Raw genomic sequence first — 72089 nt, forward strand, 5'->3', positions numbered from 1 at the left:
TATTAATTCCAAGTTTTCTTTCATTTTTTTAAATTTACATGAATAAAAAGGTCTTAGATTTCTGTTTTACATGTGTGTACCAAGTTTCAAAACGATCCGTCTGTAAACAAAAAAGTTTTGTTAGAGGGTAGCCGGTCCCCTTAAGTAAAATCTAAAGGCTTTATCTATAAATGTAGCGGTAGCGCTGTAGCGGCAAAACCTCGTATCGCTACTTAAATATGTAGCGGGCGCTACCGCTACAGCGCTGTTGTGGTGGGCGCTTTGTGTCAAAAGCCGTGAAGATGCCCGTCTGCGTTACTCTCGGGAAGGTATATGTAATCGCACTGTGGACTTGGGCTATGCTGATTGCTGACCTCTAGCTATCCACCCACATTAGACTACTAGACATGACTAAAATAAAGCAGAAGAAATTTGGTATTATACTTTACATCAAATTTTAGAGAAAGTCCTCTCTCTCAAATTGGCAGGTCTTTTATTTTTTTAGTTGCACTATTCAAACTGTCATGAGTCACGAACCTAGATAGGATAGGTGTACAATTAAAATAAATATATATAAGAAAAATTGGTTCGAGGATGATTAGTTTGCTACATAACGTGAAACAGCACAAAGTGGATGAATGCATTGCCTCCACAGACCTGTGAAAGAGGCATGAGTTCAGCGTTCCAATGGAAATGTGCTCTTCAGTCTACTTCCGCAGGCCGTGGCGTGAGGTTGTGGTGCGTGTAAGGATAGCATCATCGCTGGATATTGTTTACTTATTGCTCTCCACGTAATTTTCAGCAAGAGTCGGAATGTTGTCAAAGTTTGCACGTGAAATTGCCCGCAGTTGTGGCCCTGCTGTCAGAATAACCCAACGCGTCGAAAGTAAACTGTGGGTTAGAAAATACTGTATCCCTGCATCTGCCAGTAAGGCTAACGAAGAAGTGGTTTTTCGGTCTCCCTATACAGATGTTGATATTCCTAATGTGAGCCTCATCAAGTACCTACGAGACAAAACCAAGCTCCATGATGACAGAATAGCATTGGTGAGTTACTTAGCTAGGTTGCTTAGTATTAGTAACAAAACAATAATAATGATTGACGGCTTGACGCGAGCTGTTTTCTCGACTTCCGTTGACAACTTGACTGTTGTGTGAATACTTTCACTTCGACGGAATCAATCATCGACTTCGATGATTGTCTATAGATTTAAAACTAACTGAAGAGAGCGTACTAGTGCAGGATAAATAAAAGTGTTAAAACACATTCTTGATTACTATTGATTTTTAATTTCAGCGTATTTCAATCCTTACAAATGTTACGATGTACGTAGGTAACGTAGCTACTATTACTTTGGCTTTGGGAGGAAGAATACGTTCGCATTATGATTACCTATTCTAAATTAATTTTTGAAACTTGTTTTTATTTAAATATTTAAAGTAGTCTACGACTCTACGTATTTAGTCATTGATTTCACAATCTTACATATTATAAAATGGATAATTCTACCTAGCCTTGCTGCTATCTTGTAAACATTTCTCAACGGACAGGAATATCCTCCTTTCAAATCCTCCCACATGCTAGGGGAGTATACTCTTTGCATTTACTACGTTGCCATAAGGGGAAACGACTACGATTTACCTTATACATTTGGAAAGACGGATCGTTTTTCATTGCCAAACTCGGTTGACAGATTTTTTTGCATACATTTAAGGTTATTTCTATTGATTATTGCTGTGAAATAAAGAAATCGTCGTTCCTAAAAGATGAACTCTTTTCAAATATTTTTAAATGATTCCCTTTAGTTATTTCAATACAGTCATGATGATGGAAAATGATTCCTAGCCAAGCAATTTATATAAAGACTCAAATGTAGTATTAAGTTTTTAGTAATAGTTAGGCGTAAATATCACGAAATATGCGCTCCTGATAAAACTTTATAGACTTCAAGTCACGAACGTTAAAGCGAATTACGGTGAACTCGATACCTTTGGCTGGCAAGTCGCACCGCCGCACTAGTCTGGTTTCGGAAATAACTTCGCATGTGAAATCTCTCATGGGCTATCAATATAAGCGTTCAATTCATTGAAATTGATTGCTATTGAAATAAAGAAATATGATTGTTCTAGAAAGAAAAATAAAAATGGGTGACATTTTTACAACAATTTTTTATTAATATTCCTTCAGAACCAGTTTAGCAAAATGGAATTTATACTGAATATTTCTAATAATACTGAAAATACTGGTGCCTAATTTTTTACATGAAATAATTATTTCATGAGCTATCTTCTGAACAAATCTCCGCCAAACAGCATTTTGTTTGTCGCTTGAACCTTCATGAGATGCATAATAATACCGTGATGAAAATGGTTCAAATGTCAATACTTACAAACTTCGTTACAAGTATAATATGATTCATGGGAATAAATGCATCTTTGAATATGACTCTCTGTTCCATGAAGAGGATAGATGATAGACTACTATTTGCAATTGCATTGTTTTATCTATAATTTAATATACCTAAATTCTGACATGATTTGAGTGGACTGCGGCTCTATCATGTGGGATTTTCTTCAACCGAGCTAAATTCGGCTCTCTCAGGGCTCATGAAACACGAAAATATTCGAAAACCCGCTTTTGTCAATAAGAACGTTTCTCTCTGATAGATATTTTGCTCGTTTCAGGTCTCAATTATCGCCGACTGATACTGCTCGTTTCAAGTCTCGAATATGGGTCTATAATTTCTATAAAATAGCCTCTTTGTCTGCACATTTCCGTTGTCGAGATTCATTCCTAATATAGTATGTTCCTTTTGACCTCTGAGAGCTTGGTAAGACAACTGCCAACCTTTAAACAGTTCGTGCTTTATCGATTCTATGCCTGCGTAGCTTTGCCAGCCGTACGACCCGCTCACACGTGGTCTGAATCGGGCCAATATAAGTTTGACTCTATTTTCTGATTCTATGGTAAAGATTTTCACGTTCCGCGTTTTATGAGAACTCGAGCTAGAACTAAAATATTTAAATGCAAAAGCATTTGAACGTTTAGTAATTTATTTTGCATTTAATTTGAAAAAAATCTGACTTGTGCAGACTGAAAATACAACGGTCGAGAGTAATTTGTTTCGATTTTACCGATTTCGAGTGATTATTTTACGTACATAATGGTTGTAGGTTCGATCGAAAAATTGAAAAATAATCTTGTTTGTTTATATTAGATTTCTCGATTCATATCACCATCTCGTATGCAGCCTACCTGCGTTTTCGGCTTTTAGTGATATGGAAGTGAGATAACCAGAAATTGTATTTGTTAATCAATATACGTATTTACTCACAGATGTGATTTCATTCTCCTATCTCATAAAATGCTTGGATCCGAATGCTTGGAGACATTAATTAGAAGTTAGAGAAGCTACCTAATGGGTTGCCTGCATTAGCGAATAATATGGAATTGAATTTATTCCTCGTAATTTTTTTTTACACATATACAGCGTTTCTCTCAAGTTGAATCTATTTTTTAATGACGTGCTTCGATATTGGCTAGGTTCTTGTTGACCATTAATGACAAGAAGTATTAAGATTACATTAAAACATCAGGAACAAGCACCTAACTTCCGCTCGTGATCTATGATACACTTTTATTTTTATCACGAGTAGGTACGTATATAACCTACAAACAGTTATTGGTTTATTAGCCTGGCTTTTCTGCGCGCTTGATGATAAGGAACTATGCAGCTGAGTTACAAATGCAGAGGAGTTGAAACGGATTTCGCTGAGCTATGCCTTGTATCATGGAATACTGTGACGTGATAGCCTCTGTGCAGTTTCTTAGTTCAACGATCGGCTGGGACAATACTTTCTATTATTAAATTTCATCATACAACTTTAGCTCATAGGTAATTAGAAGACATCTGTGATCAATTCAATATACGATTATGATTGCGTCCTTAAATTTGTGTCGATGCAAGGGAACTAAATTATTATTCAAAGAACTGTTTAGAAAATTTTTCACCTAACATTGTGAATATCTCTGTACCATACATGGGAAATAATAAGTATTTATTGGGTTTCATTTTTTCGTTTAGTTTGGAGTGGCACCACTTGATGCCACTAATTTTCCACTCATTTAAAAATTTCGTTCTATTATTGTAGGTATTATTTTGTTCTCTGAGCGTGTGAATTGGATGCATTTATAATTCCTCTCACTCCCCATTTTAATTGACAGACCTCTTACTGGGAACCTGTGTGCTTAGATTATTTCAAGATAAGAATTGGTGCGTGTCATCTCTACCTCCATGTGACGGGATACAACTTTAGGCCTATGGCATTGGGTTTCCCTTCAAGAGAAGGTCTACCGGCTCCACGTTTTGTTTTTCTGTGTCCAAACTGAATAATCCGCAGTGAAGCAAAAAATACACTAGTGGTTATGTTTGTTGATTTTTGTTTACGGAGTCTGGTTGAGAACTGTAAATATGAGTTCTGTCATCCTTGCCTTTTCAGCCAATAATATATTTTGATCAACGTTTGCTAACTCGTGCGTGCGTCTCAGGAATTTATTGGCAGGGACTTGCCGTTGCTTGTATCCCCGCGAGAAAGTTCGAAATTTTTATTCTATGTCCGAAAGATCGAAGATAAAATTCAAAAATAAGAGAAGACAAAATAAGAACATTAACTCGGATGAGATTCCAATTCTCCTCATAAGATTTTCTCTGAAATATTTTTTTATGAAGATGATACGTTATATTCCGTTAGACCACTCACTGAAGTTTCAAAGAGCTATGTTGGAACTTTCTTTTTAAATTATCACTTGTTCACACTTTATATCAAGAGATTTCTTTCGTTGTGTGTTTGTTAGCTGAAATTTAACCCATTGCTACGTTCAAAGTAGTATGTATTTCGGCCAAAGACCATTCTATATATCATTCTATATATTCTATCTATATAATTAACAATATTCCAATAACATACAATAGAAGATATTGTGTTATCTGTCGTCATTATACAAGTATTTGGGCTTTTTTCCGAGTTTGCGGTTGCCCAACCAACGAATCCAACTTGAAGCTTTCGTGTATCTACCGTGGCGCGCAGGCGCTGCATTCTCTTATTCGGCCCACAGAGTTCTGTAAGTCCAATGTCACATGTACAATTTCGTACATGCTCATTTATGTGTGACATGTACTAGTTAGTACTCTTACTAGATTAGTCTGATGAAAACTCTTTTTTTTAGAAGCAGGATTACGTAATTGCGATGGGCATAATCAAATATAAATTACTATACTTCATAATTCAATTATCATTGTCTACTTTATTACTCGATCAGCATTGCCCGGAAGTATTAAAATCATTTGTGCATCAATTTTAGTCCTTACAATTTGAAGGTTATATTTTTTATTTATTTCTTTAGCACACTTAAGTGACGGTAAAAAATAGTGTTCTGTCGTCTTGGTACTGGATAAGTAATTAAAGAACCGTCTCTTCTTGCGATTCATTTTATCTCTCTCAATTTCAAACGTTTTAATTCGTGATACAATAACGCCTGGAACATGCTTTTCATTCCAGCTTCTATTGCTGCGTCATTCATGTCAAACGTTAATAAAGCTTCCATTTAATCACTCGTATTTAGGCTGCGAATTATATGCGTGCATTTAGTATAGTGCAAGACTTATTGCTCAATTGTCTAGCTTCTTACTTATATAACCGTGGCGCGCTAAGTCCAAAGTCCATCTCAAAGGTTGCGAGCGCCGGAGGAGAGATCAGCTGCTATGGCGGTGCGGTCGGGAGGTGTGGCGCTGACTGGCCAATCACAGGCCAGCCAGATCTGCCCCTACACTCTCTTCGCCACGCTCTCTTTCTCTCTCTATCGCTTGGTCTTTATTCCTTTATTGCTTTTCTGCAGCCGAAGTGTCAACCGCTGGAAGAATTTAACTGTGAAAGACTATTGTGTTTCCAAGAAAGTGGAATAATTTGATATCATTATTAACGAAACTTATATCAAGGTTCTAAATTGATTCTACTAACATTGTAACCGTAACTCGAGTTGGCATTGAATTGGTCGAAACTAGCGAGTACAGTGGAGCTGGCAACTCATGTAGGGAGGTCGGTATCGGGGACGAGACGTGCTTTTTCCTCAAACGCAGCGGGTGTTGCATGTCTCGCAAATACCATCTCAGTGCTCAACGCCAACGAGTTCTTGTTACATTGAACAGGATTTATACTTTCAAGTGTTCAATTTACATCAAGCTTCCGACTTATCTTCGGGTGCGAACCTTACATGGTTTGCTAGGCGGTAGTGATTGCACTTTATTTTGCCGATTTATTCAAAGTTGCATTTGTGGGTTTGATATAATTTGAAGAACGGCCTCATAAATCTTCTCTTATCAGCTTTTGTGTGTACATACATGTATTGATCAAATTATTTAGAACGGTTGCAGTAATTCGTCTTGTAAATACGCAACATTTTTAATACGCACGTCGATTTAGTCACGTGTTCACTCATGGTGCGAGTGATAGGAAGCAAGAAAGTCGTAATAAGTGAGACTCGCTTGTAATGCTTGTGCCGTGCACGGCATTAGCACTTGTCGGGTATTAGATGGCGAGAACCAGTGCACTTTCTATGGGATGCGCGTTGGCGAGAACGTGTCTGTGCTAGCGAGTATCGACCTAACCATAGGTACTACGCAGCTGCTGTGTTGTTTAGGCCGGCGACTCTGCCTGTTCTAGTGTTATGTCTCTACCAAAACGTGAAAATATTCCAACTCACGCCCTAGTGTATGAATTGCTGCAATTTTTATCAGCCTGATGTCAGTTGTCTCGAGTAATACTATGCATTATGGTTACCCGTTCGAACATCTTTCGACGTTGCCACGTATGCAACTGCCTGCTACGAAACTTTCATTCTAAAAATGCTTGGTGTCATTCATCTATTCATTTCACATTCAATGGTTCATACCATTTTATGCCAATTGTTTCAGACATTCTTAATTGAACCTCAAATCCTACAATAGCTTTATGTAAAATTATTCGTGTAATTAAAGGATTAATTTATCAGTAATGCACCGTAGATTACAATAAATGACAGAAATTCAAAACAAGAAAAGCAGGATTCCAGTTGCCTTCGTCAAGCCGGCCAGCAGGAGGTCGAACTTTGGACCGAGCTTGCGTGTCTAGCGACTGGCAATATTCCTGTAAAGATTAAATCTTCCTTCTGGCTACTTCTTGCGCTTTTTCTTCATTTGTGCCTAGTTTTTGCTTGCAACTGACCATGGATTTGACGTTATTTGCGTGTGAGCCGTTGGTCAAGAAATAGCCTTCGCTTCCATGATGAGGCTATGAATTCGAGATCATAAGTTTCGTAAATTTATCCTATTTTGTAGATAATTCACTCATTATTTCCTCAGCTTGTATATAATTCATGTTGAAAATAATGATCTTGAACAGGTGTGTGGGGAAAACGGAGAAGAACTTCGCTATGGCGAGATGTGGCGTCGCGTGGATAATGTGGCCAGCGCATTGGCACGGCTCGGCGTGCAGCGCAACACAACTGTGGCACTTGTGGCCCCCAACTGTCCTGAGCTCGTTGTGTCATTTTTCGCCACAATTTCTACGGGTGCTGTGGCTACAACAGTCAATTGTCTTGCCACGCCAGGTGAGTGCTACCCTAACATCGTCTTCGGAAGGTGTATGGCTTTAATCTCTATACCGCCTGACATGAGTAACCGGAGCAATATTGTCACAAGTCTACTTCCCAAAAAAAGGATACGTTCTTTAGTGAGCGCAAAATGACTTGCACTGATGGTTGCCGCCACGTACGACAACTTAAAAATGTTCTCTGTTGCGTACAAACGTCCTCAGGTTGCCACACTCAATGTTTTACGTATAGTTTAAGTTGAAATTTATGTTCCCGGAGAGTGAAATACGGCGGTAGAGAGTTAAAGCGACCTCGTATATGATCGTTAACGTTGTTCAAGTTGGAGGACCGTCCAGAACACCTTCCTTGTTGATAACACTTTTATTATTATTTGAAAATTACAATAAATGTGCTGGGATTTACAACTTTGTTCGAACAATTAATTTATTTTGTACGCAAGTCTATTGTTCAAATAAACCATTTTCAAGATTGATCGACGCAACCTGGTAAGTTGTGTCTCTCACGTTTCAGCCGAGATGGCGCGGCAGCTCGAGAACTCGGACACGGCGGTGGTGGTGTTCCATCCTGCTATGGCAGGCGTCGTGCAGCAGGCGGTAGGGCGACTCCAGCAGCAGAAACAAGGCTCTGTTAGGGCACTCATCTGCACACACGCACTACCTGAGAAACAGCCTGGTCTGCTCTACCTGCCTGACCTTTATGGGGACGATGGTTCTGCTTTACCTTCTACTGCGTCGGTGAGTTCCTTTGTTGACATTTTCGTGACAACATTCGTTGTTTACACTTCATTCGTTGTTTACACTACATTCGTTGTTTACACTACATTCGTTGTTTACACTTCATTCGTTGGTAACACTTCATTCGTTGTTTACACTACATGCGTTGACGTTGTTTACACTACATTCGTTGTTTACACTACATACGTTGTTTACACTACCTATATACGTTGTTTACACTACATTCGTTGTTTACACTTCATTCGTTGTTTACACTACATTCGCTGTTTACACTACATTCGTTCTAAGTTATTCGTACATTATTTATAATCTTTGATTACAGTTTTGTGTTTTTTTTTATTTTTAACTACATTGGAAAATACTTCGGTGCCAGTTCCCTATACTCCGTTGGTTAAAAACAATTCATAGATAATAACATCGTTGTAATTATTATTCATAAATAGTAGTAATTACCGCCTCATATTATGAGGCTATATATTATAATATAGTAGTAATTATAGCCTCACTACTACCAAGGATTACGTATTTTTGTGCGTCCTGCAATTTTTTACTTGTTAATTCTCTGAGGCAAGGTGTAGTTACTGTACCAGCACCATGTTATTTATTTTCACTTGCTCATTAGTTGTAAAGATTCGTTATGATCTCATCTACAGTCATAATTATCTGTTCGGTTCTGGTTACTTAAAATTTCTACAGCCGTGACGATGACACGTAGTGAGTCGTGTTTCTAGTTAATTAGTTGGGTAAGGAGTTTTTAGCGCATTTTCTCATTTATGGAAAAGGCGCTATTGTGCTCGTCATTTCCGTCCGTCCGTGATCACGTTTTCGTCGACGAGAAAATACGCTCTCTGTCTCTCACTGCAGTGAGCACTGAGTTATATTTTTGCGCTATTCCCCCGAGTTTTATGTATATTCGCAATGACCAGATCATCCCCAGCGAAGACTTGGTGGTGCTGCCATACTCGTCAGGCACCACCGGCCTGCCCAAGGGCGTCATGCTCACGCACTCGAACATCATCGCCAACCTGCAGCAGCTAACGCATCACGAGGTTATGGATGTTAATCCTGACGGTCAGTAAGAAGTTGATGTATAATATGAGCTATATAGTTTTATACGTTTTAGGAAATAAGGGACTGAATGTTTCGGTACAATACTCTTTGAATGAAATACTAATCTTTAAATGAAATATCCGATTGAAGAATTTGTATACGTTTTTAACAACAATGCACAAGTTTTTTTAATAAATTACTGTAGGTGAAATTTGAAAGCAGGCACGGCAGAGAGAAAACTGTCGTATCACGGGCGCTGTGCCGACTCACTTTACCTGTCATATTGTTGGATAAGAATATTAAAGTCTCGACTAATTATCTGATGATATTGGTGCCAAGTAAATTGTAAAATTATTAAAATTATTTCCTGGTGTCTGACTTCAGGTGACGTCATTTCGGACGGTGTTGGTGTTAAATTTCATTGTATCGTATTAGGCAAATAATTTGCTAGCTCACACGGTTAATATTGATGATGTGCAGGTGATGTGTTATTTGGAGTGCTGCCGATGTTCCATATATACGGCATGGTTGCTTGTCTCTTCATGTCCGTCTCTATGAGCTGCAAGGTTGTCACCTTCACCAAGTTCGATCCTCAGCTCTACGTCCAGTCGCTCGTGAAATATCAGGTAAGTGTCTTCTTTTGTTCCATCACTTCACGAGACTTTTATTCCATCACATCACGAGACTTTTATTCCATCACATCTCGAGACTTTTATTCCATCAGATCACGAGACTTTATTCCATCAGATCACGAGACTTTATTCCATCAGATCACGAGACTTTTATTCCATCAGATCACAAGACTTTTATTCCATCAGATCACGAGACTTTTTCCAACCAATGAAAGTAAAAATGTGTTGGCATTTTGAGTTTATTCCTGTCTACTTTAAAGCTAATGATTCTGCTGAATTTTAGGATAGTGTAGTGTGTATATCTTTCAGCACATATAAGTTCCAGGATTCATAAAACGAATTCCAAGATATTTACATTTAACCATTTAAGGTGCTGCTGTGCTTATGATATAAGAAACTCATTCAATTTCTATTAAAAAAATTGTTGAATAATTTTCGAATAAAATTTAACGAGCACTGAGGTCGCACATTACGTCCTGGTGTAAGCGCACGGTAAATGAATGAGCGATAATTACTAACCTATTTCCTATACATTTCTGGTATAAAGGGAGGGACTTAGGTTTACATGTTTGCATTAATATCATATTGTTGTGTTCAGCTGATGATAATTTCTGGTATAAAGAAAGGGACTTAGGCTAATATGTTTTATTAATATTATCTTGTGTTCAGCCGACGATAGTTTCTGGTATAAAGGAAGGGACTTAATATGTTTGCATTAATAGCATCCCGTTGTGTTCAGCCGACGATCCTGCACACGGTGCCGCCCATCCTGGGGTTCCTGGCGCAGACGCCGGAGGTGCGGCCGGAGTTCCTGCAGACGGTGCGCCTGCTGGTGTGTGGGGCGGCGCCCGTGGGGGAGGCTCTTGCTCGCTGCATCACTCACAAGTTCGGCAGCCTGTTCAAGTTCCAGGAGGGTGAGCACAACTCGTTTGTTTTATGTATGGCTGTACCCAAGATTTTGTTTGGTACGGCTGTACTCAGTGTTCAATGGTGTTCAATAGTGGCTATTGAACACCATTGAAGACTTTCAAATAGAATTCAATAAGATTTGTTTGGCACGGCTGTACTCAAGATTTGTTTGGTACGGCTGTACTCAGTGTTCAATAGTGTTCAATAGTGGCTATTGATCACTAACGAACACTAAAAAAATGGAATTCAATAAGATTTGTTTGGTACGGCTGTACTAAAGATTTATTTGGTACGGCTGTACTCAAGATTTGTTAGGTACGGTTATACTTAACAACAAGTTGAGTATAACGGTAATACTTAAGCTATTTTAAAGTGTATGTAAGCCTCAACTCGATGAGTTAGCGTTTCTGAACGATGGGTTTTATTCATGAAGACAAGAGCGATGGTAAAGCGTTCGATTGACACTGAAAGCTGTTAATTTGCTGTGGCTGTTGCCATGGTAAGCCTTATTCCGAGTAACTTTTGAAGGTGTGATCATTAAAATGATTATTTGAACTCAGATAAATGTTGTATAAATGTAAATAACGGGACCCTGGCTCTATCTCTACTTTAATTTTTAATAATTTTGATTGATTATATCAAGATTATTAAAGGCTTTCATCCCAAATATATAAAAATTTTCTAAATTTAAGTTATCGGTAATAATAAGCTTGATAGCTTAGCAATTACTTGCTATTAATTTTCGAAGTATGTTGCCATATTTCATTTTATTTATACGGTTGTATTGTAGTGGGCATAGATTTAGAGGAAAAACAGGTTTGGAACGATTTCCTAGAATTTTTATTCCAGAAAAAACTACCTACAGCTATTTTTTGTCCGATAACATGAATGTTTCGAGAACAGTTTTTTAGATAAATTTCATATATTTTTCCAATCTTATCATTTTTTCCTAGGATAAATGTTGCTGATTTCTTTCAATAAGAGTAATTTAACAACATTTTACAGGCTACGGCATGACGGAAATGTCGCCCGTGTCTCACGTATCCGCCAAGGCGGGCTACGTGCCCGGGTCCTGTGGCGTACCCGTGCCCAACACGGCCGCTAAGATCGTACACGTGAAGACCGGCGTAGCGCTCGCTGCTGGCGAGGGAGAGGGGGAGCTGCTGATCAAGGGGCCTCAGGTGTGTAGGGGGAGCTGCTGATCAAGGGGCCTCAGGTGTGTAGGGGGAGCTGCTGATCGAGGGGCCTCAGGTGTGTAGGGGGAGCTGCTGATCAAGGGGCCTCAGGTGTGTAGGGGGTCCAACTATCAAAATTCTTAGTTATCTCATAACTGAAATTACGGAATTGATGATTGAAACTTATTACGGTGTAGCGATCAAAAGAAATGCTTAGGAAATAGGAATGAATTTAATTGTTATAAATTTCATATCTTCAGCAAAATTAGGGAATTTATCAATAGAAAAGCACTCTCAACTTTAATTTCAATGTATTTTCATGATTAGTTTATATTATCCCTGTGCCATTTTCAGGTCATGAAAGGATATCTTAAGAATGAAGTGGCAACAGCAGAGACGATTGACAGCGACGGCTGGCTACACACTGGCGACGTGGCCAAAGTTGACTCAGATGGCAACTTCTACATCGTCGATCGCCTCAAGGAGCTCATCAAAGTCAAGGGATTCCAGGTAAGTGTGCCTTGTTTGTACTCGATTCTGATAGACTGTGTCAGTATAAAACCAGCGTTTGTATTGTTATTTTTTTTTAAAGATAAAGGTTATTCTTCTCGGGCTGTTTGAGGGCAACCCAATGCGGGTTGCCATTTAATTGATACATACATTGCCATACTCACATTTGATACATAGAATTAGCGTTAAACTGCCATTAGTTATTTTCGTTTTTAGGCTGGATACGATTTTAAGGTTTTATTTTTCCTATCCTCTCATTTTATCTATAACATACCCGTGTTTGCATGCTTGCATAATGCTAAACTTTCATTGTTGTAGTATCATTTTCGCATGTTCTGTACCAGCCTAGCGTTGTGTGGTGTACCTGTTTTCACTTCTGTTCACGATCAACGGATGTTATTTTTTTCTTGAAGTCGCACTTCAATAAACATAGCAATAATTTATAATTTATATCCTTACTTCGTAATATGCTATTGTGACAAGGCTATTTTTAGCGCATTTTCCTATTTTATGAAAAAAATGCACTATTTTGCTCGCCATGTCCGTCTGTCTGTCCGTCCGTGACTTCACATATCGTCGACGAAAAAATGCGCTTTCTGTCACCCACTGCAGTGAGTACTGAGTTATATTTTTTATGTATATTTCCGTAGTAATGTATTTTTACTGCGTTAGAACCTTCTTGAGAAGACAAAAGCTTTAAAGTAACTGCTGTGAAGCCTTATTGAAGCGACAAATATTGAAGGCCACAAACAACAAGCGGTAATTCTTGCCGTCTAACAGGTCGCGCCCGCCGAGCTGGAGGACTTACTGCGCGGCTTCGTTGGTGTCGCCGACGTCGCCGTGGTTGGCGTGCCCGACGACAAGCTGGGCGAGCGCCCCAGAGCCTACGTCGTCAAGCATCCTAACAGTGCGTGCTGTGCATGTTGGGGAACTGAAGTATTCTTCATGCTGTGTATATCAGAGATTAAGACGAATAGTTTAGGGAATGAAGATACGTCGTCAAGCATCCTAACAGTGCGTGCATTGCATGTTAGGGAATTGAAATGTTCCTCATGCTATGTTTTGAGACTCTGAATAATTGAATTTGACTCAATTATTTGACTGACACTGAATAATTGAATTTGAGACTCTGAATAATTGAAACCTTCCGTGGCGATGTTAACTGTTGAGCTCCGGGCGAAATAGCTTGATAGCTGAAGCGCTAGTAAACCATTCTACTACTTACTCATGCTATTGGAGATTAAGATGAATAGTTAAGGGAATGAAGAACTTTGTTCATCCAGTTGACCTTCATCTTCTCATTTATTTGGGGTGATTCAAGTTTGTGTTATCCGACGAAAAATGAGTTTAATACTGTTACTATAGTTTGCAACCTGTGAAATGTAACAGATTGATATCGAAATGGTACGATTGAGTTTGCCAGTTATCTCCAGTATTAAAACTATTTTATACTTAATTTTATTTCAATTTGTATTGGTGTTGAATTCTACTTTCAAACTGATGTTCTGTTGTCATTTTTCTCCCGCATTGACTCAGTGTCTTGCAGTACAGGATAAATTTCATCCACCCACCCATAGACTAGCCGATGGAGTTCCTTGCATTCCATGACTGATGCTTCATAAATCCACCCACAGACTCATAGAAGGGTTTTTTTGAACTCCATGACTGATGCTTCATAAATCCACCCACAGACTCATAGAAGGGGTTTTTTAAACTCCATGACTGATGCTTCATAAATCCATCCACAGACTCATAGAAGGGGTTTTTTAAACTCCATGACTGATGCTTCATAAATCCATCCACAGGCTCATAGAAGGGTTTTTTTGAACTCCATGACTGTTGCTTCATAAATCCACCCAAAGACTCGTAGAATTTTGAAATCTATGACTGATGCTTCATAAATCCATCCACAGACTCATAGAAGGGGTTTTTTGAACTCCATGACTGATGCATCATAAATCCACCCACCGCCTCATAGAAGGGGTTTTTTGAAATCCATGACTGATACATCATAAATCCACCCACAGACTCGGTGACGGAAGCAGCTCTAGAACAGTTCGTGGCCTCGAAAGTGTCGGTGCACAAAAGGTTGACGGGCGGCGTGGTCTTCGTTGACGCCATTCCCAAGAACTCAACCGGCAAAATAATGCGTAAAGAGCTGCGGGAAATGGCAGCTAAAGAGGCGTCTGCTGCGGCGTAAAGAGCTGCTTGAAATGGCAGCTAAAGAGGCGTCTGCGGCTTAAAGAGCTGCGGGAAATGGCAGCTAAAGAGGCAGCTGCGGCGTAAAGAGCTGCGGGAAATGGCAGCTAAAAATTCGGCTCACTAACTGCCATGTTGCCCGTCGTATAAAATCTGTTGACTGATGTTTGAGGGCGAATTAGCTTTGGGTCAGATGATATGAAGGTATGGGGATATGAATAAGGAAAACGATCTTTAATATTAAATGCAGGGAGCTGTGATGTTAGGAAGAAATTTAAATACATGGAATAATTGGAACGGTAAGATTATAAAGTTGCTGCCGAAGCTTGTAAATCTTGTGTTTTGCAATAATAAATGATGATGGTTGTCCTTGGCCAGCAAAAATGAATAATTATTTAGCGAGGTTTCATTGTTATTATTAGGTCTTTGAGTGCTCAGAAGTTCCAGTGATATGGGCCGTTTAATAGAGATTACAGTGGTAACAAATGACTTCTATTTCCTTTGTAAATATTTTTTTCTAGGTTTTTGCCATTTTCTTATCCGAATTAGAGGTCTGGGGTTGGTTGATGGCCGCTCAATCGATGACTTGAAACACGCGATGGCTTATGCTTGCAGTGAATGTTTCAAATTTTTTTCTTTCTAGTGTAATGAATTGACATGTCCGTTTTATACCTGCGTGGTGAATGTAATGCGGCTTTTCTCTAAACGAAATATTGTTGAGATTACGTTTATGAAGCCTTAATTTCATTGTTTATGTAACGCTAAAGCCTCATGAATGTTTTTTTGAATATCAGTCATTTCCATGCGGTTCGTTGTCAGTGCTGTGATTGTGCGTTTCTCGAGTTGAGTTTCCATTGATGTTTATGACAACGAACATGTCATTTAAAATTATATTTAGACTCGCATGTCATTCATACTTAATTTTATTATATTTCGGGTGTACAATAGATTTACAATACAACTTGCTCTTCAATGGACTTCTGATTATTGTTAATTAAATTTGAGGATAATTTCACTTACGGTTCCTTTAGAACTCAATGTAATTGTTCAATTTCTTTTTTAATATTTTTAAATACCGCCGGCTTTGTGGAGCCGGCCAAGAATTCTTAACTTCAGTTCTTCTGTGTAATTCCAATCAAATGAGTTTTTAATGCTAAAGTATTTGTTATTATTTGATCGCTAACATTCGCTTGTTATTGTTTGTAACGCCGCACGCGTGTTGATACTTGGCATGCTATACCTTTGTTGTTCTGGGGCCTTCATTTCTAATTTGGCATCTGCTGCTATTCTTTAGCAATTTCATCAGTTTCGATTCCTTTACCGAAGTCTAATTCTATAGTTGAATTTACTGAATGTATTTCAGGCATTAATGATTGTTACGAATCAGAAAATTATTTATTATACTATTCTGATTTTGGGTCAATTTGTTTCTGACGGAGCATCAGATGTTCTCTTCACTGAGAACATCGCCTTTTGTGTCTGGTGGTCGCAACCTGCAAACTAATTCTACCGTTTCGTCATGTTACCCCTTATTAACTCTAACAATATTCACAAATTTTGTATTATTCAGTAATACTTGCTTGTGATGACCCGCATTTATGAGTTATTCGTAAGCTTGCCAGGCTTCTGGATTTTGTTGCTTTCAGTATTTTATGAGCCAAAGTTATTGTTCTTTTATCCCTTTGTCTTAGCGTTGAAGCGGGATACTTTAACGAGGCCATGATCTCTGATGTCTCGGCTGTGTGCTCTAAATTTTAGAACGGTTTTTATTTGTTTTGGAGTAGATACTTTCTTCGTCTTCTTCGCTTGAGTTAGCTTCTAATCGCGACAACTACTTTTATTCTTGAAGTATTTCCATTGTAAAACCTATTAAGTATTTCTTTCCAGTATTCGTTATATCCGTAATGGATTTGGTCTCGTAATTACCTTCTCTAACATTTATAATTTTTGATGGTTGCGTTCAACAATATTTAATATTTTTTATTATTGTCCCACAAATCACATTCTCTTCTCCTGGCTGATTTGAGTGGAATTTAGAGTACTCGAAATGTAATAGATTTAAGCCACGATCGATGCATCGGTCACTAACACAACATGACGCTCATTATTTCCGAAATCTCGGAATTTTAATAATTTTAAAGTTCATTTCAATGCAATGTTTTTGTGTGGTTTTTGCAATTGCAAAGTGCGTTTGTGAAGCTTTTTGAGTGTGAAACAGAAACTTAGTAGGCAATATTTGAGTGTCCAGTTATTGAGATGAGAAATCTTCCCGATATTCTTTCAATGACTCGTTTGGTTTGATATGTTATGTTAAAGAGCGATAATGTTTTATTGGTAATTCAAGTAAAGGAAGATTTTAGTAACTGATGGACAAATTCCATTGTTAAGAAGCAAACTTGAGTGTTACTCGTACCTCCAGTATGAGGAAAAACAAGTTCCATTTCATACGCAAATGTTGCGTAAAGACAGAAGTATATTTTTCATATTAAATAATACCTTCGATGTTCTCGGTTTTTTTCTAATTCACTCGCCAAAATTACGATTCCTGGTTCACGCATGTATTTAATTAGATCAGGGATTATTTTTAAAACGTACATTTTTGTATATTGTATTGGATTTTGCTGTTGATGGATGAAATCATAAAGTTTCTCTCTCAGGTAATCGTGTATGTGCCAGGTGTATCGCTTACTTTACATAATTTTTTCGAAGCTAATCCCGTTTTTGCAACGTCGTGCCGTTCCACAGAACGTATACGTACGTTAAGTGCCACGGAAGATCATAACATATTATTAAATGTTTTAATAATTATGAAAACGATTGTGTGATTCTCTTACTAATGGCCGCTGCAACGCACACGTCAGAGCTGTCGGAAGTTTTTTTAATAATAGACAAACGCGCTAATGTCATCAAAGCAACGCATTTTCGTCGCGTAAAACGTTTGTTTGTGTGAAATTGAATCACAAATGCGCTTGTCGAAGCTAAAAAAATTCTGAATAAATTACAAACAATGAACTGTTGAAACATTCTCCATGTAAAATACTTCTGAAGCAAAGTTTGTTGGCAGTAACCAGTAGGTTTGTATAGTGTATTATAAAACGTTGTTAGCGTAATGAAGAAGATTGGTTTGGGCTAATGTCCCGTTTTTATAAACGCATTCTTTTCCCTATTGTCTCACTGTGGTTTCTTGTATTTTTGCAGTGTAAATACGTGAAATCTGTTTCTCAGAATTCCCTCCATTGAATATTAGCGTCATGAACGACGTAAAATAGATTCAACTAATTTGTTACCGAGGCTGACGACTGATGGTATCGATACTTCTTGTAACACTCACTAGGAGACTGTGTGGATGGTCTAAGTCAATCGTCTATCTAAAATCTAGGGCCAATTCAGAACCTATCTTCTTCATTTAAGAAGTTATGATTCTCTACTAGATAACTTTTAGAGATAAACAGAATAATCCGGACTTACTGATGCTTAGGGGAGCAAGCTTGATTATTATTCTCAATGTAGCTTCATTAATCCAAGTGATTGATATTCTGGAGAATTAAGTTTCGTTATAGTAAATATAATGGGGAATTTATATGCCAGCTCGTTAGTGTTCTTGAGATTGTACAGAACGCGTAAAGATAGTAAACGCCATATCTCGTGAATGTTGTAGCGCTATTCTACCGTAGTCTAGAGTAGTATCACTTCGTTGATCCATCCTATTCTCTTAATAATAGTCGTTAGTGATCGAACAATCGAGTAAAAACAATGGAATTGGACACACTACACACTTTGAAATAACAATATCTTGATGGTAATAATGAATGCTAATAGGAAAGTCATTTTATGTAAGAACTTCTTTGCTGGTCGTTGTGTCGAATGGGTTGGAATTGGGAGCCATGATTGTTGCTTTGATATTGGTTAGAATTAAACACGATTGTCTAGATGATCTAATTCACACTGAACAAAATTGTTTCTTCAACGATCCAACACTCACTGTTTGTCAGGCCTCCAGAGATAGTTAGATCCTGGATATAGTTTAAGTACCATTAACAATATTCCATTTGTCTCGATCCAGTCAATCGAAAGATTGCCGACGTGTCGCCATTCTAATGCCCTACAATGCAAGTATTAATTAATGCTCTAGAATGCAAGTAAATCATAGCTCATTTTCTAGACTAGTATTACGCGGAGCATTTGAGGCTCCACGCTATATTCTTGTATTATCTCGGGCCGCGTTCTCGTCCGATTCAACATAATGCCATCTCAATATTTTGCTCATTTACTCGTTGGGAATCATTCGGAGTTAATTTCCTATCGGCATTTCTTCTGTTGGATGTTTCATGTGTTGCTGCAACGGAATAACTTTCAAGCATGAAAGGAGGCTCATTAAATTTTTCTAACTTTTACATTTTAATAATTGCCAGCGGTTTTAAAAGAAGAGTAAAACGCAGTAGAGACAATTATTGTGTAACTCAAATTATTTGTACAGAACAATGAATCGTTCTAGGACACGGTCATCTTGTAGTGTATTAATTAAATTTAAGTAATTCAATATATTTTATAGATTGTACGGTACCACTCCCATGTCCAAGGTAGAAGACATTCTGGTCTGTTTATCGATTAGGGATTTCGGTATTCTTACCGCGGGGCTTTTTATTCCTGTATCTTGCAACCACAAAACTAATAGAATAATATTCCAGATTTTCTATTTTTTTTTTATCCCGAAATGGTTGGAAATATCTCGCGTTTAGTTTGCTACCACTCAATAGCTTGGTGACAAATAACTTACGTATTACGCAAAAATATAATGCAACTTCTTAACAAAGAACATTCCCTAAGTTGTGGTTCGGAGAATTTCGAGATTGTCGCAGTAGTTATTACTTCGACACTTTTCTTCCGTGTCCAGACTTTGTTAACATCTATTGTCGAGTTCCAGAGCATGAACTAAAAGTGATCGAAGAACGCGGATCATTAATATAATGTTACATCCTAACATGAAAGCCAGCATCTCCGCTAAGTGAAGACATAAGCAGCCATCAACAGAAAGTACCTGGTTAACCTTTCACTCAACTGATTTTCGATCTAGCGACGCAAACGAAAAATTTTGTTCTTGAAAAAAAGATTAAAAGAAAAATAGTCAATAAAACCAATTATATGTTTTTCGATTACACCTATTTGCTGGAACAAATTATGCAATTCTATATTAATATTAAGGGAGATAAGTATCCGTGAAATAGTCACCTAGCACCGTACGCCCGCTGGTGCCAGAGACGCGCTGCTTACGCACTGTAGCAGTTCGGCTGCCAGATGGGCCTTTTCCCGGCCGAATTTGCACGTTTTGGATTTTTCGCCAAATTGAGTATTTCGGTTAAAAAATCTAAAAAAAACTAATAAAATTAGGGGTACTTCCTTATTAAATTCTAAAATTACAAAACAGGAAATAAAATTTTACACCGGAATCTACAAATATACTAGTATATATATTGAGTTATATGCCTTTTTGGCCTTTTTTGTTCGCGGATTTGGCCGTTTTTAGGTCATCTGGCAACCCTGTGTTCGACAACATCAGTAGACAGTCATCACTGATATTCTCAAAGGAATTCAAAACGCTAAGCCGAGCGGCCTGATGAAACGAAAAACAAAGTATCCAATTTAGTCAAGATTTTAATTGTGCCACAGAGACTAATTACAATGAGGAATAATTTTGATGCTGATATGTTCTAATTCCATAATTTAGAAATCAATTACGCCGATAGAGACAGCTTGAACTAAAATTCAAATGCGCAGCGTGTCTCACCTGAACCGGGTAACCATTTTCCAGAATGACAAACATAACACAAAATCGTTAACATTGACTGATTTCATACCAAATATTCAAGTAGACCATCAGACTAGGTATTATTGCAGATTAACTACATCCAAAAAAAAGGGTGTTTTTTTTTTTAATTATATGTTTTTTGGGGTGTAGATTACGAATCTGAAATCCATTTTTGGCGGTCGGCATCGGAAAACCGATTTTTTTCGCGACTTACTAACATGGGGGTTACGTAACTTACACGCCAAAAATGGATTTCAGATTCGTAATCTACACCCCAAAAAACATATAATTAAAAAAAAAACACCCTTTTTTTTGGATGTAGTTAATCTGCAATAATACCAAATGGATTTCAGATTCGTAATCTACACCCCAAAAAACATATAATTAAAAAAAAAACACCCTTTTTTTGGATGTAGTTAATCTGCAATAATACCTCAGACTATAACGGGTAAAGTTTTCTTGCGAGGACAACATGATGGTATATAAACACCGATGACATGCCATATTCGAACCTTGAATGTTGTACGAGTGAGTGAGGTCTCGGGCATTTTTCCGGCAGGCCTTGTGGCCGGTCTCCAAGATTTTACATGTACACAATGAGGCTCCCATGAAAAGAGAACAAATTCCCAAAATGAATTCTGGCAGAAATTAATTTTTTTTGGTTTGGTGGCTTTATTTCTCAAGTTCAATAGACCACTAAAAAACGTTCCAGGTGCATGGTAAATGTTTGAAATTACAATTAGATTCGTATTCAGAGATACATGATAGAAATTATAAAGAGGATGTTTTTAGACGTGATTATATTCATAATTTGATACCTTAATGTTTAATTTCAGGTCGCGTATAGAGGACTTCTAAACTCTTATTAATCTAAATTATATTTCTCTAACCTAATGATTTTTACTGCACTCATAAGAACTATTAAATATTTATACACAATATATAGTGATAATAAGCACGAAGATATTGTTAGCCTCTTTGACTTAAACCTAAGATAAATATATCATAATGATTAATCGATGGAATTTCTATTATATTAAGAATTTACAACAATATTTAAAGTTTCGTAGCAAATTCTGACACATAGTTTCACAGTAGAATATATCGGAATGATGAGTATGTTATACCTGCAGTTTTTTCCTTAATGGATTATTCATTAGTTCACCATTATTAATATTAGTGTTGGCATCAAACTTACATCCTGGAATGAACTTCCTCAGGCATGCGACCACTACGCACATATACCGAATGAACGCACTCAATTTCAATTCAAACCAAATAAAAAGAATGATAAATAGAATATGATTCTGCGAAAATTCATTCATAAAATTTAAACTGAAATTATAATTATAATTTGATGTTAGTATAATTTGATGTTAAATGCACGCGACTGCAGCTATGTTAGTCAGTGAGAAGATCACGCAAAGCTAAGTGGCCGAATTAATAATTTCTTGATAGAACTTACGGATACATGGCAAATTTATACGACTCTAATTTTGTTTTTAGCAAAAATTCTAGCTTTATTGAGGAATTTGGTTGAAAAGTTTGGCTATCTACGTGTCAAAGTTGATCTTTCTTTTGCATTAGAAACGCTATGCAGTAATTGACTTTGAAAACTCAATTAAAAAATTAATTAAATTTTGTTAAGATTACACAGGGGAGCCAATACCGTAGGGATTTGCATGATCAGGGAATTAACTAAAAACTTTAGCTGTCATAATTTCAAATTTTATATTATCCTACACAAGTGTTTAAATCCAGGAGACTTTAAATGGATAAACTTATTTAGATGGCACTAAGATTTATCGCTTGGCCGTGATAGCCCTCAGTGACGGTCGACAGCCTATGTAACTCATGGGAATGATTTTTTTAGATAAGATGCAACAATACAGACATACTTCAAATATTATTCTGATAATGAAGGCCTAACGAGATTCATTGGTCGAGAAAAGCAAGTGGTAGATGTTAAATACATGAAAGCAATAAATATGAGTAGAGAATCCCTGGCTTTTATAAGCAGAGAGTCTCTGAGTCTTCAGTTCATGGCGCTGCGTAGAATCACATCATCAAGAGACGTGCCTGCTTCGTCACTTGTTGAACCTGAAACCATGAAAATAAAAACAATACTTAGTGAATGAAGCGCCTCGTGTCTCCTTAATTTGTTCGGCAATTAAAAAATCTCCAGTTTAGACAGCCTAAATTTCTAATTATTTCAGCTTTAATCGATTAGAGAGATAAAAATTTTAGAGTTTTCCTTATGTTTATTATGTATGAAGCTTTTTTAATTGAGTGTAAAATTGCTCTTAATAAAAAATTTATAACACAAAAAAATGTTTGCTAATCTCGCTTCCCATTAATGTGACCTCGCTCCGTGACACGTAGCAGTTGGAAAAACTATACACAAAAAGTTTCCAATGCTATAAATTAGCTGCATACGTTGCATTCAGACAATGCTAAACTTCTCACAAAAATTCATTATGAATTTTATTCAGTGAATCAATAATTTTAATATGGTGTATGTACTTTTTACGTACCTTTTATTTTAAGAAACTTTTAAATTGAAGGAACATTTTTATTGTGATATTATAAGAGTTTATCTTTGTTTTTATGCCTATTTTAAATGCTAATACTGTAAAATATTTCGTTTAGTTGTAAACATTCAGAGGCCACGCAATTTTGTTGCCGAATTAAAAAAATTCATTCAACTATTTTTGCTTAAACTTCAAATCTACATGGTTGTTACAAGGTTTCCAACCTGCAGGGTCATTACTCTGTTTCGTACCAGCAGAACTATTACTATAAAAACTGTATTGTAACGACTTAATTTCGAACCTGAGGAGTTATTATTTAGTTTCAAGCCTGCAGAGTTATTATTTAGTTTCGAACCTGCAGAATTATTATTTAGTTACAAACCAGCAAAGTTATTATTTAGTTTCGAGCCTGCAGAGTTTTTTATTTAATTTCGAACCTGCAACGTTTTAATCTAGTGTCGAACTTGCTGAATTACTATGTAGTTTCAAATATGCATAATTATTAAATTATTATTAACAATCAAACCTGTTAAGGAAGTTCCAGGGGCTGAGCGCATTGACAAGCCCTGAGAAGGGCTCCTGGATGCTCTTCATGAGTCCGTTCCCCTCATGATGATGCGAGGGCGACATCATCATGTGGCTTTGCTGGGCATGTGATCCGCTGCGCATCATGCTGGAGTGGTGATGCATCATATCATGCATCTGCATGTGGGGGGGATCTGGGTGCATCACATCCAAAGGATGAGTGGGTGATGTAGGACGGGCGTGGCTGTGAGCAAAGTCCTCCATGACGCTGTTGCCGTCCATCATCATCATGATGGACGATGTCTTGGGCTTGTGGAACATGGACGAGCCGCCCATCGCGCACATAGACTTGTAGTTCACGCCGTCCTCCTCTGGATTAAAAACAAACCATTAAAATAAATGCGATATTTTAAAACAATAGTACATTTCCACGTGCTTGAGCGTGTAACCGAACGCGGATTACAGAGGGAGCGAGAGAAAGAGAGAAATATAGAAAGCGATTATAATAGCTCTCTTAATTTTTTGAGAGAGAAAGCTCTCTCAAGTTCTTATTAGAGAGAGCGCCCTCATAATAATTATTATAGCTACAATCCCGAAGTTGATATACAGACATTAATTAATGGTATCATAGTAGCAGTTTCTCACCGCACAGTCCTTGGTAATCGGTAGACGGGCGCAAGCCATTGCCAACACAATACGGCTGTCCAGGATACCCGACTTTGTACATGCTGCCTCCCACCACATTCCCTCTGTGGACCAATAATATTAATATAATAATATAGCGGTTTCAGCATTTTATTAGGCCGTAGACCTGTTGCCGATTCTTAACATTGCAGAACATCCACGGGTTGTTGCGGGCTTGAATATGCAACTCACTGCTTCAAAATTTCTTTGCTTAACCGCTCGGCCTCCTTGCCGATTCTGACCAGAAACTGGCGCACAGAGCTGGGGTCGAACCCGCGCCTCTCTGCTAAAATCTTGGTACTCTGAACTTTAACCACTGGGCCACCATTCGTATCTCATATTCAATGGTTATTCAATGGAAACGAGTTCTAAGTATCACAATTCTTCTCCAGAGTTCCACGATTACATAACAAATTCAACGTATCATATTCAATGGCTTTTCAACGGAAACGAGTTCTAAGCATTACAATTTCTCAGAAGTTCCCGATTACATCACAAATTTAATATATCTGATTAAATGGCTTTTCAATGGAAACTAGTTCTAAGTATCACACTTTTTATCCAGAGTTTCACAATTACATCACAAATTAAACGTAGAACATTCAATCACTACATCACAAAACTCTACGTAAGAACGCACCCTGGGCCATAGTTGCAGACGTAGAGCTTGGTGTAGCCGTTGCCTGCAGCATCGTGGTAGTAGGTATAGCCGCAGCCCACCAAATATGTCTCCGCCCAAACCAACTGTTATAGGATTTATTCCATTCAATTAGTATGGCATTATTTCTATTTATTATATGAATGACGTGAAAACTTGTGACATGTTATAAAAAGAACTTTTGAATCGTGTAGTTGAAAAAAGAGCTATCAACTATCAAAGGATTTAATACGCCCTTAACGTACAACCTCTTTTAGCCGCTATAGTAACGGGTTGAATTATATTATCACAATTATATACACGGTCACGTTTAATATCAGAGAAAAGTCAGCTTATACCGGTAAATGTGCCTGTCATCAGTGCTATACTTACAGGTCACTAAGTCTTGAGTGGCCATACAAAAAAAATTTCCTTTGTAAGGTCACTCAAAAAAAAAACTGCTGGAGGACAAAATTTTTAAAATCGATTTAAGTTCAAACTTTACATGCTACAATTACTGAAAAAAGCTGGTAATATTTTACATCATACCAAAGTGCTGATCCGAGTCACTTTTAATTAATTTAACTTTAATTTTTTTCATTACTTCTTTTTAAACTCAAAATATTTAATAACATCATGACCACATGCAGTACAGACCTGCGTGTAATGTCCAGTAGGCTTCGAGAACTTGAAGGGGTCTACAGCCCCCTTGCTGAACCCATGCTGGTCCACCTCCATGAACCAGGCCTCGACTTGCGTCAGGAAATCCGGTTCGTGTCCTTCGTCGCGGTCGTAGGTCCACACGGCCGCCACGTTTTGGCCCGCCGCGAAACGCTCTGTTCGATAACATTTTATCAATAATTTAATACATAACATGTGTTTAATATATAATGTCATGTTTAATATAACATTTAATATATAACATAGCGGTGTCAGTGTTGGTTAAAACGTACTGCCTGTGGCCGATTTTTACTCGTCTGGCCATATGCCTATTTCAGCCAGAATTTTCACAACATGTTATGGGTCGCGAACCCGCTACTTTCATTTTCAATCTTGGTGTTCTTAACCACTCACCCGCTCCTAGTAACCGAAAATCCAGTAGTAAAAAGCAGTGGTTATTGTAATAATGATGTTTTAATTGGGAGAATGGGGCACGAATATGAATGTGAACAAAATTATTGAGTTAATAATGACGGACAAATTGATTGTACTTCAGAGTTATTGGTCATATAATAAGAAGATCAATTCCAATGAATTTAATTATTCAATTATTCATGAGTAACTTCAGCAATGTTGGCACCGCCATAGAGTTCAGGCAAGCAGACGCTACTGATGGGAGTTATCGAGCGGTGCGAATAAGCCCGATTGTTTCAATAGATAACTTAACATTAAGCTCAAAGCAAGTTTTGAATATTTTTGAATATTTTTTAAACAACAAATTTCAATATATTTCCACCATATTTGATTGCGCAAAGAATATGCAATAATTTACACTCATACCAACAGAAAATTAAATCAATCATGTATACCAATTCGTATATAGTTCGTGCTGAAAACTATGAATACATTTATACTGATAAGTTGGCAAGCAGCGAATTTATCGCCGCCTATTTCCCGGCTCCATTGTTCGACGTGAAATTAAGAAAAGAAAAATAGGTTCATTAACAAGCCAATGGCATGTCCGCCCACAAGAACATTCTTTGAATGACCTCCTTTAATAATTTCCCGTTCTAAGAGTTCCTCGTCATGAAAGTAAATGAGCGAACTAAGCACTTCTTTGTCTCGCCATTTCTCACCCGAGCTTCCGCGCCCAGACGCAACGAAACATCGGGAAATGACGTTTACACGCACCGGGAAATAACGTACACACGAACCGGGAAAGAACGTGCACATACGAACGCTGTAAACGCCGAATAATTTACTGCGCATGCTGCCGATAATAAGAAAAAATAAGTATGAATATTTCACTCTTCGACGCTGAATTAATCCCGCGGACATCAAATATTACTCCTGGCACTGTTGAAAACTAGTTTTAAAATGCTAATTTTGTTCAGCGGCGTTCAGATTAAAATTGAAATATGTATCCCTATATATCTCTTGATAAGCTACGTGTATTAAGCCACGAAAAGCTACGTATATTAAGCGCACGATAAGCTACGTGCATTAAGCGCACGATAAGCTACGTGTATTAAGCGCACGATAAGCTACGAGTATTAAGCGCATGATAAGCTACGTGTATTTATAGCGTGCGCGTCACCGCCAAGATTGACTGCACAAATTCCTTAGCATTTCCTCATTGAATTACCCGCGGCTACAGACACACTGGAACATCAGGCCCAGGCTTATATTAACACATTCGATGCAGGTTCTCATATACGAATATTATAAGTGCGCGATATTTTGCAAACTGAATATGACATTTTTAGGATTGAAGGCAAATAAGAGGAGCAACTGCTGCTAGTCTCATATCGACCAGCTGTCCAGCATTAATGGCTTTAGAAATACCCTTTAGTGCCTACGAGGCTTCTTAATCGCAATACTAGTCATACATAGGCAGTGTTGAATATTTTTATAAGGGGGTGAATATAAATTTACTTTCCATTTATTAGGAGCTAGGCAATTTGAGAGTTCAAAGTTATATTCTTTCTCTTAAATTATCTGCCGACTCCTAACGTAATTGATTCCGGCTGCTAAAACACAAAATTCGCCGCCGTTCGAGGCAACCTGTAGATTTCTCGATATTTGATTTCCTTTACCAAATAACGGGATGCCAATGCTCTGTAATTTACAAACAATATTACTTCTTAAGTTAATAGGGGAACTTATTGAAACAAATCCAGCAATCAGCATTCTAGGCCGTGCATGAATGAGACTCATGACCCTGAGCTGGGTTCCCTCTCATCAATGAATCATCGCTGAGCTGAGCAGCGTCGTCGGCCCTGACGAGCAGCGAAGAAAGTAAGTCAGGCTCATGAAGACCTCAGCCTTACGCATTCATTCACAGCCTCATACATGACCTTGACCATACAGGGGGCTACACACCACACACACCTCCTGGCCATTACAGGGCTACAGCTGCACACCACACACACCCCCTGGCCATTACAGGGCTAGAGCTGCACACCACGCACACCTCCTGGCCATTACAGGGCTAGAGCTGCACACCACGCACACCTCCTGGCCATTACAGGGCTACAGCTGCACACCACACACACCTCCTGGCCATTACAGGGGCTAGAGCTGCACACCACGCACACCTCCTGATTTTTATACACAGATGATTAGTTTTATGATTAGTTTTCGCATCACAAATCAAAAGTCTCGATCGCGACGTACGCTGACTTTGAATATAAACTGCATGAGAAAATCTGCGGGGAGACGGCAGCGGAATACATTGAGAGATCAGACTGGATATATTAATGCAAGATAGCGACCATACAGAGCACGTAAGTGATAAACGCATGCCCTATACGTAATATAATCCAATTCAAGAAGATTGAGACGACTTAGATATTGCTGAGTTTATTCATGTAATTTCCGACTTCGACATTCACAACATGTGTTCCATACATACTACGTTTTATAGCTTTTCCGCCATTGTGCAAGTTCAATAAGTCATTAAGATGTACAGATTGAGTAAATGATAATCTCAGTAATGGAAACTGAAATTGGGTGCGTACATTGAGAAATTAAAAATTATTTGACGAAAGATTGTCTTTTTCCAGTCGAGTTCGTGCCGATCCGACTTTAAAATCTAGTTCTTCATTGCAATAACTTGCGAAAAATGTGAATAAGTCGCGATCATTATTCACTCGCATAATTAATAAAAATACAAAATTTAATTCGCTTTATGCAAGTCAAAATCTTTGTTGCAAGTTCTTCAGAGTTAGGTGTCCCATACAGGAATTTAAGCCCGACAGTCTACTTTAATTGTTGCCTAAGGTGGTCATGCTGCGGCAAAGTGTTGCCCAATGAAGACGACCGCAGACAGAATTATCATCTCGAGCCTTAAAGTGCAAGTCTTTTTCCGGGTGCCTTGATAGGGGCGGCGCGCCGGCCAGTCTGAAGCGACATGCGGAAGAGCGAGCGAGCAATCAGCTTGCTCAGTATACATGCCTGCCTGCCTACAGCTACTGCTGCTACATGAGAGCTACTGCTGCTGCTACGTGAGAGTTACTGCTGCTGCTACATGAGAGTTACTGTTGCTGCTACATGAGAGCTACTGCTGCTGCTACATGAGAGCTACTGCTGCTGCTACATGAGAGCTACTGCTGCTGCTACATGAGAGCTACTGCTGCTGCTACGTGAGAGTTACTGCTGCTGCAACATGAGAGCTACTGTTGCTGCTACATGAGAGCTACTGCTGCTGCTACGTGAGAGCTACTGCTGCTGCTACGTGAGAGTTACTGCTACTGCTACATGAGGGCTACTGCTGCTGCTACATGAGAGCTACTGCTGCTGCTACGTGAGAGCTACTGCGTCACAGCTACTGCTATTACCTGAGAGCTACTACTGAGTCTACTGCTAGGGCGTAAGAGCTACTGCCGGGTCTACTGCTGGGACGTGAGAGCTACTACAGAGTCTACTGTTGGGTCTTGAGAGCTACTACCGTGTCTACTGCTGAGACGTGAGAGCTACTACACTGTCTGCTATTGGGACTTGAGAGCTACTACAGAGTCTACTACTGGGACATGAGTGCCACTGCTGAGTCTACTGCTGGGACGTGAGAGCTACTGCCGGGTCTACTGCACATTTTTTTAATTGACAATACATAAAATATTACAATACCCTAAACAAGGCAAAAAAGGCGAAACACACGTGCGCAAATCCATGAATGGCCACACAGATAGAAGTGTTGACGCGGTGCCATCATGTCTACCGCATGCCTGCGCCGCGGAGTCTACCTCAGCATCTACGTTTACAAGGTCAGAAAGATTAAGTGGCATTCCAGCATTTCGTGCACATATATACGAGAATAATTTGTATTTAATTCATTATCACATGAGCATGGCTGGTGTACTAGCTAGCAACTCAATAGTTGCTGATATAGAGTTGCAGACTTACGTACATATCGCTTGATATTTCAAGTGATTTTAAGGATTACTTTTATAGCACGCACTGTATAACTAAAAAACGCGCATGTAGTTTTAAACACATGATAATAATTAATGCTCAAACATGATAGATTAACTTACATCTTGTTTGTTATTCATTAAATTAAAAAAATTTTTTATAGATGGTAAATTGATACTAGACAATTTTAGAATCAGTTCCTTTGCATTTCCACCATTAATTGGCTTTGCAAAGTAGAATTTTTTGCCTGCAACAAGGAATTTTGTAGAAGCAGCAGTAGCAGTAGTAGTATTTAAAATTAAAAAATTTGGTAAAATTAAATCTTAAAATTGTAGTAGTACTTGAAATTGACAGTGTACCATTCTTGAGTCGATCAATTTTGTAAGGTCAATTTATTGATCATCCTGAGTCTATCTGTCGACGAGGTCATGCTGATGATTCACAGGTCGTTCTACCATTATTTCTCAAGGTAGACTCTCATGAATGGCATCTACACAACTGGACTATGAACACACACCACGTGAACACTGCGTGTTCTGACTCTCACCTGAACACAAAGATGAAAATGAATGACATTCGTGAGGAATGAGTGCTAAAAATATCATTATCTTTATCTTTCTCAATATCAATATCTTTAGAATAGAATAGAATAGAAGTGTCGGCGTTGAAGAAATAGGCCCATGGCCTGTTGCCGATTCTTGAACTTTTCGTGACTTGATTCACGAGGGATCCGGCCTTAATGAGTATACTTGTATACTTCAATGAGGTCCCCACGCAGACGTCGATAACGGAGGCTTGGAAGCTTCATAATCTTTAATCTTTCCTCATAGGACTTGCCTTTCAAGCCCGGAACTATCCTTGTTGCGCGTCTTTGAACACTCTCTACTAAATTTATCATGTCATAAATTATAAAGTTATAAAAATATCATTCCAGTTATAGTCCTGATGAATCTCTTCACTTTCCTTGGTTCTCACCACAAAAAAAAAATTCGAAACAAACAACGTAAGAAGTTAAGCTAAAGAAATAAAAAAAATTCACGCAAGCTTGCGTGGTCGCGAAATCAAACAAGCTAAATTGCACTTATACCTTCCAAATTCCTACTACATCTTCCACACTGAATCTTTCTGGTGCCTTATCGCGCTGAGATTTACGGCGTCAGATGACGTTAGAAAGAATTATAGTCAACGTTCTGGGTTGTGAGAGCGAAGCTATCGGTGCAATTTGCGTATTATGTTCTATATACGACGGCCCACGGTGAATGTGATACATGCTATGGCTGGCTCATCAGGGTTACTCTATAATAATTCGCATAGTTTTTACTCCTGCAAGTTTCATCCAAGTTATAGTAAACCTCAATCCACTGTATCCGGTAATTAATTAACGGCTTTAAGTTTTCATGTTTCCGATTTGTCGTTTCGTGATAACTTCGTGGTCTGGGAATCAATTTCCATTAGCAGGTGTCGCTTAAAGTTTGCGTTCAGAAAGAGAGCGAAACTGTTAAGACAAGGATCGTTCACCGTTAATAAATATTGATGGCTATAAATAATTGGTCTTATTTTTAGTCAATCTGATTCAAAAAGGCGCATAGTAAATAAATTTACAATTTCAGCATAAAATACATGAAATATTGAATAATAATAGAGAAAAAAATTCACATGCAGTATTGAGTTGAAAGCAACATGATGCACAAAACCGGATGAAATTTTAAAATAACAATTTTTGAGCTCATACCAAAAGTAACTGCAGCGCTCACGTACGTTCTTAGCGTAATTAGTACACCGTAATTCCATGCTGACGCCATTAAGTGTAGCATTAATGATAAAGAGTAATTAATACACGTTAATTCCATGCCGACGCCATTAAGCGTAGCATTAATAATAAAGAGTATATTATAATTAATACACCTTAATTCCATGCTGGCGCCATATATTAAGTGTAGCATTAATAATAAAGAGTATATATAATTAATACACCTTAATTCCATGCTGGCGCCATATTAAGCGTAGCATTAATAATAAAGAGTATATATAATTAATACACCTTAATTCCATGCTGACGCCATTAAGCGTAGCATTAATAATAAAGAGTAATTAATACACTTTATTTCCATGCCGACGCCATTAAGTGTACCATTAAAAATAAAACGTAATTAATACACTTTATTTCCATGCTGACGCCATTAAGTGTAGCATTAACACTAAAGGTCAATAGGTTGTGTCGTTAAGAACCATTTAAAGGTTAGATCTTCATGCATAGATTGCACTCATGGATTAAGTTTTTTAGTGCTTCGTTTCGTTTGTATGGGTCTAATGGACGCTTAGCCGTGTTGTTTGTTATTATATCTGGGAGATCCTCTCACTTGCAATAAAGGTTATGAGTTAATGTCAATTTTACATAAACATCTCAATAAGCTAATGGTCGTTGTATGTGATCTATTGACCGACAATAATTAATGCCATTTCTATGCGTGGCTCACGCTTGAATCTCATTCAGGAATTAAGGAATTATCAATTACGTATTTGTTTGCCTGTTCGACCGACACATAATTTTGGATATTTTCACATACAAACTTCTAAATTTATTCGTCGTTAGTTAAGTTGCAGCTCACAGGAGGACAAATAATATCAAACTATATGCCACGGCTAGGGCCTTTAATTTGTCTTTAGCAGCATTTTTAATTGAAGGCGTTATGCTCGAAGACCCAAGTCAATAGGTGACTTGACTGCTCACATGCATGAAGGAAGGCGTTTGTCATAGTGAAGTTCAGGGATGACTCAGCTGTACTTGGTCTGAACTCTCTCCTGAAGATTAAAGTATGCGGTATTTGGGTGCACATTCTGGACTGGGATTGAGACTCATGCTTGGGAGGAAGCTGGGCGACCTAATAACCTCCACAATGTTTAATATAAATTATTCCAATTTATATTGGAGTACTTATTTTGCCGCAATCAACATTTTCAAATTTTTTACTATTGTTCTTCATTCATTGTTTTATCTTGTTATGCCGTACGTATCACGTTCGACTATTATCCATTAAAACCCTGATACATTCAGTACTTAGCGAAATTATTGGGGAAAGATCTAAAAAGAGAGAACTTATTCAGCCTTGTGCAGACAAACAAGGTTTAAGTTCTGAAATCAGTGTATAAATGCTTCACCACAAATACGCCCGTGGTGAGTGCCGATGTAAGGCGGAATTCTTGGCTGTACAACTGCGCCGGTGACTCCCAAGCGCCCCTGTCAATTAGGCAGGCGATGTGAGATGGAACATCTTGTGCCGTCTCGTCAACGCCCTGCCCTCGCTTTCAGTTTATGCGTCCCCGATCTGCTGCCTTCATTTGTTTACAAGCGAGTAGCTTTCCTGCTGAATTTTCTGCACTATAGAAGTGCAAACTGGATAATTTTTAGTTTCTAAAAGGTGAATTTATGTAAATTTTTTACAAAATTCAAATACTGCTGCTGAAGCCTGTATCTATGATGTTGCTCGAACCTTCTACCAAAAATTCGGACAAAAGAAAATGAGTTTTTTCCTCCTGAATTTTCTGCAGTATAGAAGTGCAAACTGGATAATTTTGAGTTTCTAAAATTGAAATTTCTGTAAATTTTCTACAACATTCAAGTAATGCGGCTGAAGTCTGTTTCTATGACGTTGCTTGAACCTTTTGCCAGAAATTCGGACAAAATAATATGAGTTATGAAAAATTCATATATAAATATCTTTAGCAAATCTAGCTTTCTTAGCCATTTCATATGATGTTCTCGACTTTACTTGATTACTATTCGGCTTGCAAATGCGCTGAATGTGAACAGTTTTAATCACTGGCCCAACAAAAGGTCAATGGATCCAACACTTATAAGATCAAAGTGCATTTATGAACTCGTTGTGGAAACTCGCAAAAAATCGCTTACTTACAGCGAGTCGAGAGATGCAAACCTTTTCGTTATCGAATGATAGAGTCAGGCATGAAAATCTAAGGGTTAGGCCTATTTCAAATTGTTGCCACTTTTTAAATTTTTTAAGACCTCACCGAAGCAAGACGTAAAAACCCACTCGCCCAGCTAGGAACCTTCTCGGCCAGTAATTTCAGAGCTGCGCTTTACGGTGCCAATTATACATGCTCTTAAGCCAGTGAACGCCAGTTTCTGAACATTTTTACCTGCAATGCAACGATGTTTATTTGGCGGAACTTATGTGTATGGGCACGAGTCAGACAATGAAAATTTAAAACATTTCTGTCTATTGATAATTTATACGAATAATTAAATTAGTATGGTGTGAGTAAAAGGAAACATTGTTATTTTTTCATATTTATCCAGTAGTTTTTCGTAGCTAATCGTAGGCCAAACCTTTATTTTGGAGGTATAAAAACGATGTAACGATTCAGCATGACTTCCGTTCCAGCATCACGGTATAGTGGTCAACGAATAACTGCTTAAACTTAAGGAAGTGTTGTCTACAGTAATAAAGAATATCTCTAACGCCAGAAGAGCAAATCATCATTAGAGTCAATGCTATAGCTGAAGAATTTGAAGGGCAAGTATCCAAGTCAGCGACTAAGGTCATTTGGGCATAAATTCTCGAAAAGGTCTCGCTGCTTTACCACTACCTGGCGTCTCGTGCTCCTCGAGCGCTCCAGGCTGCATGGCTTCCGCTCCACTATCTATCATATATGTAACTTACGCTGCCACTACCATTGTTTTACCACTACCCTCTACCATATGTAACTTATGCTGCAACTACCATTGTTTTACCACTACCATTGTTTTACTACTACCCTCTTCCATATGCAACTTATATACGATTCCACTACCATTGTTTTACCACTACCCTCTACCATATATAACTTACGATTCCACTACCATTGTTTTACCACTACCCTCTACCATATGTAACTTATGCTGCAACTACCATTGTTTTACCACTACCCTCTACCATATGTAACTTACGCTGCTACTACCATTGTTTTACCACTACCCTCTACCATATGTAACTTACGCTGCTACTACCATTGTTTTACCACTCCACTCTACCATATGTAACTTACGATGCTACTACCATTGTTTTACCACTCCACTCTACCATATTCAAATTTCGCTGCCACTACCATTGTTTTATCACTCCTCTCTACCATATGTAGCTGACGAGGCCACTACCATTGTTTACCACTCCCCTCTACCACGCACATGTAAACTGACGATATGGTTCAAATGAATGGAAATGTCATATAAATCGAGAATTTCTGTTCAGTGAGGCAGAAGATAAATATGCACAAATGCTTTAACTATTTTGTGGAAGGAACGGATGCTCCTTACAGCTCATTAATGGGAACACATCTATAGGGTGGAAGAATAAAAATTATGAACAAGAAACCAAAATTAAATACAAGAAAAAAAGTGCAATCCATGCAAATATTTTGCCAAGTCATTTAAGAATTTAGCACATAGCAATGGTTTCAGCGAGCGAGATTGAGCTTGCATGGAACGTAAAATTTTATCGGCAGTCGTGAGATTCATGACACTGATTCTGCGGTTAACGAAAGTAACACAAAATATTTTCTTTGTGCTGACTACTGCACTTATTCCAGTGCTCTGAATTTTCATAGAGCATTTTCCTGATGAGTCACGCTGAATTCAAGTCGTATCGTACGTCCATCTCACATTGGACGGTTAAAAGTCTCGAGCTGGAAGTCTCAAAATGGATGTAGAACTAAAAAAGTGCCTCATATCAGCCAAATAAAAAATATATGATGTGTACAGATATATTTTCTAATATGCTAGATAGCAACGATTCTGCACGCTTATAAGGCTTTACATTCAACAGAACATTTGTCCGCGTATACCAGAGCCGCCTCCTCGGTCAACATCCAGCAACAGTGCAGTATAAATGTTCGTATCACTGATACCAGGTCATGTTTGGAGCTAATTTGCACTCGATGTCAATATGAGCTCAGTATTTAAAACTTACGACGGTCTAAAAGTCGCCCGCGATGATATTTATTAGCGTTAATCGCAGCCTCATTGGCCATGGCAAGACATAGGCATAAGCATCGTAAAATGCAGCGCTCAACAGAAGAAAAAATTAAATCAAGTTGAACTTGCAATAATGAGCATTTAAAAAATACCAGCTTCAGATAATTCAATTTTGGCTGAGTATTTCTTCATAATTAGCCTTAAATTTCTACTGCCTTGAAAATGAGCCTTGCACTACGGTTCAACAAATTTTATCAACAAAACTTTATACACTCGGATTCATCGTAATCTAATCAAAATTCCTGCAGTCAGTTGATCTTCGACAACTTTCATCGATGTTTTTCACACACGGTATTCATATTCACATTCAAAAAAGCAGGAGTAGTTCACTGCGTATGGGGGGCATGAGCTGCGGTCTAGGGTGCGTTTCATTAGCATAATCAGCGAAGCATTCCATGCCTTGATGCTCGTAATACTTTAACTGAATTCTCGCATATTACGGCACAGATCTGGTAGTGAATCTATTTGTATTTGCACTGTGAGAAAAATAAGTAAGTACGAAATTATATCAATGGGTGTTTGGGTTAATATTCACAAAGTAGTTCTCGAAGCGTAAAATAAATGTTCAGAGGACTTTGCGGGACTAAACTGAGTATTCCAACTAAAATACAAATAGGAAAAGTCTTTCTCATCACCATGGAAATTTTCATTAGTTTTTAATGATTAATACGTGGCTAAAATTAACCTGAGTTATGCGTTGAAGTGAAATGCAGGAAGTGCAATGCACTGGTGGCGTGCAGTGAGAGGTGGGCAGTGAGAGGTGGGCAGTGAGAGGTGGGCAGTGAGAGGTGGGCAGTGAGAGGTGGGCAGTGAGAGGTGGGCAGGGAGAGGTGGGCAGTGAGAGGTGTCTAATGAAGGTCCGATGGTGCAGCTGAAAATGCGCTCACTGCAGCCGATGGTGCGTTTGATAATGCATTTGGTAGAGCATCTGTTTGTGCACCTGGGGGTTCAGCTGACAGGGTCTACGACAATGACTATGCATTTTAACCAAGAATTCATTCTTAATCACAAAGCATTCTTAACCACTATGCAAATCTTCCCTCCGCTATTATTTAATTCATTATAAAACAAATTGCCTTGTAATCTACGAATATTTCAAAACATTCGTTCTGACATTTTACTGATCGAGTTCAATCTCCATCCCATGCTACTTGTTTAGGGAACATAATTAATCCCCGAGGATTACACGCGCCAGTGATGCATTTCTTGGAAAAACGATCATGGCGGCCGGGACCTCAATTACGATGAGGGAACTCGAGGTCAGGAGGTCTGCGATCCATGTTCTGATAATAGCGCACAATCATAGTAACATCCCTGCTACTTTGAATGAAGTGCACAGAATAGCATTCAATTAATCATTAAAGGATAGCATTAAAATAATAAAGAATAACATTACAATCGGTTGCTGTTATTCCGATTCACGCTTGTAACTGATACGAACATCGGTAATTAGATACGAATTTATCAAGGAACATTTAACGGTATCAACATCAGCTTTTGAAATTATCTTAAATTCATGTATCGGATTCGGTAAATAATATATAAGCATTATAAATTAACATGAAGATCGGCAATCAATTTCAATGACATTGACTCAGTTTGAGCGCGCAACATGCGACGTTTTTTCTGAATGGTGAACAAAACGTGACTTGCAAGTCACGGTAACAAAAAGGATTCGGAATGGCATGCTTCGGAAATTAACTATCCGGATTAAAAATACCTTTGAATTAGAGCACTGAAAATTGGAAAAATACTCTTGGAAATGGAGGATTACAATAATGAAAATACTTTTACATGAGTATGACTAGAGATTGGAACTAACTTTTGAGAATTCATAGCAAATCACAACAATGAAATAAAATCAACAAGACTAATCGGCGCAATATGAGTGTATGATATGCACAACCGTGATGTTTCATTGCACAATGATTGAATCATGCTGAATCATGCGCACAATGACTAAATCATTGCACAATGATTGAATCATGCATGCTGAATTATGCGCACAATGACTAAATCATTGCACAATGATTGTATCATTGCACAATTAATTAATTTTGTGTACAATGATTGAATTTTGTGCACAATGATTGAATTTTGTGTACAATGATTGAATTTTGCGCACAATGATTGAATTTTGTGCACAATGATTGAATTTTGTGCACAATGATTGAATTTTGTGTACAATGATTGAATTTTGTGCACAATGATTGAATTTTGCGCACAATGTTCGAATTTTGTGCACAATGATTGAATTTTGTGTACAATGATTGAATTTTGCGCACAATGACTGAAACTTGTGCACAATGATTGAATTTTGTGCACAATGATTGAATTTGGCGCACAATGATTGAATTTTGTGTACAATGATTGAATTTTGCGCACAATAATTGAATTTGGCGCACAATGATTGAATTTTGTGCACAATGAATGAATATTGCGCCAGTGACTGAATTTTGCGCACCATGTTTTAATCATGCGCACAATGATTGTACCTGACTGTTCTTTGCAACTGCGCTGAGAGTTCGAGCCAAATAGAGACAAGCGGCGCGCTAATTGAAATTTCGAGAGCGAGAAGCAGATGTTGCATGGTAGTGCAGATAGCTCCTTTCAATTAATTCAAAGTCAATGTATGGCACGGTAATTTTACAACAATTGAGCAAAAAATTTATACGCACTTAGGCGATGGCTTGAAACTCGACGACCCAAAAATTGCATTATTGACTGGTTGAAGTTGAATGGCGGAATCAAAGAAAGCTTGGGCCCCACTTACAAGAAAATTCTATAATATTTACCGATGTAACATAATAAAATTGGATAAATGACTTTTAACGATTTACATTTAATTCTTACAAGAGACGTTCATGGTTGGCTGAGCAAACCGAAACAGTTTAGTAACGGATCTTCATGTAGCCTGTATTAAAATATTTAAAAATATTATGGAAGCAAATTGTTATACAGTATGTTGAAACAATAGCATTATTGTGGGTAAATCGTAGTACCATAAAAAACGCATATAATCAAAATGATTATAAACATGAACATAAGTGTCTTCTATCCGCCTATTTCAGTGTGATGTCAATACGAGCAGGGAAAATGGCATAACATGCAAAGGTTTACTGACGTGTGTTGCAGGAGCGGTCGAGGGACTGTCACATCCATCATCAAAAAATTTAGTCAGGTGTGTTGCGGGAGCAGTTGAGGGTATGCGTAGAGCTACTTTGAACAAGTCACGAAAAGTACAAAAATCGGCGACAGGCCAAATTCTTCAGCGCCGATATCACTATGATATGATATGATATGATATGATATGATATGATATGATATGATATGATATGATATGAACTGATATGATATGATATGATATGATATGATATGATATGATATGATATGATATGATATGATGCACTATCAAAAGGTTTACTCACGTGTGTTGCGGGAGCGGTCGTGTCCAGGCATGCACTGGTCTGCCCATCGTTGAGCCACCATCGCCAGTTCGTCGTCCCATACCTGAGCACCCGTGGGCAAAATCAAATAAAAAATTTGAAAACAAGTAAAATATATATTTGAATTATACGATCCTTCTTTTAAATTTTGTTATCATTTTCACTACAATAGTGTTTTTACGACGCTCATTCATGACCAAAGGGATAAATGGGGCAAGCACTATAAGAAGCGGAATATGATGCACAATCCCTCCGTTCCAGGAAGTAAACTTTCATCGAGAGTTAAGAGTTTACGACAAAAATTAGTTTGAATTATTTATACTCAACATATGTGACATCTTGAGAGGATTAGCTAGTGGTACAATTTTCGTGAGTTGCCTAGAATGCGGAATTTCAAACCGTATTACAATATGAACAGCAGAAAATAATAACAAGTGAAAACACATAAATCAAATGAAGCTAATATGATAGAGAAGAATAAATAAGTCTCGTTACAGTAAATTAGTTTTTGAACTCACGGCCGACATGTTTCAGCAACAGTAAAAATTTTGTTGAAATTCGAAAGATTTTGTTGTAGCTACAGTCACCCAACTTTGAATAGAAATTTGCGAAGACAGTTAGATTTCTGTTTTCCAATTTCATCTCCTACAAGAATTGAGAGAACGCCTATCAAGAAATATACAAAAATGTCTTCCTATTTTATTAGGCGGACAGCATTATTTCACGTCCAAAACATTTTTACCCTTGCTGCTGATCGAATGACGGAGATCACAATCGCAATATCAGTTAGCATTCGCGACAATCCATATCGATCATTCACCATAAATATTCTTATAAAACGTCTGGTATCTCAAAACATAATTGAACATTTGAGGTATGCCTCAACGAATTTATCGGAATAATATAGTTTAGGGACAAAATTATAAATTGTAAGAACTAAACTTCAGAACATCAACGCTTGAAAGGGTAGAAGTTAAGCTAAGAAATAACTGAGCAAAGCAGAGACTTCAATGCCCAGTAAGAAGTTATCCGGGTGCTGTTCAACAACGAGGACGAAATTATTATTTAATCGTCTTCAGGAAATGTGCCATGATGTGAAATATGATAGAAGCATTTATTTTGAAATTCATACTCAAGGTACCAAAACTTTTTCAGGGGTTCAGCATGCTCTCAAACTAATCTGCATCATTCGTCCTTTTAACCTCTATTTGGTAAATCAGTACTCATTTACCACATATTTCATAGGCCTTGTAAAAAAATTTCGAAAAATATTATTGTATTTTCAACGACTAATATACTTACTCATATTGTAACATACCTTAGTATGTATCAATATGAATTATTACTACACTATTATAGTACTAGTATATTATTATTTCAAATACTTGTTAATTAATAAGCAGTGTTTACTAAAAAATTACTTGTGTAATATTTTTTACTATTTCAAATACTTTTTAATACGCAGTGTCGACACTAACCAAATAAATATACTATTATATTACTAGTGTATTACTATTCCAAATACTTGTTAACAAGCAGGTATGACACTGACCATGGTCTTCATGTTGATAGCAGCAGGTTGACCTCTGACCTGACCCAGGGCGGCCTCCTGCCTCAGCATGTTATGCTTCGTCAGGATGCGCTCCTTGTCGTGACACGTCAGCTCCCCGGTACCTGTTGCCGACATGTTACTCTCATTAGGCTAATTATTACATACAAATAATTTCATTTAAGCCCTTTTGTATGATCTACTGATATAACCTTTATTTCTTTATTCCAATTCACATAAAAACTCTTATATGTAACCCTCATGCAATACAAATTAACTCGAAAATTTAACGTAAATTGGTTTATCTATATAAGCGTTGCATTTACTAAAACATGAAATTTGGCCTCGAGAATTGCAAGAAATAACATTAATAATTTTTTGTGTGAAAAACAGTTATTAGCACAACATTTTATCCGACTGGTTACTCAAATTGAGCTCAGAATACGGATTGGCAAAGTCCAGTTTGGCAGGACTCAGCAACAGCATTACTCTTTAAACATAATAAAATATAATACTGTTTAGAATATCAGCATCAAATTTCAAGCGAAGACGGATCTCTGGCAAATTGTAAGCTTGTTTGAAAATAACATAACATTATTTGACGAGTACAAATGAATGAAATTCAATAATTCTGATCAAAGAAATGTTATAACAGCAGCTGTTTAATGAAAGTGACATGATACTGCTCGGGGCACTTTAATAGAGACCATAAAATAATAAATAATTTAAGAATATTAAACAAAATTATTGAGAACAATTAGAAATGAAACTCACGGATGAGCATTTTGCCGGGGCACTGTTTGGGCATGAATGAACACATCGTGTGTCGAGGATCAATGGCAGCATACCGACAAGCCTGCACTGTAGCACACATGACCAGCAGCAACAGCAGCCAGAGATAACCTGTCCCTTCAAACCGGTTGCTGATACGCCGGCTATTTGCATCCACTCTGGAGTCTTTCAAATTGCACCGTCGACCACTGACATATTTCTTCCATTTCTGTTTTTCCGGACAATCGGTGACGTGGTTTATATTGAGACGAAGATCATGGCACTGACGTTTGGTCAATCGGCCCTGATTCTCTGCTAAGTTATTTTTTATAACTTTATTCAACCGTATCCTGTTCATTGGCCGTATGTTCGACAAATATGTTGAAAAACTGGAGCCTTTAAGCCGTTCCAAACTTTTTCTTCTTATATTATTTTTCAGTGGTTGACTGCGGGAATTTTCTGAATTGGAATTTGATCCTCCTGACATTTTTTTCTGATTTACAGAAATTATGCCACGTGGTAGGTGCCTAAAGGTTATTTTCCTATGCCTTGTACTAAAAGGCTGGTGTTGATGTCGTAAAAAATGTATCTTCTTATCATGATGCTTGTTGTTGACAAGTTTCGTGACTTGAACTGGTGATCGTTGGCTTTCTCGAGGACAAGCAGCTAAAGCGTTAGGTGTTCTCTTCCCAGGTACACCAACTGACATTCTAGTTCATTGACTTTTGTATCCTAGAAAGACTATGAAAAGGTTCTTATGAATACATACTATTAATAAATTTAAAACATTGTAGCTACAGTCACATTAAATACACATCAATGCCAAGCGACCGACCTTTAAAGGGTGAAAAAATTAAACAACCTATAAATAAATTTCGTTCTATTAAATCATGGAGCAAAATTGTACATCGACAGAAAATTGCTCACTGCTGATGAGTAGCATCGACGTCTGAAATGATGACACAATCGCAAAAGAAACTGCGTTGGCAGACCTATTTTCACCTGCGTGCGAAAAACTGTTCTTTAAATAGCTCTGAAATTTATTTTCGTCAAAGTCTTTTTATCGATTTCCGTTGTTCTTCTATATTGCGGAAATGATTTTTCGGTAGGTAAGTAGGTAAAGCTTACAGTTTCTTTATTGCGTCACGCAACATTTCAATAGCCGGGCGAAACTAATCAATTAGGGCCTCTGTTCCACGATACGTTATCATCATAAAAATAGTTTATATGTCCCAGGACCCCAACAACAGCCCCCACATGGCAGTCCTAACCATGAATATCTTAAGCGTCGTCCTGCAAGTAAATGAGCGACTTGACCTCACTTCCGGACTCCGAGATCCTACCCCCGTGGTGGCAGCAAAGATAGACTTGTCTCTCTCACCGCCCCCAGCTCCCCTCACTCCCTCACTTTGTGTCCTCGCTGAGCAGACAGTCTTCCTACTTTTTTATGCGGCTGTACACTCAGCAGCGGCCTAATTTAGACGCAATTATCTCTTTACGCCATCGCGCTTTGTTGTCAGGCGCCGTTGGGCAGTAAGAGGAAGCTAGAACTATTCACCATCAATAACTCTTTTGTGAGTGAAACGCTTCCATCACGAAAAATATTCTATTAGGAAAATTGGCCTCATTTCGAACATGCAGAGCATTAAATAACCAAAAATATTAGGAAAATGTCTGCCGAATTCAATTGCACGATAGGAACAAAGAAAGTGATCTGAATATTTTAAACAAGCGTACAACTTGCATTGCTCGATTAAAATTTGAACTAAATTCTCTACCATAAATGGCTAGTCCGTACTCGCGTCAGATGATTCCTACCGATGATTAATGCTTTGGTCAACATTGAGATTACTTGAATTGTAAGTGATCACTAGCCTGCATGATGTTTATAACATGAAACGATCTCAATTTAATATCAAGAGGGAATGTTATCTCGAAAATATGCCTGCTTCTCATTAACTAACTTTCATTTTCTTGGGAAGATGGCGGTGACTGGGCGGCGAATGAATATGTGGGGAGGGTTTGAGGGTGACATGAGAAATAAATGCTGATTCACGCTTGATTGAAGAATCTTGTTTGATGGGAGAGTCGTGCCCTTGACGAGACTATCTTTAGTTATTCAACTCCAATTTGACATCTATTGGCTGCGTGCTTGCTTGATATGCCGACAGAAAGTGCTCATTCGTATAAAATTTCAATTTTAATTTAACCTGTTCTCAAATTTCAAAATTTCATAAAATTGTTCAATTTTGACCAGTCACTGACGAATATTAATAATTAACAGAAATAATTATCATTAGTAAATTACGAGAAGCAAAATTACTTAATTGTTAAAAGTTAAAAGTGAAAAATATTACTTTCATCCGCGTTCAGGTAGCATCTAAATTTCTCGAAGAACATCCGCAAGTCCGCGTGTACAAATACCGCGTGAACGAAGTGAGGCATGCAGCCATCCTTGATCCTGAGAACTGATGTAGGAATGAGAATAGAAAACAGCAGGAACTTTAATCCTGCTACTGAAACCCCATGTATTCTGAAACACAAAACATCATTTGCAACTAATCATGCACAAAAGCAACTGAAACCCTCCCAGCAAGAAAATCAGAAGTAATTTGTTCCGCAACATATCATAAAAATGGCACCAATCTTACACACCGCACTACAACAATATTTTTACGACCAGGAGAAACTGAGTTGAATTCCGTAGGTGACACTTGAATATCAGAGCGACTGTGTTTATAAGCGCAAGGCCTTGGCAGCTTCGCTTATAATTGGCCGAAGAGGCTGGCAAACTCTCTTTGATCTCACGCCGACTTCGTTTTTATTCCGAGATTGGTACAGAAATTAGCATTCGAAGCAGAGCACAAGGGAGCGATGGCCCAGGTGAAGATATTTATCCCTATACATTAGTTCATTCAATAAATTAGCGTGGTTATTCATTTCTTAAATACGCATCAAAAGCATTGCTTTCAGCGAAAACATTTTCGTCAATTGCATTATTTCTCATGCTGCAAATCAGTTGTCTGCCTCGATCATGTGACAAAGCAAAGGTTTTGTAATAATAATAAATCATTACAGTATTCACCACCTACAGAATGTTCGAAGGTGGGTGACTTTGACTTCGGCTTCTCGCTTCAGACGAGTTCGCGTTCTCTTGGTTCCTATTTTTCGAAAATCGTTGTGCCTTCATCAGAATGTATTTCAAAGTACGCAGCACTAATCTGACATATAAATACTCATTTTACTTTCATCTTTCAAATGCGTTTTATGGCATGTATCAGAGGTTTAAATGTTTAATGCATGAATAAATGAAAATTGGTAAGATGATATTCTTTTTAAATTAACAATGAATACCTAACGAATCCGTACGTTATTACTATCTTTGACATCATTTTCGTATTATTTATAATTTGAACAAATTTTTTTCAGTTTTGACTGAGCTCGAGGTGGGTCATCGCTTCTGCTCCTGATTGAAACAAACTCGTTAGATGTCACTATGAATAAAAGCCTCATTGGAAAATTAAGTGCACTAAGGTTCATTGTTGAAGACATCCAGTATCGAAGCCCTACTAATGCACTGCGTCTCTACAGCTTACATGCAGAGACTCCAGGTAAGTTGATAGACCCAACGCTTTTGCTTCTTAATTGAGGCGTAAAATTACTCGGGATAAAATTGTTGCCTGCTTAAAGCATTCGGATATTAGAATAAAAAACGAAAGAGCACGAGTAATAAGTTCTTTTGATAGCTTATATCGCTTATTAATCAAGAATTTAAAGCAGTATAGCTGGGATGGTGATAAACCATATTTTATTTGAATTCGGTGACCGATCATTCATCATGCAGTTCAAAAATTCAATAATACAAGTATAAGCAACTACAGACGATTAAATCCTTGCATTAGCGATAAAAATATTGAAAATTTGAGTTAAATAGTTATAGTTACTTTGGATAATTATAGCTGAACATAATCTTAAATACATTAGTACATTAGTATGACCAACATTATGAGTAATTCCATATTCTCTGTCATGATGCTTTCAGTTTGAATTTTGGGCTTCTTGTCTTTAAGTTAAAGTTTGACTAGCATATGTTATTCTTTTTCAGTACTTATTTCATTGTTATACTAGCAATTCCTATTTGTTCCTTTACAGTTTTTTTCGCTAAATGGAATTTACTCTGAAAGAAATCGTCAAGGAGACGGATAAATTTTGTCGGCCATTTTGTTTCTTGTTTCAGATAAGCTTTTGATTCAGTTTTAGTTGTTGCAGCATAAATTGCAGAAGCTCAAACAGCAGCTGCAGTAGAAGCGCCAAGGTCTGCAGTGCCAAAACCATGCAGACAGCCTAGGTGCCACCGCTGATATGGCATCAGGTCAGTGCCGCGCCGGACCAGCGACCACAAAATATTAAAATTTCAATGCTGATTCCAAGTAAAATGTTCTGAGCAGCCGTTATATCTATATCGCAAATATTTTTAGAATATGTAGAATACAGAACACGAAAATTTAAGACTGATTGTCCATGAACTAATAATTAAAGCTGGACTTAAAGTTTGTCTATCCCAGCTGCAGGACATAAACTTATTCAATAAAAGGAGCGGAAGATAATCTTTAATATCTTACAGCAGTCAACTGGCATCGTTCGAAGAACTCAATACAGAACTGAGTGCCCTCAAGAACTCAAGACAGAACTGAGTGCCCTGAAGAACTCAAGACAGAACTGAGGCGCAGGTTCAAGGCTCGCCCCATAAATAAGATCGCCAGGGCGCCTGGCGCTCGAGTACCTCAAGGCACCACGCGGTGACATCGCCTCGTGCATTCCATTCAGGAGAAAAACATGCAGGTGGACAAGGACAAATATTCAAGGAGAAAATAATGCATGTGGACAGAGACATATATACAAGGAGAAATACATGCAGGTGGACAAGGAAATAACATGCAGGTAGACAAGGAGAAAAACATGAAGGTGTACAAGGACAAATGTTCAAGGAGAAAATAATGAATGTGGATAAAGACAAATATATATACGAGGAGAAATTTATGCAGGTGGACAAGGACGAAATTTGCAGGTAGATAAGAAGAAAAACGTGCAAGTAGACAAGGACAAATATTCAAGGAGAAAATATTGCAGGTGGACATAGACATATATACAAGGAGAAAACATGCAGGTGGATAAGGACAAAATATGCAGGTCGAGAAGAAGAAACTCTTACAGGCAGACAAGGGCCAATGCAAACGTACATACATATAAGAACAAAAATATGCAGATATGCGTACTAGGATAAAAGCACGCAGAAAGCGAAGCTTTCCTGCTCCCGAGTGCACAAGCATACCTACGCAAACCGAATGTTCACAGCAACGCCACCTACCTACATTATGCTACCTATTTTTCTTGGTGGTTTTTCAACGATTTGAACGATATTAGTCGCAGGTGTAAGCAGATCAAAAATCAGGCTTCCGAAAGACAAATAAATTCATAAACGACGTTTCGATTAGCGCGTGTGTGCGCAGCAGAAGCGTGTAAGTGCGGTGCACTAGAGTGTACGGTGGTAGTATGTATATACAGTACACAGCAGTAGCATGTGTGTGCAGAGCAGTCGCGTGTACTGTCACAGAAGTGGCTTAATTGTATGTGCACAGCAGTAGTATGTAAGTGCGCAGCATTGGTGCACTAGTACAGCAGCAGCAGGCATGTATACTCCAGCATAAAACTTATCACTACGTCTTGGCAGCTTAGTAACCAGGCTCTGCGTGGATGACCTCTGCCCTAGGTAGCAGTTGGCGACAGCTGTGACTCCTCTTAGATCCAGCACCACCCTTAACACTCTCTAGTAGTACACTTTAGATCTAGCACCACCATACCACTCTCTAGTAGCGCACTTTAGATCTAGCACCACCCTACCACCATCTACTAGCACACTTTAGATCTAGCACCACCCTACCACTCTCTACTAGCACACTTTAGATCTAGCACCACCCTACCACTCTCTAGTAGCACACTTTAGATCTAGCACCACCCTACCACTCTCCAGTAGCACACTTTAGATCTAGCACCACCCTTACACTCGTTACTAGCACACTAGATCTGACACCACCCTACCACTATCTACTATCACACAAGATCCAGCACCACCCTTATACCACTCTCTAGTAGCACAGTTTAGATCTAGCACCGCCCTACCACTCTCTAGTAGCACACTTTAGATCAAGTACCGTCCTACCACTCTCTAGTATTACAATTCAGATCTAACATGGCCCTCTTCACCTTTTAGCACCAATCCATAGATCTGACACCACCATCCGAACTTCAGAGATATCGCAGCACCCTGCTTACCAATACTAACTTCGTTTTGCAGATTCGTCACCGCCCTCCTCATCCTCTAGATTTGTCACCACCCTCCTCCTCCTCTAGATTTGTCACCGCCCTCCTCATCCTCTAGATTTGTCACCGCCCTCCTCATCCTCTAGATTTGTCACCACCCTCCTCCTCCTCTAGATTTGTCACCGCCCTCCTCATCCTCTAGATTTGTCACCTCCCTCCTCATTCTCTAGATTTGTCACCGCCCTCCTCATCCTCTAGATTTGTCACCACCCTCCTCCTCCTCTAGATTTAGTACAACCCGTTCTGGGCCACTCCTAGATTCATGCACTGTCACAAACGCCACGACTTTTTTAAGCGAGGCCTCCCCAAGTTTGCTTATCTCGCGACACGAAGTTTGCATTTATCAGCTGGCGACCCTAGCGACGTTGACATCGTTGCTCTCGTTTAATGTATGGCATTTGCGGTGCGTGCGTCTATGTGTAGTGTGGGAAGGGGTGCCCTTAGTTTAGCGCCTGATGTCGGAACATGCATTGTCACGGATAAGTTAACCTAAGTTCAATGCTGGACAACAATCGCAAGCGTTTGCTTGCAAAACCGTAATGAAAACATTCATTTCATTATTAAAAAACATTCTTTCATATTAAAACACATTCATTTCACTATTGGGTTCTTAAATGAATAGTTCTTTGAAACTCGGTGTATCAATTTTACAGGACTCGGTAAAAGAAAACTCGACATCATATTTTTCTGGTTAATAAGAACGCACTGGATTGGATATAATTTTTGCCGTCTACGTACAGTCTCAGCAAACTTGTTAATAAACTTCACAGGCTCGGACAAACTGGCTGCCCTTGTAAACAGTTTAATTAAGCATACTAATTCTGATTGATCTTTCTACTGCTGTCGGCAAGAATACTAATTATGAGTGATTAATTGTGACTCAGACCTTTTATTATTAATGATGTTCAATATGTCAACAGTGCTAGCCATGCATTGCATGGCCATCAAAACAATAGGCTACACTTGCAATGCAATTTCACATATATTTCAAGCAATGCGTGTTTGCAAGCGCTAAGCCTAAGAAAAGGTTATTATAACGGTAAAAAAATGTGAAAATGTACACAACATTTACAATTTTGAGGAATTTGGTTAAACAAATGTAATGCTAAAAATAATTATCGGCAAAGTCTCGTCCATAATTATATATTACGTCTATCAATAAATTAAATACAATGGAAAGTAACATGAAATCTAAAGGAAAATATCTTACGTGATCTCAAACTAAGTGTAGTAGCTATGTCAAACTATCGTCAGCCCTGCAAAGATCCGGTCAAATGGCACGATTTTAGATCTTCTACGAACAAGTCACGAAAAGTAAAAGTATCGGCGACAGGCCACACCAGGCATACTATTCAGCGCCGGCATCACTATGTTATGTTATGATAGCTCAATGGTAGCAAACACTAATGAATCATGGACAATTTCCCTATCCCTCCCCATCATCAGCCAATCAGAGGACGATGCCGTCATTATCGAGTCCAGACTATTCGTGCCCTAGAGAGGGTAGAAACGCGCGAGATGCGAGCGTCACTTTCTGTATGACCTTCATACAATGATCAACAGACATATATGCTGTGATTGTGAGACTCTGATTACACCTTATCAGCTTACCACTCGATGAGCTTGAACTCATTCATAGCCAAATTTGAAGGTTCAATTCAATTGTTCCGGTAACCGGCAAGGAAGTACTGCTGCCAAGGACATGGGTTGTCTAAACAAACTGTGTAAACTTCCTGACGGCTACCCGGCTGCACACACTGTAAATAAAACTACATGAGTTTCACAAATAGTAATATTTTTCCCAGGCTTTATGCTGTACACTCGCCGTCTGACTCTACAGCAATTCACTCTCGTTGAAATTTATCAATTGAAGGATCCAACACTGAAATATCCATCTTGATTTGTTTTTAAATTTTTGATCAACGCATGGCTCTTCTATTGCAATTACATGAATGTCATCTAACGGTTTTCTATTAAGAATCCATTTAAATTATCTCAGTATTTTTTGATTGGCAAAAAAATTCCCACAACCACTGCATGCATAACGTACACAAGTTATAGCGCAGTAAAACTTTTCATGGGGTATATTTTCCAATCATCCGTCGAATGCATCCAATTTAACGTTCTCTTTTTCGGTATCTTTTAAGTTATAGGTCATGAACAGAGTTTAGTTTGGTTTGCGTTGTCCATATCTATCATTTCTAATTTTTACACTATCACGAAAAGTATTATTTCACAACCAAACGATGAAAGTCACGATCCTGATCACGGCTAGGTTCAGTGTCGTGTAGCACACACTTGTAACTAATGCGATTTTTTCAAAATCCAGATAACTTTGTTGTATCATTTAATTAATGAGAAGTCATCGACTGTGTAAGTTTCATGGGTGCGAACTCGATCATTTCAGTATTTGGTTGTACTGTAGGACTTGAATTTTCGATCACAACGTCGAGCCTTTCATACGACTAGAGACTCTGCTTGGTGCCTACTTTTTACCGGATGACATTGGCTAAGGAGTCGAACGTAATATCGTTGAACTGACCACCAACGGCTCTGCGAACATACTGGCACCTGCTGATCTGGGTGACTTGAGTCGCAAGCTCCAGTGCCACGATGAATGCAGCTGAATGACCTCTCTCACTTCAGCATCTATACTTGTGAACTAGCTTCACTAGCATGAATGATTTTGCACATGCAACCGTCTTAGTCGACTGCAGCTCTAGGTTGCAGTGAATGTTATTTATGCCGTAATTATTTTGCATTATAATTAAATGTTTCTCGCCTAGTAACAAAAATTTACTAAGAAATCTTATAATCGACTTTAATTTATACCTACCACAACGACTGGGACATCAATAACATTAGGTGAGGACTGAGGAGCTATATGTAATTATCAAAAATAGACGCTATTGATGACAGTTCAGGCAAATTTGTGCAAACCCAGTTCAAAAACACGTTAATGAATAGATTCATAAACTTTTCAATGCATGAATGAAATTCCATTACAGTATTTCCATAATTTTTATGATTGAATTCAATCTTTGGAAACATCATTTTCTGAATGGAAGTGGAAATAATCCTAAAATTATCAACACAGTGATTTTATAGTTATATATCACTACACGAATTATAGAATGGTTGGGTGAAAATCGGAGCTATTCAATATTATTCATGTGTCGGAAGTGCGGACGAATGTCTAATTCTTGTCAGAATGCTTTCGTCACGGTTTCGCTGCCCTAAAAGCACCAATTGAGGTCTGAGGATTGAGGAAAGCTGTTTTAGTCATTCCGAGGGCAGTTTCGTTTGTTTGTTCATGGTGACAAGACGTGTCATGCACGTGTGGTGACAGTGGTGCTATCGCTTAACAACCAAAGTTTTCGGTGTTGTAGACAAATATGAAATCCAGTGCAAATCTATAAATACTAGTGCTTACCGAATAAGTGTGAAGATCATTCAAAGGTGAAAGGTATCAAATCAATACCTTCAATAGGTATGGCTGAATCATCGTCAGGCCCCTGCCTGACAGAAGAGTGCTTCTCTGAAGCAGTGATGGACACGTCTGAGTTTGCCGGCTTCCCTTCCGAGTGGGCTGAGTTCCGACTCACCAGTGATAGGAAGACCTGCCAAGATCAAGAAGCTCAAGCCCAGACTTCAATGCCACACCAAACCTGTTCTTTCTTCAACTTTTTCAGAATCTGCCTCAAACAACACCACCCAGTTTGAAACACTGCCTGTCAGTCACTCATCTACCACCTTTCTTCTGCTATGAGAAGATAAAAAAGCCTTGCCAGTTGCCATTCAATTTCTATGCCCAAATCTCCAAAAGCTGGCCAGCATTGAGGCTTGAGCATTACAGTTCATCAAACCCGATAGTCTCAGCAGCATGAAGCCAGAGATTTTTTAGAATCAGTTCATTTTTAATTTTCTCATCTACTCAATCTCAATATTTTAATCAATTTCTTATGTATGAAAATGCTGGTATCCAAGATACTTTCCTGGTCTACTTATAGCATAGTGACAAAGCAGAGAATTTTTTAGACTCTCCCTCAAGTTCATTTTTGAGTCCTATAAGTAGACCAGTAAAGTATCATAGATACCAGCATTATCATACTTAAGAAATTGGCTTAAATCTCAAGTTTTTGAGGAAATTAAAAATGAACTGATTCCAAAAAAGCTCTGGTTTGCCACTATGACTTATAGGACTCAAAAATGAACTTGATGAAGAGTCTAAAAAAAATTGCTGCTTTGCCAGTTGCCACCATAGTGGCAAACCAGAGCTTTTTTGGAATCAGTTCATTTTTAATTTTCTCAATATCTCAAGATTTAAACCAATTTCTTAAGTATGATAATGCTGGTATCCATGCCACACTCCACACTCAGGAAGATGTATATAAACGGGGAATTTTCTCGCGTATATATAGCTTTTTATATTTCGTTCGCGCACGCGTTCGCGTAAATCACGGTCATCGATTCCACGCGGCGTAGCACTCGGCGCGGGCCAGGTTTCATACAGTGGCAATAGTCGTTGGAATTTCAACGACTTTCGCTGAAGTTATCGACCAATTTTTTTACTTTACAACGACTTTCGAGCTAAAATAATAGGTCATTTATCTTTTTCAACGACTGCCAACTAATGGGACTCTTCCACAATAAACTTATGACGACTGCCAACAAGCGACTTAGCGAGACCCGACAAGATACGACTGCAGTACTGACTAAAACCCGGACCCCAACAGCGCATTACGAGCGGCGGATGTAAAATGTTCAGCCCAGGGACAACGCAACCATCATATGCTAGTATGGAATATATCTACTTGGCGAGCCGCGACTGAATTTTTCGAGCCGTGGTTTTATGGATTTGCCAGCCGTGATTCCATTTCTACACAATATATTGCGGTGTTTTTATGCATGATACTCATGCATTTTAACCGATTACGTACATCTGAAAATTTGTATGCAAAATATTACGATGTTTGTGTACATGAAATTCACGCACTTCAACTTAATACGCACATATGAAAGTCTGTATATGATATATATCATAAGGCCTGTATTCATGTTACGCGTGCGCTTCAACACTACGTATACATATGTAAGCTTGCATGTAATATATTACGATGCCTGTATTCATGATACTCGTGCACTTTAACAATACGTATATCTGAAAGTTTGTAAGCAATGAAATGCAAGCTCGATGAAACTTCATAAGACCTAACGGTGATGTTCAGCTTGTAAAATTTTTACCATTTCACCTTCATTCCTGAGTTATACAGAAATTTGAGCCAAAATTTGCAGTGACCAAGAAATTTTTTTCAAACTACTGAACAGATTCGAACAAAACTTTGAATATATATTCCTAACCTTCCAACGGTTATGTTTAGCTCGTGACAATTTTTGGGGTTTTAACTTCCTTTTCAAGTTTTTTCCATTTATCTTCATTCGTGAGGTACATCGCAATTCCGGCCAAAATTTGCAGTGAACAAGAAATTTCTTCTAAACTACTGAATAGATTTTAATGAGACTTTGAATACACACAATCCTAACCTCTCAGTTAGTGAAAATTTTTTCGATTTCGCTTTCGTTCGCGAGTTATACGGATATACGGTGAAACGACCGGCATTTTTTAGGTCAATTTTTAAATTTGAATTGACAACAAGCCATATACTGGTACGTACGTATAGCCGTATAACTTGCAAACGAAGGAAAAATAAAAAAATTGTCACAAGCTCAACATAAATGTTGCAAGGTAGGAATGTATATTCAAAGATTCGTCCAAATCAGTTCAGTAGTTCAGAATTAATTTCTTGGTCAGTGCAAATTTCGGCCAAATAACTCACGCAAAAATAACTCAGTGCAAAAATAACTCACGAATGAAGGTGAAATGGAAAATTTTTTTACAAGCTTAACATTACCGTTAGGACGTCTCGGACAAAAACGCGGCCTCTCTCACGGCCGGACTCCAAATTCAGTGAGCGTGGAATATCTCGCGAAATACTGAACGTAGCTCGATGAAACTTGGTACACATAATCACTAGAGCCTAACGGTGATGTTTAGCTCGTAACAATTTTTCGAATTTCGCCTTCATTCCTGAGTTATATGAATATACGTGGTGAAAATTGCAGTGAGCGTGACATTTCTTCTAAAGTACTGTACAGATTTGAATTAAATTTTGAATATAAATTTCTCAATACCCGACGGTGATGTTTAGCTCTTGATATTTTTTTCACTTTTGCCTTCGTTCGGGAGTATTTTTCACTTTTGTCTCATTCGTGATTTTAACAGCGATATGTGTTGGAATTCACAGTGAGCGTACGATTTCTTCTAAAATAATAAACAAATTCGAACGAAACTTCGTATATTGATACCTTACCTCTCAACGGTGATGTTTAGCTCGGGACAATTTTTTCGAATTGGCCTTCGTTCGTGAGTTATATGGCAATACAGAGAAAACTGCTCACATTTAAACAGCTAAACGTGCATAAATTCGCAGTGAGCGCGAAATTTCTTCGAAAATACTGAACAGATTTGAATGAAATTTCGAATACAAATTTATGAATACCCAACGGTCATGTTTAGCTCGTGTAAAAATTTTCGATTTTGTCTTCATTAATGGGTTATATGGCTATACCGAGCTGAGAAATGTCAATAATTTCTCAGTATAGCCATATAACTCATGAATGAAGACAAAATCGAAAATTTTTATACGAGCTAAACATGACCGTTGGGTATTCATAAATGTGTATTCGAAATTTCATTCAAATCTGTTCAGTATTTTCGAAGAAATTTCGCGCTCACTGCGAATTTATGCACGTTTAGCTGTTTAAATGTAAGCAGTTTTCTCTGTATTGCCATATAACTCACGAACGAAGGCCAATTCGAAAAAATTGTCCCGAGCTAAATATCACCGTTGAGAGGTAAGGTATCAATATACGAAGTTTCGTTCGAATTTGTTATAGAAGGCACTAGATCGTAATAGAACGCACTAGATCGTAATAGAACGCACTAGATCGTAATAGAATGCACTAGAGCGCATGAGAAGGCCCTAAATCGCTTAAAACGCATTAGTATGCACTAAAATGCTCAAAACCAGATGAGGACGTACGTCGGGATAAGCCAGATTACCCAGATGCGGACGTACGCCAAGACAAGCCAGATGCGGACGTACGGTACGTCGGGACAAGCCAGATCACCCAGATGCAGACGTACGTCGAGACAAGCCTGATGCGGACGTACCGTCACGTACGCCGGGCGTGTGCGCCAATAACGTTATTTTAGCTCTTTGTACGCCGCGTTGTACGCCAGTAGAAGGGCTTGGAGCCTCGTTTACGCCGGATTAATCCGCGGAAAACGGCACCATCCTGGGTATGGCGCAAGTGTTCGCGCAATCCCGGCCATCTTTATTTTAGAAGAAATTTTCTCCAAAGTCATATAGCAACACTGAACACCGTCTGTTTACATTTCGTATGTATAACAGCCGCAGTTTACGATTACCGTACGTTCCGTATCCGACAAGGCGGACAACCGGAAGAGTCAGAAGTAACCCGGACATGTCTTACATTTTATTATTGTCAGTTCGACTCACGTAGTCAATATACTTGCGTATATTGTCAACTAAAATAGTAGAACTATTTTAGCTTTCTAAAGTACGGCGCACGGCACATTTTTTACCAACGTAGTACGGCGCACCACGCAGGTCGTTAAAATGACAAAATAAATTCCTGCGCACCTGGCACATCTTCCTGACCATGGTATCCATGATACTTTACTGGTCTACTTATAGGACTGAAAAATGAATTTGAGGGAGAGTCTAAAAAACTCTCTGCTTTGTCACTATGTTTGCCACTATGTCTCAGCCGAAATATGAAGGGCACCCTAATCACTGGGGAAGTACTGGCCTATAAAGTAAACCAGTTTAGCAACTCAGAGCACCACTATGAACACAAGGGAATTAAGTACAAAATTCGTATCCCTGGAGAGCCACCGGCCACCCATGGCACCCATGTTCCAAGGGGAAGTAATATTTGATTTCTCAGACATAGAGGACAAGTACCTTCTGAGCTACACCAAAGATGAACTCCTAGTCAAGCTTACTCTCCCTGCAAACCAAAATGCAAATAAAATCCTCAGTTAAAAAGCTATACACAAGCCATGTAGTTGCAGATCCGAACAACAGCAATTTTTATGCTATGCGCATTGCAATTGAGTGCTCCTTGGCAGTACCAGACAAGGTATTCTTCAATTATGTCTTACTTAAAGTACACTCCTAGTCTCCTGCCTTGCCCCTCCGCGGGGCTCCACCCCGCTGCTACGGTTGCCAAAGATTTGGCCACGGTTCCATCTCCTGTCGAAGACTAGCAGTTTGCGCCCGCTGCTCCTCCCCTGACCATGTCGTGCAGAACTGCAATGCCAAAAGCTCATGCTGCGCTTCATGTAAGGCCCCCATCCAGCATCCTCTCCTTGTTGTCCTATATACCAAAAGGCTATGGCAATCTCCACCTGTGTTGTATCTAGAGTTCTCTCCCGTGAGATGGCCGCAAAGGAATATGCAGCTCTGTACGTGCAAACAAGAACCCAAGTACCCAACCTAGTCAACCCTCTTCAAGAAACACAATGCAGACCATCTATGAGCTATATACCAGGGACCACTGTCGTACCTCCACCAAAGCTTGCAGAAAACATGGCTCCAAACATAGTGGCAAAGCAGAGAGTTTTTTAGACTTTCCCTCAAGTTCATTTTTGAGTCTTATAAGTAGACCAGTAAAGTATCCTGGATACCAGCATCATCATACATAAGAAATTGGTTTAAATCTTGGGTAAATGAGGAAATTAAAAATGAACTGATTCTATAAAATCTCTGGTTTGTCATTATGGCTCCAACCAAACCCAATGCCCCATGCAAACTCACCGCGGCCAGCCTCCTATGCATCATCCGTACTAACACCAGGGCAACCCGGCCTCTCCTTTGAAGCCCCCTTGTGTAAAAGAAAAAACCCAGGCTCTCTTACCCCACCACACATGTCTGAAGAATACAAACGTATCCTAAGCGGTGATCTCTGGGCTGATGCTACAGATCTTTCGCCACTGCCTCAACTCTCACCGCTGCCTCAACTCTCACCGCTGCCTCAACTCTCACAAAACTTCAAGGCATCCCTTGCTACCAATCAACCAGAAGAACCCATAACAAAATCCTCATTTGTTGATCTCCTGGCAAATTTTTTCAAATCACTCTTTGTTCGCTGTTTTCACTCCCTCTCAGAATACTTATCCGTGTCTGACAGTCCACTATCCGCAATGCCAGCCTCTTCTTGCCTCACTTATTAGCCAGCTGTCGTCATCCTAATGCCTATTCAGTCAGTGTTTCTCTGGAATGCCCGAGGGCTAATGACAAAACTATCTGAACTAAAGCTTTTTCTGTCCCATTCAGCCCCTCCGTGGTCTGCATCACAGAAACACACCTACAGGAATGGCATTCTCTACAATTCCCAGGATATGTCACCTACCGACAGGATAGAGGGGATGGCTTTGGGGGACTTCTGGTGTTGGTTGGAGCACAACTACAACAAAAAGCAGTAGCATTGGATGCATACCGTGATGGCCAGATGCAAAGTCTGGCAGTAGAAATTGCACACCAGAATTCATGGTCAAAAATCTTTCTATTTTACAACCCCTGCTCCCCCGTCACCCAGGCTGAATTTGAACATTATATTTCACTTGTAGGGCCAAATGACATGATCTGCGGTGACTTTAATGCCCACCACCCTCTGGTTCAAATGCAAACAAAACTATGCCGGCATCTCTATTTAATGCCATCAGCAAGTTGCCTCTTCTGCTCCTCAATACTCCTGGCTTTTCCACTCGCATAGACCCTCACTCGGGTACGGGTTCAGTATTGGACTTATTCTTTGGCGCCCCTCCTTTTCATTCATACTCGGTTTCACCAGGCTTGGACTTAGGTAGCATTCACACTCCCCTCCTGCTGCAGACTGGTCCCCAAAAGTTGCCGAGGACTATGACTGTTCCACGATGTACACTACCCCACAAATCCTGCGCTCAGGAGTGGCATATGTGGTCCGCTAATCTCTCAAACAAATCTATCCACCGAGGCAACAACCCTCAAGAATCATATCAGGCACTCTCCTCCATGCTGATTGAACACAGTAAGGCCCACTTCCCTCTGAGGGATTCAACCTGCCCACACCGCCCAAGGACACTTGTACTCAGTCTTGGAACCCTACTGGGAGGAGATACCACCAGCAGCCCTACCTGGTCCCAGACCTGCAGAGCTGTGGAAAACTTCATCAGTTCAACCCACTGCTTAGACCCCTAATCGTTGACAAACTGCTGCTTCCGGAGTGAATCGTCCAAGGCGCAGCACTCCATTAACCTATCAAAGAACAGAACAGAGAACAGATCCTCCTGAATACCTATAAATCCAGATCCTGAGAACTCCTGAATACCTATAAATGCCCCCAACATCAACTGCCAAATTTCGTTACAAAGATTTTAAGATGCCTCCATGTGTGGTTAGTACCCCCAGGTTCATGGTTAGTGCCCCCAGGTGAGTGGTTGGTGCCCCCAGGTGAGTGGTTGGTGCCCCCAGGTGAGTGGTTAGTGCCCCCAGGTGAGTGGTTAGTGCTCCCAGGTTAGTGGTTAGTGCCCCCAGGTGAGTGGTTGGTGCCCCCAGGTGAGTGGTTGGTGCCCCCAGGTGAGTGGTTACTGGTTAGCACCTCCAGGTGAGTGGTTAGTGCCTCCAGGAACCTCCTCCTGGAGTGAGACTCTCTGCCCTGGTGTGGGGCTCTCTGCCCTGGAGTGGGACTCTCTGCCCTGGTGTGGGACTCTCTGCCCTGGTGTGGGACTCTCTGCCCTGGTGTGGAACTCTCTGCCCTGGTGTGGAACTCTCTGCCCTGGAGTGGGACTCTATGCCCTGGAGTGGGACCCTCTGCCCTGGCATGGGACTCTCCACCCTGGTGTGGTCTCCACTTTGATGGCCCCATTCTGTAATCATTCAGCCTTCGAGAAACATTGGACAACTCTTCAGAACACCTAAATTCTTAGCTGAAAATAAAGTTCCTTAAATTTGTTAAACTCTCCTGTTATGGGGCCGCATTGAACTAGTCTTCAGAGGCTCCCATAAACTTTGATTAAAGAAGAAGAAGAGGAAAGCTGTGGGCAACTATAAATCACCACTCTGCCCAGCTGCCGTGGGCGTGGGGCTGCATTGGACTAGTATTTAGAGGCTCCTGCAAATCACAAACGAAAATAAAACTGGAAAAGTTTGCCACAGCGAATCCGAATGGACGTAGGCTACCTAGCCACGTTAGAGACTCTGAGTTTCATTTGTTCACTCTCTATGTAGCTATGTATAGACATGTCGGTGTTGTACTTGTGCACAATCTGAATCTGTGAATCTCCTTACAAATTACTACTATATTGATAATTTGAAATCTAATAATCTCTGCTAAACAACAATGAATTGTACTAATGAATATTTGAGTGAGTTATAGCCTATACCTAGGTACAGAGCTGGGCAGCGCTACTTTGAAATGTAGCGGCACTACCGCTACCGCTACATGCTCTAAATGTAGCGGGCGCTACCACTACCGCTATTCCCACTAGATTGTAGCAAGCTCTACCACTACCGCTACAGTAAAATGTAACGCCCCTACATTATCCGCTACAATGGCCAAAATTATTGGAAATCTCTATATATTTATTGTTCCACTATTGGGATATACTCATAAACATTTAATGATAATAAAACATTTTCAAAACATATCAATGCAACTTTATTGCAATTAATCTAACTGAACCAGTATGGGTTAGATACAGTAAATAAAAGTTACAGTTATTTTTATGTTTTACCTTCCCTACATGGATGTCTACTTTAATCTTCAAATCTCAAAAATTATCCACATGTACATATAAAAATCATTTTTTTATTTGTATTTATATGTGGATTATTTTAGAGATTGTTAGATTAAACTAGACATCCATGTAGGGAAGGTGTAAGATAAAAATAACTGCGTAAAAATGATTGTAGGAAAACTGAAACATGAAGAAATACCTGTAAGTAGTAACTGGTAACAACTTAACAAGTACCGTCAACCGGGGCTACTCGGGACAGATTTGATCGTTTTTTTGTTAATAACTGTTAATAACTTATTACGATGAAACATTTCATAAACAAATTTAAGCTCATTTTATAGCTCTTTGCCAGGGCTATCGAATGGCATTGTCAAAAAAATTCCATATGCTATTCCTAAGGTGCCAGACGCAAAATAAAGATTGTCCCGAGTAGCCCTGTCGGTCGGTCGGGGCTACTCGGGACAATGGGAATGAAACTTCATTTTAAAACATTTGAAGCATGCAGAGCATACTCATCCATTACTAACAGTACTCTGAAGTCCTCCTCTTTCATTGTAGACGATGTAGAGGTAGAATAAATGACATTTTCTGTGATTTATACTTGTTTTTCCTTTATTGATATGATATTACCATAAACATTAATTACCGTCAACTGGGGTGACTTTGGCCTCGTTTTTGATTCATGCTGGGGTCGTAAACGCGGGGTCGTAAACGCTGGGGTCATAAACGCCGGGGTCATAAACGCCAGGGTTGTAAACCAGGTCATTAACGCCAGAGTGACTTTGGCCATTGTTTATGACCGTTTATGACCCCGTTTTGGCCATCATTATGAACGGGGCGGAATCCCCCAGTTGACGGTACCCTATTTTATTACCATATCCATGAACATGCCATTGAGCATTTACAACAACCTTGTTCACTGCAAGCTTCATATCGGCAGCCTTATAGCATTTTTTTCTGTATCTGTAAGCATACAGGACGGCTTGTAATTTGTGTGACAATAAGTGAGTAGCCCCGAGTAGCCCCGTTCGACGGGGCTTCTCGGGACACTCTTTTTTTTTGCTTCTGGCACCTTACGGATAGCATATGGAATTTTTTTGAAGATGCCATTCAATAGCCCGCGCAAAGAGCTATAAAATGAGCCTAAACTTGTTTATGAAATGTTTCATGGTAAGAAGTTATGAATGAAAAACATTCAAAATTGTCCCGAGTAGCCACAGTTGACGGTAGATGAAAATGGGTATTTAACTGGAAATGCATTTATTAAGATATTCTGAAGACAGATATTTTTGCTAATATGTCATCAAAGATCTTTAAATATTTGCCCTTTCTCTGCACCGTGGCATGCAATTTGCATAGGACTATTTCAATATGATCAATTGGCTTAGTTGGCTGATCTGAGCATGCACCAGCAGCCAGCATTGAAGGTGGCAATTGTCAATAACAGGTGTGGAATATACATATCTACCTTTTGAACTGGGACCAAAACTTTCATGCTATTTTGGGATCAGCAATATTCCCTCTAGATGAATTATGTACCTCCTATCTATTTGTGGACCAAAGTGCACCATTGGGCCATTAGATTCCAAATTCATTCAAAATTTGTCCCTTCGGAGCTGGAAGATTTCATTCATGAGTAAGAAAACTCTAAATCTAGTCACTAATACACATACTGGTAGTGGCATATGTACTTGGCAGCAAAGCTTGAGAATATGATTGCTTTATTGCAGAATTGGGAATTTTGTACTTAAGACTGAAATCTAGCAGCTCCAGAGTGACATATTTTTGATGACTTTGGAATCCTGTGGCTTAATCATGCACTTATGTTATCAATTAGTTAAAAGATAATTCATCTATCAGGAAAATGGCAAGAAAACTCAGTAGCTGGTAGCCGATTGTGTATCTCATTGTGTTCACATCATTGTTGCATTAGATAAAACAAAAAGATTGTTGAATAAATTCTGCTGATTTTGAGTTAAGTTTTTAATCTCTTAAAGATCCTATTTACAGAACATTGCAGAATTGTGTAATGGTCATTTGCACAAACTTCAAACAACAAAGCATTCTTAATTTTAAGTGATATACGTATATATTTATTGCACATTTTTATCAATTAGTGTGGTAATTTATCAAACAGAAATGTCTTTTGACTCGTATCCTCTGCCATTGTCATCTTCTCCTCCTCCTCTGGATATTCTACCCTCACCAACTGAAGAAGATGAAGAAGAGTTTGGGCAACGTGTTGGCATTGGATCTCCTGTGTTTGACATTACAGGTAACTTTGATTATGTGCTTAATTTTTCCTGCATTTTATTTCGTTCTTGAGAATTTTGATGTTTGAGGATGTTTGACTGCTTCTTTTATCAATGTGTTCTTCGTACAAATTATTGAAATAGTGCTGTCTCTTGAAAATATAGATTAATATTTTAGTTATAAGGAGATTTGTTTTTATTTTCAGTTATAGTACCTAAATGGGCTAAAGTTGTTGAATTTCATGGTCCTATTATAATATTAATACTTAATTATTGTTTACAGGCTTATCAGAGAAGTTGCCACCTACTCCACAAGTCAGCCCAGCCAAACATAAACAGAGCAGAATTGATTATGCTCTTCGAGAAGACAACTCTAGTCATTTTCCTGGAACAAAAAATTTACGCAATAATTTTTCATCAGTTGGTGAACATGTTGACTCTCCCCCTGAATGTTTGGGATTTAATCATCCTGGAAGCTTTAATAATATTTCAGTTAATTCTTTAGGTCCAATAAGATCACATGAGAAGGACCCGTGTCCAACTGCAGAATTTGTTCATGAAAATTTTACTCCAAAAATTACAAATGCATCATCTTGTAGTGAAAAAATTTGCCATGATTTTGAAGATGATGAGTTTGGAGATTTTGCAGGAGTTGACATGGAATCAGATCAACTGTCGAAACTCAGTGCATCGGTTGAAAATAAGCATCCCAGTAGAGAGGAAATCCACGAGACTTGTAGAAAAGCTGATGAAAAAAATCCTGACTCTCTAGATTTTAGGGACATTTCTAGCTTGAAAAGTAATCTAGATCCAGTTAATACCATGAGTGTTGCAACGAGTACTCCTGCCTCAGGGACAGTTGTTATTAGATCCAATGTTCCATGTATAGTTGAGCATGTTGAACAATCTGTTGATTCTTGTCATAGTCAAGTTTCAGCAAGAACATTTTTTCCTTCTGTGATTTCAGACATGAGTACATCTAGTCCTATTGTAAGCATTGTTAATTCTGAAATTGTGTCTGGTGACAGCAAAGCCAAGACTGAAACATCTGAACTGGTGACGGATGAGCATGGACATCTTGTCCCCTGGAAACCTTATGTAATGAACACAGAAGAAGATGTGTTTCATTATTTCCAAGCCCCTACAGAAACAAGTGAAGGAAGTGACTATAATTTGGAACCACACAAACTTGAATCCGAGTCCGATTTGAAGCCATCTGAGCTACAGATTCAAGAGTCCCAAGATAAAAAGCAATTCTCTAGAAGAATTCATGCAGAGGAGATCTCATCAGAGGGCTCAATAGACATTGAACTAGACGAAAAGAAAACGACCGAAAATAACAGTGAAATAAAATCTTTTGATGCCAATAAAAGTATTGTAACGCCTATAAGTTTAAACAGTCCAATAAAGGTTGCTGATGACCCTGGTGCTGAGGAGGAATTTGAACCATTTGCTGATTTTAATTCTTTTCCGAGAGTTGATGAAACATTTCATGCATCTGTTGACGGCTCCATTGTCAGCATACCTGCTGTAGTGGCTGACGATGTAGTAATGTCTTGCTCTCTTCCCACTATTGAAGGCATGTCTGAGAACAGCCCTGATGACGATTTCGGCTATAGAGATATTGATGCCGAAGAGGACGACCTCAAATCAGAAGCTCACAAGGATCTTCCTGCGGTAGAAGCTAAGAATGATCGTATTATTTTTCAAGAAACGAAAGGAGAAGAAAGTTCAATTGAAAATTCCAGAAATGTTGATGAAGACGAATTTGCTGATTTTGTTGCAAGCACTGAAGTAAACGATGATCAAAACAGAGAAGAATTTGAGGAGTTTGCAAGTGCCAAAATTGACGATGCTTTTGGAGAATACGGTTCTGAAAGTGCAATCTTGAACCCAAATCCAACGATGCTTGCCGACTCTGACAATGATGATGACGGATTTGGTGAATTCACCGAGTTCAGCGAAGCGGGAGGAATGAATTCCGGTCATTTTGATTTCGCCGTCGTGCGTGAAGCCTCACAGTCATTCTCAAGATCCACCAGTTTGGAAAGCAGGCCTGAGGTAGACAGCATCAAGGACCCTTTGTTGGCGAAGGTTGGTTGCTGACATCCTTCTAGGAAGTTGTTTGATTAAGTTCTGTTTATTCTATCTACTTGTTAGTTCGTTTGATTTCTTTCAACCTATGTTCTGTAATTTACTATGCATCTTACAAGCATTCTTCGTAATATCTTCTGTTGAGTAAGAACTTGATGTGTTGATATATATTGTCAAATGTCGAAAATTTTTTTGGCCGCTCGAGCTGAAGCTGAAGAAGATTTCCTAAATTCACACTCCAACATATAGGATTAACTTTATTGTTTATTCACACTTAATTATTCACACTTAATGAACTATAATTATTAGTATAACTAATTCTAAATGGAAGCATTGTTTTATATTCTAGTTGGATGGCCTGGTGCGGAAGTGGATAACTCCTGCAGCGGAGGATCTTGCCACACCAGGGCCTCCTCCTGAGCTGCTGCGCGACGTCGTGAAGGGCGACGCGTTTGTGTGGCGTAAACTGGAGAGCGTGGAGTGGCGTGGCGTCGTGTGGCAGTCGTCTGTGGCGAACGGTCTCCTGCTCAGCGCTCTCAACATGGACGCCAGGAATATTGTGAGAAAATCTCAATTTATGTAATGTAAAATGTTAATCTTAGAAAAAAGGTTCGTAAAAATTTGTATTCTATTCGCATTTTATGTCATGTAAAATATTAATGCTAGAAAAAATATTTAAAAAAATTAATATGCTGTTGTTACGTCAATTTTGATTGTTGGGTGTTAGTATTTTTTATTAAATTTTGTGCGTTGAGAACAGAAATGTGTCAAAATTTCTATTGTAGTAGTACATACTTTAAAAATCGGAATTATATTTCAATCGATTCTCTTATCCTGTTTTGTTTGTGGAATTATCTTTCTGAATTTATTTCCATTTCTTTGCAGTTGTACAACCAGAAGTGGAGTTCATCCGTGCCTTTATTTGCTCAGTCTCTGGGCTTCTCACCACTCACGCCAGCAAAATCCTCGTCAATGAGTGGCTTGTCGCCGCACTCCAGCGCTCCGTTGACTCATAACAGCAACGGCTCTGGCAACTGGCAGCCGAAACCGATGTTGCCAGCAAGTGGTGACAGCTGGCAGCTGCCGCAACCCAAGGGCGACAACGACTCATGTCCCAGCGAGAGCAAAGCCTTACGGGATGAGATCTTACCGCAGCCAATGGACGTTTCCAGTTTAGACATTCTTCATGCATCATCCAAACAGAACACAGTTTCTCCTTCTTCGCAGCTTGATTGGCTCTCGTATGATGGCAACGAACACATCACATCACTAAATTCCAGTGAGTGTTTCATTTTGTTCAATGCCCCGGTCGAGCCAATTTTCACGGGGCCCCGTAAAAATTCTTAAATGAAAAACATAATCCATGGGTCTCGCCCTGACGGCAAGTCAGACGGCGAGCGTTTGTTCGGGGCCTTAATTGCTTAAACCCAAAGGAAAAGTTATGGGGTTCACGTCTCTAATTTTACATGTAGACGGGATCGCAATTTATGCTATAGAAAATTTACTCTTAAACGCGGCGCTTTTCGTTGTTAATTTTTTTTTTGCCAAACGCCTTCACCAATCGCTAATTTTTTTCAATAGTTATGTTTGAAAAACTTTTTTTTTTACCTCTAGCTCACCAACCACTTGGTCTGGCGCTTTAAATTATGTTTTTTTAAGCTAATTTGACTTACCTACATTTTCAACACGAATAAATTATTTATATGATCCGTATTTAAAGAGTTAGAAAAATGTGTTATGAAATTTTCACAAATTTATCAACGACAATATTCAGACCATCAGTCATATCGAATGCAATTATTTTTTGGAGTCTCGTGTATCCAATGCAATATGTTTGAAAAAAAAAAAATCGAACGACCGGTTTTTTTCAGAGCTCCATAAGTCATTGATAGGCCCCTAAGTCATGACAGTGAAACCTTGTAACACCATCTTAGGTTAGGTTAGGTTTGTACAAGGTTAGTCAATAGGGTTGATGTAGTTTTGATTGCTGGGAGTTCGTTGCGTAGGAAAGTGTTGTTGTTGATTGTTTGCGTATTTCGTGTAGAGTTGTGTGTTTTTTTTTCGAATACACGGCCGGTGTTTATGATGTATGGTAATGGATTTTTGATGTTTGTACTACAGTTGCATGGAGATTTGTTTGTATTATATATGCGTGGTTGTTTTGAGAGATATGCGCAGGCATGTACTCATATTAGTGAGTTGTTATTGTGTAGGTATATATTGCTTGTGTGTGTTTTTATGTGTATATCGTATGTATAGTATTGTATGATGATAATAATTAGAAATAATGGGAAAAGTGCACATTTCGATGGTCTCCGGTTAAATTCCGGAGCGCGCGGAATTTTCAATATACAACCTAATTGTTATAAGTAGAGTACGAACAGATTGTAATAACTAATTACTCGACGTCATAGGAGTTTCTTGTTGCCTTTCTCCAATGAGTGTTTAGCAGACGAATTAATACAACCAACGTCAAAAAACTAATCCATTTCCCCACTACAGAGTGCGTGGACAATCGTTCAGGGTCGTCGGGCGGCAGCGAGTCTACTCTACCAGCGGCCGTGCAGCGCCTGCTGGCCACCTCAGTCGCCACGACCGTCACGACGCTCGAGGAGCTCACACCGCGGGAGCGGCAGTTCGTGCAGGCCTTGCCCGACCTTAGCTTCATGACCGCTCGTGTATTGATGTTCCCTATAGCTCGTGACAAGGAATAATGGCTCTCTCGTGCAGGCCTTGTTCGTCCTGAGCAGTATTGAAGTTCCCAATATCTGCTGATAATGCATAATAATGCTCTCGTGTTGTCCTTGCCCCACCTGAGCTTGAGTATTGAGGTTTGATGTGAAAAAAGGCGTTCATATCTGGTCACTTTTTTCCATTTTTTTTTGCAGTGCAGTCATTTGGCATTTTCTCGATGGTCCGAAAGGGTGAACCACAGTTTCTGTCTCCAGTGATGTTTTAAATTTGTATTGTTGCTGATGTGTAGGTTAATTTTTTAGGGAAGCATGAGTAGACTGTTGAGTCTTGAACCTGTCCGAGTGGGAGTATTCTACAAGTTATGAGTTCATTTTGACTCCAGTCCTTGTGATTTCCCATTTTTGAGCAAGGTCATAATTGAGGAATATGCAGCGGCGTTCTTTTCTTGATTGCACTTTTGAAGAATAGTGGACAAATTATTACACATTCAAAGTGGATCACGAGCAACTGTACTTCCAATAATTCAAATATAAATACTGCCGGGAATCAGAAAAACCTTATGAGGGAAGGAAATTCATACTGTAGTTCGTCACAGCTAAACCAGACAGTCTATTTTACTTTCGAATGTTATGCTATTCATTGGAGTGACACAATACACGGTTTACATATACTAAAATTTTAATTCTTACAGACTAGAGAATTACAGCTTTGACTAAGATGAATATCTGTTCATAACGCTAATTGAAGATTATCCAATATAATGGTCCTGGTATTCTCTTTGTTGTACCTTATCGTCAAAAATATTTATTGCCTCAATTCACTGCCATCATAATTTATTAATTGTTTAAATTAGTTATCCAGTTTTTGAAGTGTACGTATTTATTTCGGTGTTGACCAATTTTCTAGACGCGCCTTGGATGGTGTTTATTCTTTGCATGTCCGTCCCTTTTTTCATAGTTTTCTTTTTTTACTTCTCTTGATTTTTCCTTCATAAGAAAATGATTTGTTTCCTTTTTGCTTCGAGATTTAAGCGTGTATGTTATAAATCTTATGGATTTTGTAAAAGTTCCGCTGCAAGAATTCAAAGTCAGGTCAATGGAAGTTGACAGTCAGACAAACCGAACACAAGTTGTCAGAAATAATGAATCTTTGTCAGGGATTCACTTCAGCTGCTCTTTTATTAAGTGTGGTTTCCAAGCTTCAATATTGGTGCAATATATTACTAATTTCTGTATATACGAGTATCAAGCAAACTTGCCCAGCCGTGAACCACAGGACTCGATGTATGTACTTTTTCTAAAATCTTTTCCTGTTGGTTTGATCAGTGGAGTTTGGCGGTTCATCATCTGTTTGTTTTCAATGCTTCGTGAAGCATCGAATAATTTGAACCGATGAGAGTGTGACTGAGTAAATTAACAATACTAGACTATAATTTTACTACGTTGTATGTGTAAGGAAGATTATATCGACGTTATTATTATGTGTGAAAAGTCGATGGAAGGTTGTGATGCCTTAGCTAAGTTAGCTTAGAGTATTAAAATCACTCATGATTGCCTTACTCGCTCATGTCGAGTTTTGCCGACATCTTGCCTGTTTCTGTGGAGGCCCGATGTGTCGTCGAAGATCTTCTAATACACAAAGATGTCGACTTAGTTGATCATATAAAGGATACAATAATGGAAAAAAATAGTTAATAAGGTACAAATCCAAGTTAATTTCATCACCAAAAACTTACATGGGCTCTCACTAACTGAAAACGAAGGAACAAAAGATAATTCGCATCTTTCAGCTGTTGTCTGCTAATTCGATAACTATGGTGGAGTGTAATATTTGTCACCACATTTAATTCATGCCGCGAACAATTGTCTAATTACAAAAATTGATATCTTTGTGCATTAGTATGTCTTTGAGGATGCATTGCATATTTTTTCTGTGTATTAAGATAAATAACTACTCGTTTTCTGGGCACACTTGGCGCGCTGACCTAACATGTCGGAGAATAATTTGATGTGTGCGCAGCTGTTGGTATTGCCAAGTGTTCTATCAGATAAGTGTATCACAATCGAGGACCTAGAATGTGAATAATACACAAGGCTTTTTGTCCCTGTAAGCCTCAGCGTGGGTGATAATGTATCAATAATATTGAAACTATTATCTTACATGGCGGGAACCATGTCCGACTTTTTACATCTTTCTCAGTTAATTTTAATTTCAGTGAAATTCGTAAGGCTAAAACACACATTCCATTTTTAGACGTAAAATAAAAACACAGTTCAATTGAACAAAAATTTGTTTCAATTTCGACGTTATCCGTTTCAAAATTAATCATGTTCTTTTTCAAGGATGGAAAATGTGTAGCTGGAGCTGCATTTCATCGCAAGGCAAAATTTCACAATAGGGTCCAATCTCAACAGGTCAAAACTGAAAGCAAAAAAGTTCAATAATCCCATGCTTTAAAATTTTATGGACTGCATCACTGCAACAAATAAAACTGACTTATAAAATTGACCAGTTCGGAGACCTGTCTTGTGGAAAATTCCCATTCTCCTTATGAATAGGCTATTTTCATTCGGGAAACAAAATCTTCATCAGAAAGACTTGAAAAATTGAAATTTTTATTTAGAAAAAAAAAAAATATGCAGATGCAATGGCAGGAAAGTAAACTTGACTATTGATACAACATGGAGCCATTGACAGACGCTGTCAAAGAAAACTTACCAATTGTTCTAGAATCTGTTTAGTGATTTCGCTCAACATGATGTCACGCATAGCTACACGTGCGATGCAAGCAGAAACACGGAGAAGCATCAAACGTTTAACTAAAATACGCATGCGAATATCATGTAATTAATTCTCTAATTAGTTCGACGACCATGAACATGAAAGTGCAATTCCCACCTGAAATCAGCAATGTCTTATTAGTGTAAAAACTTTTAAAAGCGTCTGGTGATGATATCGTTGTAAGCTGTAAAAACGAATTAAGTGGATCAAATACAACCCGAAACAGCCACAGACAGCATCAAGACAACAAAGCAACTATCACTGCTGAGACGGGGCTTTCTCTTGACATTCGGCGTAGTCTTGCTTAAATACTAGTTCCTCGACGTAGCCGAACTTCACGTCGCAGTTGCACGTGAAAACGAGCAGCACGCCCCAGTCTAGGCTGGGACCCTCTACGACGTCCAGCTTTAAATGGTCCAGCATTTGTGGCATCACCTGTAACCACAAGTAAGTAAATGAGTTAGTTTAGTGGCCACATGTTTAGGATCTCTTCAGCTATTAAGCTATCTCGCACTGGAAGTCAAGATGAAGTTAACATCAGCAGAGGTGGAGGGTCTCAATTATGGAATTTCTCTAATAAAAAATTATTTATCACCCACAAGGGACAAGAGGTCTCGTATGTCCAGCCCGCTGCAGCTGGCTCGAAAGAAGCAGCGTTAGCATCTCAAAGAGACGAAGTGACAAGGAGGGACAGATGAAAAACAGCAGAAACGAAGACACTCGAACACGAGGTCGCTTACATGGGACGTCGGCCGCCCGCACAAGAGAGACAGAGAAGGGAAATGTAAGAAATCCTACTTACTTGATAACTTAACCCCACAACTGAGACCTGCAGTCAATTTGGCGTTAGAGGTAAATCAGGGTAGCAGTTTGACTCATTTAACATGTTACAGATTTACCATTAGCGATGTTTTAACCTGGTTGCAAGATTAATCCCTCTTAGCATATTACCAAACGAATCACGACACATTGACACCGCGAGCTCAGCGGTGGAGCACTGAGCACAAGTACACGAGTTATTGGAATTTATGATACTAGCAGACTAGCCCGCCGTAGCTACTAATCAATAATCCTTGAAATTTTAACATTTCTTCATCCCGAATCCCGTTAATATGAATGAAATAAATGCAAGCCTTTTTAAGTCAGACCTTCAAACGCACATTTCAAAGTATGCATAGCAGCATATGTACGCTCGTTTCAAAACATAGGAAAACATATTTTGCGTACTAACAATCCAATTTATTCACACATAAAAATCAAATTCAATTCAATCAAATTGATGCATCCTTTCCGCAATACCTCACTATTCTCCTACTCGGTGTGGAATTTCAGGTCCAGGTAATGCCCTGTCATAATAGGTATCGTGAATACGCACTTGAAAAGACCCTCGCATTTATCTATAAAAGATTTTACATGCGAATTCGAAAGAAAACATTGAACTACAGAGATTTTTAATTATACCAGAACTTTTCAAGAAAAATATACTCGAAGTCTCGAACAGCATCAATATTTACGCTAGGTGTTTTTTTTTTAACTACATGCTAATAAAATTTGGAACTAATTTAAATATGTTCCTCATGCACTTACTTTGTCTTTATACTGAAGTTAAAGAAGTCTTAACAACAGTTATTGGATAATTTGACCCATTATTTAGGTTCTCTTTAAATATAATAGAACCTCGTGAATAATTAAGGAGTAGTCGGTTGTCCCGACCCATTTTCCAATCGTGTTGTCATCGTCCACTTAGCCAATTCATTTCACGTCAAAATCATATTACGTTTCGAGCAAAGTTTTTTCGTTCATCATGAAGCTTACGCTTCATGTTAAGAGTATTCATCTCTATTTTTTTCAAAAGCTAAAGGGCTTCCTTTATTGTTTATAAATGAGCATTTCTTTTGCTTGACATTAGAACCTTTGGCACGGATTAAGGTTATACGTAGCGCTACCATGGTACAAATACAAATGACATCAGATACTACAAATGTAGTACAAATTTCATCTGATATTAGAAATATAATACAAAATTCACCTGACATTAGAAATATAATACGAATTTCACCTGAAATTCGAAAGTTCTCGGCCTGGAGCAGTGGGGGCAGTTGTGTCGCTTGCCTCTGACAGGCTTGGGCTGC

At 38.7% G+C, this 72089-nt stretch overlaps 4 protein-coding genes across 4 annotated transcripts in view; 2 read left to right on the plus strand and 2 right to left on the minus strand.

Moving 5' to 3' along the window:
* Window positions 1–474: 474 nt before the first annotated feature.
* On the plus strand, window positions 475–19528 carry LOC108681304 (4-coumarate--CoA ligase 5). Its single transcript, XM_018170327.2, has 10 exons — window positions 475–1026; window positions 7417–7624; window positions 8138–8361; window positions 9288–9432; window positions 9892–10037; window positions 10783–10957; window positions 11958–12133; window positions 12482–12637; window positions 13418–13544; window positions 14665–19528. The coding sequence occupies exons 1-10, from the start codon at window positions 793–795 to the stop codon at window positions 14835–14837; spliced, it is 1764 nt and encodes a 587-aa protein (XP_018025816.1). The 5' UTR covers window positions 475–792; the 3' UTR covers window positions 14838–19528.
* Window positions 19529–21030: 1502 nt separating this feature from the next.
* Window positions 21031–43235, minus strand: LOC108681306. Its single transcript, XM_018170328.2, has 8 exons — window positions 41893–43235; window positions 41122–41243; window positions 39552–39633; window positions 25677–25855; window positions 25023–25126; window positions 24344–24447; window positions 23700–24069; window positions 21031–22742 (listed from the first exon to the last, which is right to left on the minus strand). Exons 1-8 carry the CDS (start codon window positions 42596–42598, stop codon window positions 22730–22732), a joined length of 1680 nt encoding a protein of 559 aa, XP_018025817.1. The 5' UTR covers window positions 42599–43235; the 3' UTR covers window positions 21031–22729.
* Window positions 43236–62133: 18898 nt separating this feature from the next.
* LOC108681307 (aftiphilin-like) lies at window positions 62134–69450 on the plus strand. Its single transcript, XM_018170329.2, has 5 exons — window positions 62134–62411; window positions 62672–64482; window positions 64832–65041; window positions 65368–65761; window positions 66985–69450. Exons 1-5 carry the CDS (start codon window positions 62276–62278, stop codon window positions 67194–67196), a joined length of 2763 nt encoding a protein of 920 aa, XP_018025818.1. The 5' UTR covers window positions 62134–62275; the 3' UTR covers window positions 67197–69450.
* Window positions 69451–69769: 319 nt separating this feature from the next.
* Window positions 69770–72089, minus strand: part of LOC108681308 (programmed cell death protein 2) — an 11269-nt gene continuing 8949 nt past the window's right edge. Inside the window, exons 7-8 of the mRNA XM_018170330.2 lie at window positions 72017–72089; window positions 69770–70392 (exon numbers count right to left, since the gene is read on the minus strand). The exon at window positions 72017–72089 is cut by the window's right edge and continues 44 nt beyond it. Of these exons, the coding sequence (XP_018025819.1) occupies window positions 70216–70392; window positions 72017–72089 (250 nt within the window). The 3' untranslated portion in view covers window positions 69770–70215. The remainder of the gene's footprint in view (window positions 70393–72016) is intronic.

The sequence above is a fragment of the Hyalella azteca genome, unplaced genomic scaffold, assembly GCF_000764305.2.
Source record: "Hyalella azteca isolate HAZT.00-mixed unplaced genomic scaffold, Hazt_2.0.2 contig665, whole genome shotgun sequence".
In the NCBI taxonomy this organism is placed as follows: domain Eukaryota; kingdom Metazoa; phylum Arthropoda; class Malacostraca; order Amphipoda; family Hyalellidae; genus Hyalella; species Hyalella azteca.

What these genes read in the sequence shown, in the direction of transcription:
- LOC108681304 (XM_018170327.2), top strand. Translation starts at nt 793, where the DNA reads ATGTTGTCAAAGTTTGCACGTGAAATTGCCCGCAGTTGTGGCCCTGCT. An exon ending in CAATTGTCTTGCCACGCCAG is followed by an intron (nt 7,625 to 8,137) that starts GTGAGTGCTACC and finishes CTCACGTTTCAG; the next exon opens with CCGAGATGGCGCGGCAGCTC. An exon ending in TCAAAGTCAAGGGATTCCAG is followed by an intron (nt 12,638 to 13,417) that starts GTAAGTGTGCCT and finishes GCCGTCTAACAG; the next exon opens with GTCGCGCCCGCCGAGCTGGA.
- LOC108681306 (XM_018170328.2), bottom strand. Translation starts at nt 42,598, where the DNA reads ATGTCAGTTGGTGTACCTGGGAAGAGAACACCTAACGCTTTAGCTGCT. An exon ending in CTACTGGACATTACACGCAG is followed by an intron (nt 25,127 to 25,676) that starts GTCTGTACTGCA and finishes ATCCTATAACAG; the next exon opens with TTGGTTTGGGCGGAGACATA. An exon ending in GTCTGCAACTATGGCCCAGG is followed by an intron (nt 24,448 to 25,022) that starts GTGCGTTCTTAC and finishes ATTGGTCCACAG; the next exon opens with AGGGAATGTGGTGGGAGGCA.
- LOC108681307 (XM_018170329.2), top strand. Translation starts at nt 62,276, where the DNA reads ATGTCTTTTGACTCGTATCCTCTGCCATTGTCATCTTCTCCTCCTCCT. An exon ending in ACATGGACGCCAGGAATATT is followed by an intron (nt 65,042 to 65,367) that starts GTGAGAAAATCT and finishes ATTTCTTTGCAG; the next exon opens with TTGTACAACCAGAAGTGGAG. An exon ending in CATCACATCACTAAATTCCA is followed by an intron (nt 65,762 to 66,984) that starts GTGAGTGTTTCA and finishes TCCCCACTACAG; the next exon opens with AGTGCGTGGACAATCGTTCA.